The sequence below is a fragment of the Triticum aestivum genome, chromosome 6B (genome assembly GCF_018294505.1).
Source record: "Triticum aestivum cultivar Chinese Spring chromosome 6B, IWGSC CS RefSeq v2.1, whole genome shotgun sequence".
NCBI lineage: Eukaryota > Viridiplantae > Streptophyta > Magnoliopsida > Poales > Poaceae > Triticum > Triticum aestivum.
The window spans coordinates 323,114,989-323,187,077 of NC_057810.1; positions in this window are offsets into that span (position 1 = coordinate 323,114,989).

Below are 72,089 nucleotides of genomic sequence, written 5' to 3' on the forward strand. Positions count from 1 at the left end.
TGACCTTGGGGAGCTTCTCTTGAGCGTAGTCTTGGGGTGCTTGTTGGCGAAGATGTCGTATGTCCGTAGGCGAAGATGCCAAGGGAGATGGTGAAGTGGTTGATCAGTTGTTGGTGTTGAGCTCTTGACCTTCACGTTCTTGTTAGTGATGGTGTCGATGCCGATGTGATCTTGCTAGAGATGGTAGCTCGGAAGCATGTGCTCTTGAGCGTCGTCGCGAAGATGAGGAAGATCGCTTGTAGGACTTGATGAGGGCTTTGATCTCCTCCGTTTGAGCTTGCATCTTGGCTTTGTAGTTGTTTGTGGCATCGAACTCGTCGTTGTAGACCGAAGGAGGTGTGCTTTGCCTATCCACACAAGACTCGAGCAAAGAAGAGTAGGAAATGAGATAAACAATACCAAGTTACCTTTTCCCAAGATTGAGGATGTATCCCGTTTCACTCAATGTGAAATGAAAGAATAGTGGAATTGGTACCGGACTTGTTCACTCACAGCTATCAAGTAAAGCTTATGGTGGAGCTTGGTGAGGATAGTGGCACAAATAATTGATGCAAAATGTTAGCAAGAGTCAATAATGTTGAAAGAGATTCACAAATTAGCAAGTGAAACAAGTAGACCAATAGCAATGAATGGCACACGGAAACACACACACAGATAGATAAATGGGGTCGTGCAACCAAGGAATGAACACGAAATGTGGAATCCACGAAAAACACTCGTGTTGAACAACTCAAGAAAGACGTTAGCATGATTGCTTAATAGGCGGATACGACACTTGTGCACAACCTATAAGATGCAAAATGGATAAACTTTCTATCCCAAGTATGCTATGTATGTATGGTTCCCAGTGTTTCTCTCAAGATGATCCAAGATGATCAGATATGACAATCTTATGTGCAATGTGGTATGATGCCATGGCACTTTCTTACAAGTTTTTTTTGCTCTCTTTTTCTTTGTTTAAAAGTTTATTATTATTTTTTTCGTTGGCCACTTTGCGAAATGCACAAACCAACTTAGCAATTGTATATATGCGGGAACAAACTTGTGGCACAATGGATGATATGAGAACAAGATGATACCAATATGATATGGTATGTATGTGATGGAAGGTGTAGATCAATGATCACTAATGTGCACAAATAAGTTTGCCGGGAATAGTCAATGGCTAGTCTCGATAGGCAAGTGACGCAGAATGGGCTAGGGGTTATCAATGCAATGGCAAGGGGAATATACAAATGATGTCGTCGTGGTTACCATCTATGGCGATGATGAGAGGCGGTGTTGTCGAAGTCGACCCGTTCCTAATTAGCCGAAAGACCTTAGGAAACGGAAAAACCGTAAACTCAAAATCTTCAAAGGCAAATGTCAAATGGTCGTAGTGAAATGCGGTGGTGGTCTTGCACACAACAATGCGGAAGTGAAATGGTGGGTTATGCGAGTCAAAGTGGAAATGACTGTCCCTAAGTAGTCCAAACACCTTAGGAGACAACAGCAACAACTCAAACAAGCTCAAACAAAAATGGGTTAAGTTGGGGTGATGGTAATGTATGGTGGGCAAGGTTACATGGAAGTGGTGGTGGTGGTTGATGAAGAAGCAATCATTCCTAAGTATCCGAAACACCTTAGGAGACTCGAATCGCTACTCAAAGAACCAGTAATGTTATATGGATCAAAATGGGTTAGGTTGCGGAAGGGTATGGTGGTTATGCGGATGATATGGTGGAAGGCCTACGCAAAGATGCCAAAGTTCGAAAATTTGATGGTGTCAAATGATGTTGGAGCCTATCTAGGTGGATGTGGGATGTCAATAACTTCTCAACGAGCTAAAGAACGCGAAAATCGGACTCCGGATGTGGAAGTTATGGGGAAAATGGTGAAGTGCTGGCGGCTGACCTGGGTGGGGCGGTAGTGCCGCTTGTACGGGCGGTAGTACCGCTTCTGGAGCTCAGCGGTAGTACTGCTTGGATTGGGCGGTATTGCCGCTGGTTTCGGGAAATTCACAGAACTGCTCAGGGCGAAATTGGGGCGGAAAAGGATGATTTTGGGGCAAAATTGGATGGATTGTGGATGGAAAGTGGCGAAACTTGGGAAGATGCTAGATCCACTCGAAAACAAGCAAATCCATGGATCAATATCAACAAAACATCATCAAACCAACAAATCACAAAAAATTTGGGGGCTATTTTTGGTGGGGATTTTCGAATTGAGGATGAAATCAAGCAAAAGAAGGCTAGAAACAAGGGGGTAGGGGCTCCAAATTCATGATCAACCTTGCTCTGATCCAAGATGATGTAGGGTAGATACCTAGAATCTGATTGGAGCAAATCCCTACGAGAAACACGAAGAACACGGGGAAGAATGGAGAGAAATAACATGGGGAAACACTCAAGAACAAGTTCAATCACACATCCACTAGACAATCAAACACACAAGATCCACAAGGTACAAGAACAGCAAAGAGAAAGATACAAGGTAAATTTCATCTCCAAGAGGAGGTCTTGATAGGGGTGGTCCTTCCATGAGGGGTTCTTGATGATATCCCTCAGGATCTTCTCCTAGATGGAGGTCTTGGCCTCCAATGGAGTAGTGGTCTCTCTCTCTCTCTCTCTATCTATCTATCTCTCTCTCAAGAGGAGGAGTGGTAGGAGCAAAGCTCACATACAAATGATCTATCACTTTGCTAACCCTAGAATGGAGGTGAAGGTGGTCTATTTATAGTCTAAGCCACGAACGGGTAAGTGGGAGAGGGATACAAGGCCAAAGTCCCGTGGCTGTGCACAAGCACGGCGGTAGTACCGGACCCTCGAGCGGTAGTACCGCTTATGAAGCTGAGTGGTAGTACCACTTGTTGGGGGCGGTAGTACCGGACTTGTACTGCTCGATCATAGGAGCTTGTCGGGTTGAGCGGCAATAGGGCGGATGTTGGGCGGTAGTATGACTTGGATGGTTTGAGCTGTAGTACTGCTTGCTTTGCGCGGTAGTACCACCCGTTCCAGACTTGGCAGATCCTTATTCTTCCGTCTTCGCTTCCACGCTTCCCTCGCGGATGGCGTAGCTATTCTGTTGCGCTCGCACTCCTCATCATCGTCCCTGAAGCTTCGGCAATACCTATGCATGCACACGAGTGGAGTCTCAAGTAGTATACCATCCTCGAAGGGGTCAAGTGAACACGTGTAAAGGAGAAGATTCACCTTTATTTATGAGAAGTAGAGTCGCACGTGTCACTTGCAAAATGGACTCTTGACATGGTGATTCCCGTAGGATGCTCCGCATCACAAGGCATACTGCAAAAAATCAAATATAGCAATTAAAACTGGACATATTCTCACTACACTACAAAAGGGACTCGACAAAACAGATTATGGGTCCCCCCTGTGAAGAGGCATGGCAAAAAAAATTACGAGTTTCCTCAAATGGGCTCATTCCCATGGGAAGAGAACGAACCGTGGATGCGCTCCATGTTGTCGCAGATGGGGTCCTTCCCCTTGGAAGAGCATGGCTGTAGGGTGCCCTCCCTGATGTGGCAGACGGGCTCTTCCACCTTGGAAGAGAAGATGGGCTCTTTCCCCTTGGAAGAGCCGGAGAGGGTGCCCTCCTCGTGGTCGCCGTCGATGAGGTTTGACTTGGAAGCTGTGGATCCCAAGCCAGCGTCGCGGAACGTGTCCTTCATAAATGATAAAAGGGGCTCTATGGCAATGTAGGACAACAAATTCTTGACAGCGAGCCAGAAAAGATCAGCGGCGGGGCCATGGATGAGATCGACGGTGGTTGAACCCGAGGGGTTGGGGGTGGGCCACTTAATCTGTGACATAGCCCGCCTCAGGCAGTCGCTGTCGATGACCTTGATGTCGTAGCTAGCGTCCTCGACATACCGACATACTCTAGCCCGCTGATTGAGTGCCCGCATCCAGTAATGGTCGTCAGCTTCCTCGGCCACATCGAGCGAAGAGACCGTGATACACCTCTTTTGGGTCAGTCGCTCGTCGAGCTCCACAGGAAGTGTAACCCGGCTTAGGCTGCAATGCTCTAGAGTTAGGGATGGGGATGGGGATCTATGGGATAGGGGGAGTTTGGAAGGCATCATCTAGGAAACTCAGGGCGGCCTGGGTATGGAGATCGGTGGGTAAGCTACACGGGCAAACTGGCAGATGTTAACCATGGAGGCCTTACGGTGGCGGCAACCTTGCTAGGGTTTCGAGCGAGGGAGGGTGTGTGTGTGCGCATGTGCGCACCCGAGGAGTGTTTGATGTGTGTGTGTGTGTGTGTAGAGGGGGGTGTGTTTGAGGAAATGACACGGCTACTGAAAATTTTACTACACGAGAGTCAAAGGCGAGAGTGAAATGCTGGGGCTATTGAAAATTTGGATGATGGTGCATCTCACACAGTCCGGAGATAACAACTGTGTGTTATGAAACAGAAAAACCCTTGAGGCGGGCAGATATTTTCGAGGGATGCAGGCGGGAGCAACAACAAGAAACATCACACATGGTTGAAACATAATAACCGTGAGTTATCAAACAGAAAAAAGCTGCAGGCTGAAAGTGCATTGTTGCACTAAACTATTTTTGACATCTATGACAACTTCAATTGTGTCTCTAACCACATGCTCTAGTGTAAACAACACTGATTAAGTTGAAATGGAGCATGGATGGTTATTCCCTCTCTTGTCGGAAAAAGGAAAGATGGAGTGCCCAAGAAAAGTAGAGTACCATAGTGTTTTCTTGTCTGTTGAGTCATTAGGGCAGCCGCACTATTAAGAGGGGGTGAATCACAAAAATATCTGGGAACAACTTGTCTTCTCACATTGATCTGAAAATTTATCACACAGAAAAGCTTCTGTTCAGGCCGGAACTTCCGGGGACCGGAAGGTCCGAGAAGCTTCCGGGTTACCTAGAGAAACTGCTCTTTTTGTGCAATCTCTCTGTGTAGCCCGGAACCATGCCGGACCCTGGCCGGAACTTCCATCATCTGGAACTTCCGGGGAGGCCGGAACTTCTGGGTGCTAGATCTTATGTCCCTGTTTTGACAGCTTCCGGGGTACTACAGAGTCGGTGCAAACTCTTTGTGTAGGCCGGAACCTAGCCGTAACTTGGCTGGAACTTCCGGGGTCTGGAACTTCCATGCATGGCCGAAGCTTCCGGGCTATGCAGAAATCTGCCTCCAACGGCCAGATTCCATCCCCACCTATAAATAGATTTGTTCTTCCTCACGAAGGACTTGACGACTCCATTTCTCTCACCTCCCTTTTTACACCTCGATTTCTTGGAGATCTACCTCCTTAGCCACCCAAAGCTCTTGATCTTTTGGGAAGCGAAGGAGAAGTGCTCGATCTACACATTCACCAAAGCGAGAGTTGATTCCCCCTTATTTTTGTGGTGCATCTTGTTACTCTTGGAGGTTGGAGACTCCTAGGTGGTAGGAGTCCTCCGACGAGGAATTGACCATTGTGATTTCCCCCGGAAAGTTTGTGAAGGTTTGGATACCACCTCAAGGTACCGCTAGTGGTTGAGAAACGCCTTCGTGGTGTTGTCTCAAAGGGAGAATAGGGTGAGACTTTGTGGTGTTGGTGTGCCTTAGTGGTAACATCCACCTCTCTAATGGTGACGTAGCTTCCCTCCAAGGAAGTGAACATCGGCATACATCCTCATCTCTTAGAGTTGCAGTTATCCCTAACCCTAACATACTACTTGTGGTTACTTGTCTCTTAATCTTTACTTATATCATTTTGTGCTTGCTTACTCACATACTTGCGTTACTTGTTTACCTTGCTTAGCTCTTAGCATCATACTTGCAATTGTTCGTCTCACTTTCATATTTCGCATTATTGCCTAAATTGCTAAGTAACAATTAAATTTGTAATTGTACCTATTCACCCCCCTCTAGGTCCATCTCGATCCTTTCAATTGGTATCACAGCTTTGTGCTCTATTCTTGTGGCTTAACCACCTTAGAGCGAGATGAACCCCGATGGGACTCCCCTTGTTGCAGATCCAAAGGATAAGGGCGTGGCTTCCACAGAAGTCAAGTCCTTTACTTCTGAGTATCTGGAACGAGCGCTTGCTAAGCAAAAGGAGGAGCATGATGCTTCTCTTGAGGCCTTGGTCCAAATGAGACTACCATGTTGACCATGATGCTTGCACCACTTTCTGGTGGTGCGTCCTCGAGGCCAACTGTGCCTACTCCTTCACTTGGCCAACAACCTCCGCCTAGACGCACAGTTCGGGACCCCCTACCCGAGATCCGCCGGTTTTGACACTGACACTCTTCAAGACCTCCTCACAGATAAGAACCTGTTAACCTACGTATCGTCCCTTGTTGGATTCGGATCTTGTACCCTTCTGTGTTTCGAGAATCTAGCGCATGTGTGACTATATTCTTGTTGCTTGAGTGTTTTCTCTTGTGATTCCCTCGTGTTCCCCTCGTTTCTCCTCTCATGTTCTCCGTGTTGTTGGTAGGATTCCCTCCAAATGTGAAAGATCGGGCTTCTAGGGTTCTACCCTACATCACTTGGGGTTGAGAAGCCTTGGCCTTCATGAGTTCTTGTTCCGCCTTGAGAGCACCAATGTAGTTGTCGTCAAGGGACTGGTAGTTCTCGAGGAAGATAGTCTTGGAGATGCCGTTGTGCAATCCCATCCTGAAGTGGAACTTCATCAAAATGGGGTCGTCCACGCCGGCTCGTCGCAAGGCATTCTTCATCTCCTTGAAGTACGCGTCGATGGACTTGGATCCTTGGATGGTGTTCGCCAATTGGCGTAGAAGTTGTTCCGTGTAGGCTGGAGGCATGAACTCTCGCTGCATAGCTCTCTTCGTCTTGGGACAACTCATGTCGTTGCTCTCCGAAGGTGTGTGAAGCCTCCATGTGGACACGTAGTTGTGGAAGTTTCTTGTGGCATACTTCACTTGATCTTTGGAAGGGACTTCATGTAGCTTGAGGTAGTCGTCCATCAAGTGCTCCCACTCGAGATACTCCTCGGGTTCATGAGTCCCATAGAAAGGAATCTTGTGGTTGGTGTCGAGGTCGTAGTAGCTTGTGGAAGTCGCGGACTTGACCTTGGGGAGCTTCTCTTGAGCGTAGTCTTGGGGTGCTTGTTGGCGAAGATGTCGTATGTCCGTAGGCGAAGATGCCAAGGGAGATGGTGAAGTGGTTGATCAGTTGTTGGTGTTGAGCTCTTGACCTTCACGTTCTTGTTAGTGATGGTGTCGATGCCGATGTGATCTTGCTAGAGATGGTAGCTCGGAAGCATGTGCTCTTGAGCGTCGTCGCGAAGATGAGGAAGATCGCTTGTAGGACTTGATGAGGGCTTTGATCTCCTCCGTTTGAGCTTGCATCTTGGCTTTGAAGTTGTTTGTGGCATCGAACTCGTCGTTGTAGACCGAAGGAGGTGTGCTTTGCCTATCCACACAAGACTCGAGCAAAGAAGAGTAGGAAATGAGATAAACAATACCAAGTTACCTTTTCCCAAGATTGAGGATGTATCCCGTTTCACTCAATGTGAAATGAAAGAATAGTGGAATTGGTACCGGACTTGTTCACTCACAGCTATCAAGTAAAGCTTATGGTGGAGCTTGGTGAGGATAGTGGCACAAATAATTGATGCAAAATGTTAGCAAGAGTCAATAATGTTGAAAGAGATTCACAAATTAGCAAGTGAAACAAGTAGACCAATAGCAATGAATGGCACACAGAAACACACACACAGATAGATAAATGGGGTCGTGCAACCAAGGAATGAACACGAAATGTGGAATCCACGAAAAACACTCGTGTTGAACAACTCAAGAAAGACGTTAGCATGATTTCTTAATAGGCGGATACGACACTTGTGCACAACCTATAAGATGCAAAATGGATAAACTTTCTATCCCAAGTATGCTATGTATGTATGGTTCCCAGTGTTTCTCTCAAGATGATCCAAGATGATCAGATATGACAATCTTATGTGCAATGTGGTATGATGCCATGGCACTTTCTTACAAGTTTTTTTTGCTCTCTTTTTCTTTGTTTAAAAGTTTATTATTATTATTTTCGTTGGCCACTTTGCGAAATGCACAAACCAACTTAGCAATTGTATATATGCGGGAACAAACTTGTGGCACAATGGATGATATGAGAACAAGATGATACCAATATGATATGGTATGTATGTGATGGAAGGTGTAGATCAATGATCACTAATGTGCACAAATAAGTTTGCCAGGAATAGTCAATGGCTAGTCTCGATAGGCAAGTGACGCAGAATGGGCTAGGGGTTATCAATGCAATGGCAAGGGGAATATACAAATGATGTCGTCGTGGTTACCATCTATGGCGATGATGAGAGGCGGTGTTGTCGAAGTCGACCCGTTCCTAATTAGCCGAAAGACCTTAGGAAACGGAAAAACCGTAAACTCAAAATCTTCAAAGGCAAATGTCAAATGGTCGTAGTGAAATGCGGTGGTGGTCTTGCACACAGCAATGCGGAAGTGAAATGGTGGGTTATGCGAGTCAAAGTGGAAATGACTGTCCCTAAGTAGTCCAAACACCTTAGGAGACACCAGCAACAACTCAAACAAGCTCAAACAAAAATGGGTTAAGTTGGGGTGATGGTAATGTATGGTGGGCAAGGTTACATGGAAGTGGTGGTGGTGGTTGATGAAGAAGCAATCATTCCTAAGTATCCGAAACACCTTAGGAGACTCGAATCGCTACTCAAAGAACCAGTAATGTTATATGGATCAAAATGGGTTAGGTTGCGGAAGGGTATGGTGGTTATGCGGATGATATGGTGGAAGGCCTACGCAAAGATGCCAAAGTTCGAAAATTTGATGGTGTCAAATGATGTTGGAGCCTATCTAGGTGGATGTGGGATGTCAATAACTTCTCAACGAGCTAAAGAACGCGAAAATCGGACTCCGGATGTGGAAGTTATGGGGAAAATGGTGAAGTGCTGGCGGCTGACCTGGGTGGGGCGGTAGTGCCGCTTGTACGGGCGGTAGTACCGCTTCTGGAGCTCAGCGGTAGTACTGCTTGGATTGGGCGGTATTGCCGCTGGTTTCGGGAAATTCACAGAACTGCTCAGGGCGAAATTGGGGCGGAAAAGGATGATTTTGGGGCAAAATTGGATGGATTGTGGATGGAAAGTGGCGAAACTTGGGAAGATGCTAGATCCACTCGAAAACAAGCAAATCCATGGATCAATATCAACAAAACATCATCAAACCAACAAATCACAAAAAAATTTGGGGGCTATTTTTGGTGGGGATTTTCGAATTGAGGATGAAATCAAGCAAAAGAAGGCTAGAAACAAGGGGGTAGGGGCTCCAAATTCGTAATCAACCTTGCTCTGATCCAAGATGATGTAGGGTAGATACCTAGAGGCTGATTGGAGCAAATCCCTACGAGAAACACGAAGAACACGGGGAAGAATGGAGAGAAATAACATGGGGAAACACTCAAGAACAAGTTCAATCACACATCCACTAGACAATCAAACACACAAGATCCACAAGGTACAAGAACAGCAAAGAGAAAGATACAAGGTAAATTTCATCTCCAAGAGGAGGTCTTGATAGGGGTGGTCCTTCCATGAGGGGTTCTTGATGATATCCCTCAGGATCTTCTCCTAGATGGAGGTCTTGGCCTCCAATGGAGTAGTGGTCTCTCTCTCTCTCTCTCTCTATCTATCTATCTATCTATCTATCTATCTATGTATCTATCTATCTATCTCTCTCTCAAGAGGAGGAGTGGTAGGAGCAAAGCTCACATACAAATGATCTATCACTTTGCTAACCCTAGAATGGAGGTGAAGGTGGTCTATTTATAGTCTAAGCCACGAACGGGTAAGTGGGAGAGGGATACAAGGCCAAAGTCCCGTGGCTGTGCACAAGCACGGCGGTAGTACCGGACCCTCGAGCGGTAGTACCGCTTATGAAGCTGAGTGGTAGTACCACTTGTTGGGGGCGGTAGTACCGGACTTGTACTGCTCGATCATAGGAGCTTGTCGGGTTGAGCGGCAATAGGGCGGATGTTGGGCGGTAGTATGACTTGGATGGTTTGAGCTGTAGTACTGCTTGCTTTGCGCGGTAGTACCACCCGTTCCAGACTTGGCAGATCCTTATTCTTCCGTCTTCGCTTCCACGCTTCCCTCGCGGATGGCGTAGCTATTCTGTTGCGCTCGCACTCCTCATCATCGTCCCTGAAGCTTCGGCAATACCTATGCATGCACACGAGTGGAGTCTCAAGTAGTATACCATCCTCGAAGGGGTCAAGTGAACACGTGTAAAGGAGAAGATTCACCTTTATTTATGAGAAGTAGAGTCGCACGTGTCACTTGCAAAATGGACTCTTGACATGGTCATTCCCGTAGGATGCTCCGCATCACAAGGCATACTGCAAAAAATCAAATATAGCAATTAAAACTGGACATATTCTCACTACACTACAAAAGGGACTCGACAAAACAGATTATGGGTCCCCCCTGTGAAGAGGCATGGCAAAAAAAATTACGAGTTTCCTCAAATGGGCTCATTCCCATGGGAAGAGAACGAACCGTGGATGCGCTCCATGTTGTCGCAGATGGGGTCCTTCCCCTTGGAAGAGCATGGCTGTAGGGTGCCCTCCCTGATGTGGCAGACGGGCTCTTCCACCTTGGAAGAGAAGATGGGCTCTTTCCCCTTGGAAGAGCCGGAGAGGGTGCCCTCCTCGTGGTCGCCGTCGATGAGGTTTGACTTGGAAGCTGTGGATCCCAAGCCAGCGTCGCGGAACGTGTCCTTCATAAATGATAAAAGGGGCTCTATGGCAATGTAGGACAACAAATTCTTGACAGCGAGCCAGAAAAGATCAGCGGCGGGGCCATGGATGAGATCGACGGTGGTTGAACCCGAGGGGTTGGGGGTGGGCCACTTAATCTGTGACATAGCCCGCCTCAGGCAGTCGCTGTCGATGACCTTGATGTCGTAGCTAGCGTCCTCGACATACCGACATACTCTAGCCCGCTGATTGAGTGCCCGCATCCAGTAATGGTCGTCAGCTTCCTCGGCCACATCGAGCGAAGAGACCGTGATACACCTCTTTTGGGTCAGTCGCTCGTCGAGCTCCACAGGAAGTGTAACCCGGCTTAGGCTGCAATGCTCTAGAGTTAGGGATGGGGATGGGGATCTATGGGATAGGGGGAGTTTGGAAGGCATCATCTAGGAAACTCAGGGCGGCCTGGGTATGGAGATCGGTGGGTAAGCTACACGGGCAAACTGGCAGATGTTAACCATGGAGGCCTTACGGTGGTGGCAACCTTGCTAGGGTTTCGAGCGAGGGAGGGTGTGTGTGTGCGCATGTGCGCACCCGAGGAGTGTTTGATGTGTGTGTGTGTGTGTGTAGAGGGGGGTGTGTTTGAGGAAATGACACGGCTACTGAAAATTTTACTACACGAGAGTCAAAGGCGAGAGTGAAATGCTGGGGCTATTGAAAATTTGGATGATGGTGCATCTCACACAGTCCGGAGATAACAACTGTGTGTTATGAAACAGAAAAACCCTTGAGGCGGGCAGATATTTTCGAGGGATGCAGGCGGGAGCAACAACAAGAAACATCACACATGGTTGAAACATAATAACCGTGAGTTATCAAACAGAAAAAAGCTGCAGGCTGAAAGTGCATTGTTGCACTAAACTATTTTTGACATCTATGACAACTTCAATTGTGTCTCTAACCACATGCTCTAGTGTAAACAACACTGATTAAGTTGAAATGGAGCATGGATGGTTATTCCCTCTCTTGTCGGAAAAAGGAAAGATGGAGTGCCCAAGAAAAGTAGAGTACCATAGTGTTTTCTTGTCTGTTGAGTCATTAGGGCAGCCGCACTATTAAGAGGGGGTGAATCACAAAAATATCTGGGAACAACTTGTCTTCTCACATTGATCTGAAAATTTATCACACAGAAAAGCTTCTGTTCAGGACGGAACTTCCGGGGACCGGAAGGTCCGAGAAGCTTCCGGGTTACCTAGAGAAACTGCTCTTTTTGTGCAATCTCTCTGTGTAGCCCGGAACCATGCCGGACCCTGGCCGGAACTTCCATCATCTGGAACTTCCGGGGAGGCCGGAACTTCTGGGTGCTAGATCTTATGTCCCCTGTTTTGACAGCTTCCGGGGTACTACAGAGTCGGTGCAAACTCTTTGTGTAGGCCGGAACCTAGCCGTAACTTGGCTGGAACTTCCGGGGTCTGGAACTTCCATGCATGGCCGAAGCTTCCGGGCTATGCAGAAATCTGCCTCCAACGGCCAGATTCCATCCCCACCTATAAATAGATTTGTTCTTCCTCACGAAGGACTTGACGACTCCATTTCTCTCACCTCCCTTTTTACACCTCGATTTCTTGGAGATCTACCTCCTTAGCCACCCAAAGCTCTTGATCTTTTGGGAAGCGAAGGAGAAGTGCTCGATCTACACATTCACCAAAGCGAGAGTTGATTCCCCCTTATTTTTGTGGTGCATCTTGTTACTCTTGGAGGTTGGAGACTCCTAGGTGGTAGGAGTCCTCCGACGAGGAATTGACCATTGTGATTTCCCCCGGAAAGTTTGTGAAGGTTTGGATACCACCTCAAGGTACCGCTAGTGGTTGAGAAACGCCTTCGTGGTGTTGTCTCAAAGGGAGAATAGGGTGAGACTTTGTGGTGTTGGTGTGCCTTAGTGGTAACATCCACCTCTCTAATGGTGACGTAGCTTCCCTCCAAGGAAGTGAACATCGGCATACATCCTCATCTCTTAGAGTTGCAGTTATCCCTAACCCTAACATACTACTTGTGGTTACTTGTCTCTTAATCTTTACTTATATCATTTTGTGCTTGCTTACTCACATACTTGCGTTACTTGTTTACCTTGCTTAGCTCTTAGCATCATACTTGCAATTGTTCGTCTCACTTTCATATTTCGCATTATTGCCTAAATTGCTAAGTAACAATTAAATTTGTAATTGTACCTATTCACCCCCCTCTAGGTCCATCTCGATCCTTTCAATTGGTATCACAGCTTTGTGCTCTATTCTTGTGGCTTAACCACCTTAGAGCGAGATGAACCCCGATGGGACTCCCCTTGTTGCAGATCCAAAGGATAAGGGCGTGGCTTCCACAGAAGTCAAGTCCTTTACTTCTGAGTATCTGGAACGAGCGCTTGCTAAGCAAAAGGAGGAGCATGATGCTTCTCTTGAGGCCTTGGTCCAAATGAGACTACCATGTTGACCATGATGCTTGCACCACTTTCTGGTGGTGCGTCCTCGAGGCCAACTGTGCCTACTCCTTCACTTGGCCAACAACCTCCTAGTATTGAACACTGCAGTGTTCCTTGGCTTTATGCAAGACCTCAAATAGAGAAAGCAAAGTATAACCCTCAAGGCAAACCTCCTTTACTTGATGAGACTACCGATTTTGCCTTGTGGAGAGTTGCTATGCAGGATCATCTTCGATATGGGAATGATGAGATGTTGGAGATCTTGGAGTATGGTTACCAAGCTGGTACCCGAATAATCTTACACCAAGAGAGATATACGACAAGAATCTCAACGGCGCAACAACCATGTGCAAATGGTGAGGTATGACTGATAAGCAAAGATTACCATACATACACATCACAAGTGCCAAGGAATTATGGGATAGCATTGTGAGGACCAAGACCGGTACCTCCACTCTCCGGCTTGCTCAATATGAAATTGACATGGGTCAATTGCAGAACTTTTGTATGGAGAAAGGTGAATCTCCCAAGCAGCTCCATGAGCGTCTGATGACTCTCACCGCTCAAATTGAGTCTTGTGAGTGTGAGAAGACACAAGATGGATTCAACTTGACTAAGCGATTTCTTGTGGACAAGTTGCTTCATGCTCTTGCTCCATATCATCACCAATTGGCGTGGGACATAAGATAACACCATGGATTCAAGGAAATGACTCTAGATGACATCATATCAACCTTCCAACTATTTGAAGAGTCAAAGGCAAATGCTACAAAACATCTTGCCATGCATGGTACCTCAACATCAAAGATCAATCTTGCATTGAAGGTCGGGCATGTATGTGAAGAAGAGATGATCATTATGATGAAGATGGTGATGAGATTGACTCCGATGAGAGCCCTTCATATGAAGACATTGCTCTTTTTGTCAAGAAGTTTAGCGCAGGAAAATTCAAGGGAAGATTCCAGAAGAAGAAAGTGAGAAAATGCTACAACTGTAAAGAAACCAACCACTTCTCCAATGATCACCCTTATGAGAAGAGAGAAGATAAACCAAGGTTTCCCAAGACCTTTCCAAGAAAAAGTTGCCAAATCCTTTGAAATCCAAGCTCAATAAGAGAGATGGGAAAGCAATGCTTGCTCATGAAGAATCTGATCTGCATGATGTTAGTGGTGTTGCCGAAGTAGCTAAAGATTCTCAAAACACTTTGAGGCTAGTCAATAGAAGTGGTGATGTTGTCACCTACAACTATATGAAAGAATACAAGGGCAACACTCACAAATGCCTAATGGCAAAGGCCGTGGTAGAAGATGGAGAGGACCAAAACTATCGTGACAAGGTCAAGGTAACCCCACGGTCGAACCCTCCTCTTTTCACTCCTTCTGGTCCTTGTGATGAGTATCTTGATGCGGAGAATAGTTATAATGATGATATAGATGATCCTATGCTTGCTAAACTAAATAAGTTCATGTGCTCCCTCAAAGGAAAGAAGCTCACTATGTTTCGTATGCTTATGCAGATGGTGAGTAAGAACACCATCACCATAAAGGAACTCGGAACCCTTATCACCGAGGAAAAGGAAAAATATGAAATCCTTGAGCGGAAAGTCCAATATGAGGAGGCACGAAATGATGAACTATGCTTGAAAATTGGTGCATACATTGATATTCATGCTAAAGAACGTGCCTCCTTGATAAAGGCTAAGGACTCTTGCGAGAAGTTAATGAATGATAAAAGTAAGCTAGTGAAGTCTCATGCTTCTCTCTCTAAGGATTGTGAGCTTCTATCCATGTCCCTCAAGACTAAGGAAGATGATAGAGGCGAAGGTGTCCCGATGTTTCGATGAGATAGCTATCATTTTCTATGAGGGTCGACTTGGACGATCCGACTATGATTATGAGAAGACGTCGCGCCTTCGCAATCGCTAAACCAACTTCCGAGGGTTATTGACCACGCGGGAGCACGAGCAACCTAACCACGAGGGTCTATTTCCTGTGAGTAAACAAACAACAAGTAAGAAACTGAGATTGCAATCTGGATATTGCGAATATAAGATGAAAGCTTTATAGATCAAGATGGGGTTCTGTGGAGTCTTGGTCTGGTCGTTGAACACAAATGAAGTATGCGAAGTTGCAGCTATGGCGACCTTTTAATCTAAACAAAACCCAAAGTCTAAACGACGCTCTAAGGGATGTATATATGGAGGAAGAGGGGGGGTTTCCTGGCCCTTGGGGGATGGAACCAACCCTATCTCTTGTTTCCCCACACATACAGACTCTAAAAACAGCCTATACTTATGTAATTCAAAATTACATGGGCCTGGCCCAATAATAAGGTGACGCAGCACCTATAACGGCCTCTAGACAAAATTTATGAAGTGGCATCTTGTATATTTTGTCCAAGACTTTGTGCACTCATTACGGTGGCTTCAAAGTCCTGAAATCATCACTTGAAACTATGTTCTTGTTTCCCTTGCGCATGCCGTCATCTCCATGCTTGTTCTTGCTCCAATGTTCATCCTGCTCCAAGCTAGACCCTTCATTTGTAAGCAAAACAAATGTATCCAATTTAGGCAGCATCATATTCTCATGAACATTAGAATCATTACCAAGACACGAAAGTACCTGGTAATTTAATTGGCGTGCACGAGCTCTAGTAATTGGTCCAGTATGTATAGTAGCAGGGGCTGTGGGTGTAACAATGGTATTGATGTCCTCATCATCCCCCCCTTCTTGAAATGAAGTCGTACACGACGGAAGCTCATCTTCCTCACGCAAATAAGGCTTTAAATCTGCAATGTTAAAAGTGGGACTAACCCCAAAATCTACAGGCAGCTCAAGTTTATATGCATTATCATTTATTTTCTCTAACACCTTAAAAGGACCATCAACACATGGCATTGGCTTTGATTTGCGCAAATCAGGAAATCTATCCTTACGCAAATGTAACCAAACAAGATCTCCAGGTGCAAACACAACATGTTTTCTACCCTTATCTCCAGCAAGTTTATATTTAGCATCCATACGCTCAATTTTTTCCTTAGTTAACTCATGCATTTTTAAAATCCATTCAACACATTGTTTAGCATCAAAATTAACCTTCTCTGAAGATGGAAGAGGCAACAAATCAATAGGTCGACGAGGTAGGAAACCATACACAATTTCAAAAGGGCACATCTTAGTAGTAGAATGCAATGAACGATTATAAGCAAATTCAATATGAGGCAAGCATTCTTCCCACATTTTCTTATTATTCTTCAAAACAACCCTAAGAATAGTAGACAATTTTCTATTGACTACTTCAGCTTGTCCATCTGTTTGGGGGAGACAAGTAGTACTAAAAAGCAGTTTAGTCCCCAACTTAGCCCATAAACATCTCCAAAAGTGCCTAAGAAATATAGTATCATGGTCTCAAACAGTAGTATTTGGCACACCATACAAGCGAATAATTTCACGAAAGAACGAATCAGCAACATTAACAACATCATCGCTTTCATGACTTGGTATAAAGTGTGCCATTTTCGAGAATCTATCCATGACAACAAATATGCTATCCCTCCCCTTCTTTGTTCAAGGTAAACCTAAAACAAATTCCATAGGTATTTCCTCTCAAGGAACACTAGGTACAGGCAAAGGCAGATATCAACCATGAAGATTGAGTCGTGACTTAGCTTTTTGACATGCAGTGCAGCGAGCAATAAAACGCTCAACATCCTGTCTCATCTTTGGCCAAAAGAAATGTGTAGCAAGTACATCCTCCATCTTATTCATGCCAAAGTGTCCCATTAATCCTCCACCATGCGCCACCTCAGCAACAAAAGACGAACGGAGCTAGCTGGAATGCATAGCTTGTTAGCACGGAACACAAATCCATCATTAATGACGAACTTGTTCCACATTCTTTCTTCTTTACAATTCTGCATTACATCTTTAAAATCAGCATCATGCATATACTGATCTTTGATGGTCTCCAAACCAAATATTTTGAAGTCAAGTTGTGAAAGCATAGTATAGCAACGAGACAATGCATCAGTAATAACATTTTATTTACCCTTCTTGTGTTTAATGACATAAGGGAAAGTCTCAATGAATTCAACCCATTTAGCATGTCTACGATTCAGTTTGGCTTGACTTTTAATATGTTTCAAAGATTCATGATCAAAATGTATAACAAATTCTTTGGGCCATAAATAATCTTGCCATGTTTCTAAAGTCCGAACAAGAGCATATAATTCTTTATCATAAGTAGAATAATCAGACTAAGCCCACTCAATTTTTAAGAAAAGTATGCAACATGTTTGCCATCTTGTAATAACACACCTCCTAATCCTATTCCACTAGCATCACATGCAAGCTTGAAATCCTTATTAAAATCAGGAAGTTGGAGTAAAGGAGCATGTGTCAACTTATCTTTCAATACCGTGAAGGCTTCTTCCTATGTGGTTACCCCAAACAAAAGGCACATCCTTCTTTGTAAGCTCATTGAGAGGTGCAACAATGGTGCTGAAATCTCTCACAAAATGCCTATAGAATCCAGCGAGGCCAAGAAAACTCCTCACTTGTGTGACCATTTTGGGTTGTGGCCAACTCTCAATAGCTTCAATCTTGGCTTTATCAACTTCAATTTCCTGTGGAGTAACAACATAGCCAAGAAAAGATACTCGGTCGGTGCAAAAGGTGCACTTCCCAAGGTTACCAAACAAACATGCATCACATAGAGTAATAAAAACATCACGTAAATGTTCCAAATGTTCCTCCAAAGATCTGCTATAAATTAGTATATCATCAAAATAGACTACCACAAATCGTCCAATGAAAGCACATATAACTTCATTCATTAATCTCATGGAAGTACTAGGTCATTAGTTAACCCAAATGACATGACTAACCACTCATATAATCCAAACTTAGTTTTAAATGTTGTTTTCCATTCATCTCCAAATTTCATACGAATTTGATGGTATCCACTACACAAATCAACTTTGGAGAATATTGTAGAGCAACTCAATTCAACAAGCATGTCATCTAGCCTAGGAATAGGATCACGATAATGAATAGTAATATTATTAATGCCTCTACAATCAACACACATACGCGACGTACCATCCTTTTTTGGCACTAGTATAATAGGAACAACACAAGGACTAAGAGATTCGCGTTCATAACCTTTGTCAAGCAGCTCCTGTACTTGACGCATAATCTCCTTCGTCTCCTCTAGATTGGTGTGGTATGGTGCACGATTTGGCAGCGAAGTACCGAGAATTAAGTCAATCTGATGCTCAATCCCTCGAATGGGTGGTAATCTTGGTGGCACGTCTTGTGGAAAGACGTCAGCAAACTCCTAGAAAATGTTAGTGACAGCAGGAGGCAAAGAGGAAGGTACATCCTCGAAAGAAAATAATGCCTCTTTGCACACAAAATCATAGCAAACAGATTTGCTGAAATCTAGATCATCTATATCAGATTTGGTGGCAAGTAAACATGCACTTTTCAATTTAATTTCAGAAGCAACACTAGATGGTTTATTATTAGGCTTCATTTGTTGCTCAAATTCTTTTGCCACAATCTGATTTTCACTCTTATTTTTCTCCTGTTTTACTTTATTAGCTCTATTAATATCATCTTTCAAAATGGAATCAGGAGTCATAGGAAGCAAAGTAATATTTTTATCCTTATGAACAAGAGTATACTGATTGTTTTTACCATGGTGTACAATTTTTTTATCAAATTGCTATGGTCTACCAAGTAATAAGGAACATGCTTGCATAGGTACCTCATCACAATCAACATAATCAGCATATGTAGAGATACTAAAATGCACATGAACAGTACGTGTTACCTTAACCTTGCCGCTGTTGTTGAACCATTGGATGTAGTAAGGATGTGGATGTGGTCTTCTGGTGAGAGATAGCTTCTCCACCATATCCATGCTAGCCAAGTTGTTGCAGCTCCCTCCATCTATGGTGACGCGAACAGAATGTTCCTTCACAACTCCCTTTGTATGGAACAAATTATGCCTTTGATTTTGCTTAGCTTGTGTGACCTGCACACTCAAAACACGTTGAGAAACTAAACACTCATACCTGGCAGCATCTTCAGGGGCCATGTATTGCGTCTTATGATCAGAATCATCTTCACCGTGTTCTTCACTTGTAATAAGAGCCAAAGTCTCCTCATCATAGTCACTAGCGGACTCATACCCACCATCCTCAGTAGCAATCATCACACGTCGCATAATGACCTCCACCCTTGCAACAAATAATATCATGTGTTGGCCCTATTGATGTCATGGATGAAGAAGAGCTCTGTGCGGAACCAGAAGGTGTACTCCTGGCAGATGGTGGTGATGGTGCCTGTTTTGTTGTATATCAGTTGGAATTGGCTGCTGAAGTCAGTGGTGCTGCAGTAGGACGTGTGGGAGTAGAGGATGCACATGGTGTCCATGATGAAGGTCGGCCTGCAGAAAAGTTGGTTCGCGCCAATGCTTGTCGATCTTGCACTTCACCTTCAGCTTTGCAAGCAAGATGGAATAAACGAGTTATATTATTATACTCCTTGTACTCTAGAATGGTCTGAATCTCTTTATTTAATCCACCCATAAAACGTGCAAGCATAGCTTCATTATCCTCAACAATACCACATCTAATCATTCTAGTTTGTAATTCCTGATAATATTCTTCTACAAAAAAAATTCCTTGGCTTAAATGCTACAATTTTTCAAGTAATTCATGTTGATAATATGGTGGAACCCAACGTGTATGCATACCAGTTTTCAAAGCAGCCCAAGTAGTTGGAATATTGTTCGGATATAGTCTACGATGTTCAGACCACCACACACAAGCAAAACTAGTGAAAGCATAAAGAGCAGCAGCAACACATCGCTCCTCTTGGTATTGTAAACATGTAAAACGTTGTTCAATTTCTAACTCCCAAGTAAGATATATATCAGGAACATATCTACCCTCAAATGGTGGAATATTCAATTTCAGTTTAGGAAGATGGTCATGATCTCGTAGCTGAGCTAGTAGTGCAGCCCTACCATTGTGATTACATGCCTGTGGATGACCTGGTGTTGGTGGTTGCACATAGTTCTGATTTTGATCAACCTCGTCCTCGTAATCGCCCGCATAATCGTCATCCTCCTCGGCACTAGCAGTAGTAGAAGGAGGCAAAGAAGCATTAGCAGCAGTAGCAGCAGCACCAGCATTTTGTCCTAGCTGAAGGGAAATGCACTGTGCTCGTTCCACTTGATTTGGAAGGCGATGTTGTTGTTGTTGTTGTTGTTGTTGTTGTTGTTGTTGTTGTTGTTGTTGTTGTTGTTGTTGTTGTTGTTGTTGTGTTGTTGTTGTTGTTGTTGTTGTTGTTGTAGAGGTGCGACAGGTGCACCCGGCGATGGTTGTGGAAGACGTGTGAGCAATTCATTAAACTTGTTATCGAGCTTTGTTTCGAACGTCTTCTCAATTCCATCTATCTTTTCCATGGCCTCTTCGAATCTGTTTAGCACATCTTGCACCTGCCCACTCATCATTTGCTGAAACTTATCATGTAGCTGTTTGTTCATCATGTTCTCCCAATCGGTCTCATCGGCTTGTGATCCTACCATGGTTAGAAACAACAGAAACACAGAAGAATATGATCCTATAGACTACTAGGAAGTGTTGGTGGTGGTGTGTCACAAATCCGTCAAGCGAAAATCTCAAATTCTTACCAGTTCTTACCCAGCAGCAGGTGGTGAACGGCAACCGTTGTAGTCAAAACTCTCAAAGCTTGGATAGAGTGATTACCAGTGAGAGTTAAACGCACAACATAAATGTATGTGGAGCTGGGAAGGCTTATAATATTGTAGCAAAAAGGGTCAGCAATAATCAATTTAGAGATGCAAAGCTGAATAAACGCTCAACGACGATACTGTGCTGGTCCTAGGCTAGACCATGCTAGAGCTGTGAGCCTAGAACACTAACAAAATCACGGTGCGGCACGTAAACAAGGGAGGAGAACACTCTGATTTTTTCCCCTTTTTTTCACTATTTTTTTGCTCTTTTTTTGCTCCACAACAATTGTTTTTGAAAAAGTCTACAAAAGGTCTAAAAACTGCCTAGCCAGAATTTTCCAGACTTACTTTTTTTTGAAACTGGAACTATTTTTCTTATACGGGTGGCACTGATGTTGGGAAGTCCAACTTGGCACGACTCGAAGTATGGCGTGATCTGTAAATCAAAAACAAAGCAACAAATACTAGACTCGGACTAGGACTGGTGACAGGAGATGAATCTGTTGGAAACTTGGACTGGTGGCGGGTATTTGTAGGGCGGTGGAACAGGGACTGGTGGCGAATCTGTCATGGAGGTGGACTCAGATTATCGTGATGGCAGTGAATATGTGGCATATGGCAGCGGTGATGACGATGGTGGTATATGGCAGCGGTGATGAGAATGGTGGTATATGGCAGCGGTGGCGACGATGTTGGTATATGGCAGCGGATATGACGATGGTGGTATATGGCAATGGTGATGATGATGGAGAGGCGGCAGCGTGCCAACTTGTGAACAGAACTCAAAACTCTAAAGGACTAGACATTAAGACCAGCAACTCGACACGACGATGCAACTGCAAATTCAACAAAGCAAAAACTCTAAAAAGATTATGCAAAGGCTTAGATTTGTTCGGATAGGATGAACTAACCCTAATTTTTTTGACTTTTTTGTGGACAATAGGTATGAAGAACAGACTCGATCTAAACTACGAAAAACTGTAAAATCTCACCGAGCAACCTGGAAATATGATACCACTTGATAGAGGCGAAGGTGTCCCAATGTTTCGATGAGATAGCTATTGTTTTCTGTGGGGGTTGACTTGGACGATCCGACTACGATCATGCCAAGACGTCGCGCCTTAGCAATCGCTAAACCAACTTCCGAGGGTTATTGACCATGCTGGAACATGATCAACCTGACCATGAGGGTCTATTTCCTGCGAGCAAACAAAGAACAAGCAAGAAACTGAGATTGCAATCTGGATATTGCGAATATAAGATGAAATCTTTGTTGATCAAGATGGGGTTTTGTGACATCTTGGTTTGGTCATTGAACACAAACGAAGTACGCGAAGTTGCAGCTATAGCAAAATTTTAACCTAAACGAAACCCAAAGTCTAAACGATGCCCTGAGGGTTGTATATATGGAGGAAGGGGGGAATTTCGTGGCCCTTGGGTGAGGGGTCCGAAACCAACCCTATCTCTTGTTTCCCCACACATACAGACTCTAAAAATAGCCTATCCTTATGTACTTCGAAATTACATGGGCCTTGCCCAATAATAAGGTGACGTAGCACCTATAATAGCCTCTGGATGAAATTTGTGAAGTGGCATCTTGTATATTTCGTCCAAGACTTCATGCACTCGTTACGGTGGCTTCAATGCCCTGAAATCATCACTTGAAACTCCGTTCTTGTTTCCCTTGTGCATGTCGTCATCTCCATGCTTGTTCATGCTCCAATGTCCATCCTTCTCCAAGCTACACCCTTCATTTGTAAGCCAAACAAATGTATCCAGTTTAGGCAGCATCATATTCTCATGAACATTAGAATCATTACCAAGAAACGAAAGTACCTGGTAATTTAATTGGAGTGCATGAGCTCTAGTAATTGGTCTAGTATGTATAGTAGCAGGGGTTGTGGGTGTAACAATGGTATTGATGTCCTCATCAAAAGAAGAGCTCACTCTTCTTACAAAGAGTTTTGAGACGCTTAAGCTTACTTATCTTGAAACTCTAGTGAAGGTTTACTCTTCTCCTATTATCAATGTTAATGCTTGTACTACTAACTCTAGTGGTGACCAAGCATCTATTCTTGAGGGGAATCATTTTCTCAAGGCTCAACTCGATAAAGGACTCACGACATGTGCTCAAGGACAAAAGAATCTTAACACTACTAGGAAAAGGGCTATAGATGAAATTAACACTAATGGCGCACCAGAGAAGTGGTGCGCCACTACTATATACAAATGGCGCACCATTTGCTGATGCGCCGTTAGTGTGGAAGACACTAATGGCGCACCGGACACTAGGTGCGCCACTAGTAACCAATTTTTTTTCCATTTTTCCAAACATACTAATGGAGCATCCGGGCGAAGTGCGCCATTACTAGTTCTAACTAGTAATGGCGCACCAGCCACAGAGTGCGCCAGTACTGTATTTTTTTATTCTTTTTTTGCAAAACTACTAATGGCGCACCGTGGCACAGTGCGCCATTACTAGTTTAAACTAGTAATGGCACACTATGCAACGGTGCGCCATTAGTATATATATATATATATATATATATTACTTTTTTGCAAAACTACTAATGGCGCACGGATGTGTGGTGCGCCATTAGTATATTGTGTTACTAATGGCGCATGTCTGTGTGGTGCGCCATTAGTAACCTGGGACCAGCTAGATATTTTGGACAGCCACACCTACACACTCACTTTCCCCACTTTATTCCCTCCACCTCCTTCTCCAAGCTTGTCAGCTGCCTCCTCCTCCTCACCTCATTTGCACCATAGATTCATCAAAATTAAGTGGTGAAATTACCTTTTTTGATAGGTAAGTAAGGGGAAAGCTATCTTCATGTTGTAGATCTACTTTTTTTCTCCCTAGCTCGCTCCAACAACGTGCACATGCACTTTTTGTGGCCTAGCTAGATCTATGTATGGTTGTGGTCTTGCATATGTTTGTGGTGTTGCATATATGTTTGTGTTTGCAGGTACCGGTATTTGAAATGCGATAGTTGCCAATATTTTGCCGGAATGTTGATTCATTTCCGTTTCGGCGAGAATTTTGGCACTATGCATTCTTTTTGGTCCTATTTTTAGGGAAGGTTATGCCAAAAATTTTCTTGGTTCTAAAATATCATTTTTCTCTACCCCGCAGGCGACCATGGTCCGCACGATGACAGAAGGCATCGTGAATAGGTTTTTGAGCTCCACGAAGGCCGAGATACTTCAAAAGAACGAGACGAAGATAAGATGTCCGTGTCGAAGATGCAAGCTGAAGAGCCTTATTGCGGACCCGGATTCCGGGCAGGTGCGGGACCACCTACTCTTGCGTGGTTTCATGGATGGATATCGGTGGCAAGGTGATGAAAATGACTATGAAGTCGTCCATTGGGGCCGGGCAAGAAATGAGGAAGGGAAACAAGACAACCACCGCGGCGAGGGCGGGCGAGAAGACGAAGAATCTCCAGGACATGATCATGACGGTGATGCTGTACACAGTCATCATGTAGAAGATGCTGGACATGATGATGAGGAAGATCAAGACGAAGGGCATGATCATGAAGATGAAGATGCCGGAGCAGACGGCGATGGAGGCTGGGTGCAGGACCCTCATATTCAAGAGCTGCTTCTCAAGCAGACGGATAACGCAAGAGCTGCCGCCCGAGAGAAAGCCAAGCTGGATCAACTGGAGATAGACGCGGTTACTCCATTGTATGAAGGATGCAGGACCGAGGATACCCGCCTGAAAGTAACGCTCATGGCTCTGGAGATGAAGGTAAAACACAAAATGACCAATGCATGCTTCGAGGAGAACATGTCATTCTGGCACGAACGTCTTCCCAAGGGGAACAAGTGCCCGACCAGTTTCGAGGAGGTGAAGAAAATCGTGTGTCCTCTGGATTTACCGCATGTGAAATACCATGTGTGCATAAACAATTGCATCATTTATCGGGACGAGCACGCGGAGTCTACCATCTGTCCGGTGTGCGGCGTCACTCGATACAAGAAGAGGAAGAAAGCTCCTCAAAAATCGGTGTGGTACTTTTCGATCACTCCTCGTCTGCAGCGGTATTTCGTGGACCCTAAGGTAGCAAAGCTCTTGCGTTGGCACGCTGATAGGGAGGAGAAGAAGTGGGAAGATGACGGAAATGATCCGGAGATAAATAAAAAGACAAGATGCTGAGTCACCCTAAGGATGCGAGCCAGTGGCAAGCGTTGAACTTCGAAGACCAAGAATTTGGGAAGGATCCAAGGAACATCTTGCTGGGCGCGAGCACCGATGGAGTCAATCCGTATAGCAGCCAGAGAAGCACACATAGCACCTGGCCTGTGTTTGTGTGGATGTACAACCTTCCCCACTGGTTGAGCATGAAGAGGAAGTACATTCACATGAGTATGCTAATTGAAGGGCCGAAACAACCAGGGAACGACATCAATCTGTATCTAGGGCTGCTGAAAGAGGAGCTAGACACGTTGTGGAAAACGCCAGCCAATATGTGGGACGCCGCAGAGAAAGAATATTTCCCTATGAGAGCCGCACTGCTCACGACGGTGCACGACTATCTCGGTTACGGATATCTCGCGGGGCAGGTAGTCCACGGATTCTCTGGATGCGTAAGGTGCATGGATGACACAACGTATCGCCAGCTAGATAGAGATCCCGGGTCTTCGAAAACCGTGTTCATGGGACATCGAAGGTGGCTTCGCGATTATGACCCGTGGAGGAAACGCAAGGATCTGTTTGATGGTGAAACCGAACCCCGAAGACGCCCGCGTACGAGGAGCGGCGAGGAAATAGACGAGCTGTTGAAAAACTGGAAAGATTGCCCACTGCCGGGAAAGAAGCAAAAGGCGCCAGAGCCGGGAAAGAAGCAAAAGGCGCCAGAACCGCTGCTGAAGGTATGGAAAACGGGGTCTGTTTTCTGGGACTTGTCGTACTGGAAGATCCACCGTGTGCCTCACAGCCTTGATGCCATGGATATCACGAAGAACATGTGCGAGAGTCTGCTTGGTACCCTGCTCAACATGCCAGAGAGGACCAAAGATGGGCCGAAAGCAAGGGCAAACTTGAAATCAATGGGCATCAGGAAGGAGCTTCTCGCTAATGATGATGATGATGATGAGGCGAAGCAGGACACAGAAAGTCGTCACAAAGGCAAAAAGGGCAAGAAGGCCGGAAATTACTACCCTCCCGCGTGCTTCACTCTAAGTCAGGATGATGATGATCAAGCAGAAGCTTCTGTCATACCCTTTACATGAGGATTCTTCCGTGGAAGAACAACTCATATTCGCCTTGTCACAGGGCGCCGAGCACAACCTGATGACCTATGAGGCGTATGATATCAACGGCTACACATTCTACACCAAGGACAAGGACATGAAGAGCGATGGTTATCAGAACTATTGGGTAACGATGGAGTCCTACACCGGTAACGACAAGGACATATACTACGGAAGGATCGCGGTGATCTGGGAGCTGAGCTACGCTGGAGAGAAGGTCCCGATGTTCCGTGTCAGATGGGCCAAGAGCGTCCTAAAAGAAGACCGGTATTTCACCATCATGGTTATACCCGAAGCCAAATCCAAGACCGTGGGCGCAAACGTCACCGCGAAAAATGAGCCATGGGTACTGGCTTCCCAAGTGGACCAATGCTTCTTCATTATCGACCCGTCAAAGCCCAGTCGTGTTGTCGTGAGGAGAGGCAAAAGGAAGATCGTCGGAATGGATGGAGTAGCCAATGAGCAAGACTTCGACAAGTACGGTGACTCGAAGATCGAACCTGACGACGACGATGAAGTAGCAGCACACACCACAAGAAGAAGCAGGACCACCCTACCGAAAGGACGTCCGTTCCCCAGAAGAACTCCATTTGCGAAAAAGAAGGGCAAGAAGATTGTGAACAGATAGCTAGCTAAGATCGATTGTATTTAAATCGTAGTCTTCATTTCTCGATTGTATTTCATGGGCACTTTTTGATATCATGAATATTTTTAAATTTCATGGGCACTTTTTGAATTCATGAGGACACTCGCTCTCTATCCCCCTCCATCTCGATCTCGATTCCCCCTCCATCTCGATCTCGATCCCCCTCCATCTCGATCGCTATCCCCCTCCATCTCCATCTCGATCCCACCTGCACCCTCCCCCGCTAGCTCCACCGCCGCTGACGACCCACCGCACCCTCCCCCCGCTCCACCACCACCGACGAGCACCCGGACCCCCGCACCCTCCCCCGCTCCACCGCCGCCAACGAGCACCCCCGCACCCTCCCCCGCTCCACCGCCGCCGCCGGTGATATTTTCAAGTAACAAATTTGATGATATTTTTTAAAAAATTATTACTGTTTTTATAAAAAATTATTATTGTTTCATATTCATGTTCATTTTCTAAAAAATAATAATAAAAAAGTGTAGACTACAATTGTTGTTAAACAACAATTATTACTGTTTTTATAAAAAAATATTACTGTTTCATATTCATATTCATTTTTTAAAAAATAATAAAAAAACATACTAATGGCGCACCGGCCCGGTGGTGCGCCATTGCTATCAAAAAAAGATTTCTAATGGCGCACCAACGGGGGTGCGCCATTTCTATTAAAGATTTCTAATGGCGCACCGACGGTTGGTGCGCCATTAGTAAGCTTCCCCCCTAGCTAATTCCTCCCTCTCCCTCGCCAGATCCCCTTCGTCCCTCTCTCCCTCGCCAGATCCACCCGTGTGCTGCCCCGACCCACGACGCCGCCGCCGCGACCCTCGCCGGACTCCACCACTGCAGCCCCCGCGTCCCCACCCCCGCTGCCCCGATCCCCGCCGGACTCCACCCCCGCCTTCCTCCTCGCCATCGGCACCGAGCAGCGACGCAGCACCGTACGCCCCCCGACCCTCCTCCTCCCCTTGCCCCTCCTCCTCCCCTTGCCCCTCCTCCTCCTCCCCTTGCCCCCGCCTGTGCAGCTGACGGCCCCATCTCTGTCTCACAGGGCAAGGTCTCCGGCGCCTCTACGACACCGACGCCTCCACCATCTACGGCGTCTGTGCCTTCTTCCACCTCCGGCCACCCCGGCCCCGCACGAGCTCGCAATCGTCTTCCTCTCGGTGAGCTGCACCGGTTCCCCTTCCCCCCCCCCTTCGATTTCATCGTCGTAAACTGTCGCACCATCGCGCCCCGTGCTCCCCTCGGCCCCTGGCTGCGCCCTGGCCCCGCCCAGGCGCGCTCACCGCACCGCGACCGCGCCTCCACTATGCTCGGGCCGCGCCAACACTATGTATTTTGTCCACCCATTGTTTTTAGTGCAAATTTCTCATGTATGTGTGTGTGATCGATTCTATTCTGCTTAACCTTGTGTCTCGTGTGATCGATTCTATTCTGCATAAGTGGATGGAGCATCTGTAGATGCAGGTGCTTGGTTAGCGTAAATTGCACGGTGCAAGGGGAGGGAGTTAGTACTGATTATGGTAGGATGAGTGTTGTAAAACTTAAACATGCTGCCACTCTTGTGGCTACAACGGAATAGTTCATTCAGAAAAAAAATACATGCTTTAAAGATGTTTGTGAGTTTCTAGTTCCAAGATATCAAGAGGAAGACAAGTCTTCTAGAATTGTTAAATCTAGTGATGTGATTAAAGATGACATTGCTGCTGAACCTAGTGACACCGAAATAGCTGATGTGTCTAACGGTAATTAGTCTCTGAATTTTGACAGTGCAGACTACTTCTTTTCATACCTATCCAGCTTTATCTCACCTCATAATTTGAGTTTATTTGTTTTACTGACAAGATATCCAGTTTTTGTGGTTAGATATCTGAATTGAGAAAAAACATAGCTTTTGCGGTCTCTGAGGCAAAACTTGCTTGCATGCTCTACTTCAGATAGCACACAGAAAAGATACTACTCCATATACTACTAATACTACTATTGTATTTCATTTAAAAGTTCAAAATGCTGGTACTGAGTTTTTCATTTCCAATGAGTGATGTTTTTCCTAGCAGTAGAAAAAACATAGCAACTTCTCTGATTTTATAAAGTTGTTCTTATATGGGTGAAACTTCACTTGTTTTTAGGCTAGTGCAGGGTGTTGCTTCTTCTGTATGGGCCAACTATGTCACAAATAAATTGTTCCTTCTTCTGTATTTGATAAGTAATGACTTGCAAAGATGATGATCATCTTGCTAGTTTGCTGGGTTTTGTCTCCGACCATTGTGTTGTGATGATATTATAGGTACCCCGAGAGGCCCTTGAGTTTGCCGAAATGTCGATTAACTTCCGTTCTGGCAAATTCGGGTACTCCATATGTCCTATTTTCAGCAAAGGTCATGCTGAAATTTTCCGTGAATTTTAGCATGACTTTGCTAAAAAATAGGACATATGGGGTACTTGCGACTAATGCATGGGCCGGTGTATCTTAGTACTTAGTTAAGTATTATCAACTGCCCTGCCATTCTTGCTGCATTAAACCATAGGTTGCAATAGAGCCAAGTGATTAGGCCCAACTTAGAATTCTCCTTAGCATCGATAAATCCTAGATGAAAAACCCAACATAGTAGGTGGCAATAGAGCCAAGTGATTAGTGCCAAGTGATTAGGCCCAACCTAGGGTGCCTCGGCATCGATAAACCCTAAATGATGAAAACTTAACTTGGCTGCCTCGGATGCCTCGGTGTCGATGAGAACCTAAATGATGTACGCTTAGGATTTTAGGGTGCCTCGGCATCGACAAACCCTAAATGATAAAAGCTTTGCTTTTAGGATGCCTCGGTGTCGACAAACCCTAAATGGTGAGACCATGATCTTGTTCCTTGACAATAACCAACTTTTTGACCAAACCTTTTTCCTATTTAGAGCGAAACATGGCCCACAACGATGAGGCCGGCGGTTCGGGTGGCAAGCAATTCTGGGAGTTGTCCCAGGAGTTGGAGAACGAACATCACCACTATGAGGACGCTGCAGAAGACATCGATCCTGACTACACAACACCTAGTGGCGTCGGGGATGACACCACTGATGGCGCCGACGAGGATGCCACCACTGATGATGGCGATGCACGCACAGATGGCAGCCAACCGAAGAGGCAACGGAAGGACCGCCGCCCGAGCGTGCTCGGCACCGTCAGGGAGGAATTTACTGAAGTGGACTCCGACGGGAATCCGACAGCGCCCAAACAAGTAGTCAATGGGTACTCGGTTCAGCTAGGGTGCATTCTCCGGAGCACCGTCTCGATCAACACCGAGAACCTAAGGCATAAGTACCGAGGGAATTTGCACAGCCTCCTCTTCACGAAGCTGCACGAACGATACAAGTTCCTCGCTGAGTTTGCAAACACATGCCTCTCAGCGAATAAAGTGAACAGTGCCGCCCTCACGAGGATGAGCACAGCCCTGTCTACTTGGAGAAGCACGGTGAAGGCAATGATTGAAAAAGGTGATAGTTATGACAAGATCAAGGCGAAATATCCTTTGATGAGCGAAGATGAGTACAAGGAGTTCAAGATCAAGTGCGAGAGCAGCGCAACCTCCGAATCAAGTCAGTGGAGGAAAGAAACGCGGCAGTTGAACTTAGGGGTCCACCAACTTGGTCCCGGCGGTTACAGAGTGGCGGAGCTATATGGGACAAGGAGGACGCGGAGCATGCCGAGCAAGGCCTACCGCCCCGCTTCGAGAAATACCGTGACAAGCGGACCAGGAACCTTCTTAGGGCCCGGTACAAGGAGGACCCGGTAACAAAGGAGCTTACCACGGATCCGAAGATCAGGGCGCTCGAGCTTGTTCTGGTAAGGAATACACCGCCGCGTAATTAGCTCCATATGGTTGCATTCTAATTAATCCCCAATATTTCTAAATGGTTCACGTTCCTTCCGCAGGACACTGAAAGCAGTAGCGTAGGGTTGTCTCAGAGCTCCCCTTTCGACACCCCTTTAAATAGGGCGTTGAACGTAATGAAAAACAAGGATAAGCTCAGGAAGCCGACGTCAACTGGTCGTGTGGCCGGCAAAGGCTTGTCCACAAAATGGTCGTCATACTATACCGCTAGTGGGCGAAAAGAGAAAAAGACCAGCTCGGAAAGCCAGTCGCGCGAGGTTGAAGCACTCAAGGCACAAGTGGCGCGGATTCCGGAGCTTCTCCAAGAGCAAGTGGAACAACAACTAGGAACGAAGCTCAACGCCATGGTGCCTACGTTGATTCATGGCTGACGACGTGGATTGCGGGTGGCCAACAGGGGCCTCCCCCGGTTTCCAGCTTCACGGCCAGCAACTCGCACAGCGCGTAGGCGGCGCAATTGGTGTCTCCGGCGGCGCCATTGGTGTCTTCGGCGGCGCCATTGGTGTCTCTGGCGGAGGCGGTATTCGTGTCTCCGGCGCCGGCACGGGCATTGGAGCTTAATGAACCCGGGTGTACGCCGGCCGGCACCTCGCCAGCAAGCGGCCCCTCCGTCAATTGCACGCCCGCCGTTGGCGGTACCTCGACATTAGCCGAGCTCGATGGCATCATGATAACTAAGCCTCTCGGCCGATGACTTCATCTCCTTGCCTTTGACTGGGCATCCCTGACGCCCTACATGTTTTCGCAGGGCGCCGCTGACGTTCCTTGCACTCTTCTACACTTCGTGGGCGGCGAGTTGGTCGATGTCGCCAAGGGCAGAATCGTTCAACCGGGCAACCCTGTGTTCCACGGTAATCCGATGCCACCCACAGTGTATAGGGTTGAAGTGGTTCGGGTGCTGCCAGGCTGCGACAAGCTGTTACCTCCGATTCGACCCGCTGGGGCCGACGAAGAAGATGAGATGACCCTCAGCGCCTGCGTAAGATGGCCCCTGCTTTGGCCGAAGAGCCAGATTCATTTGGGGGCGGGGGACACTACCCCACAGACAAGACCGCCAGTCGTGCCGGCGCCAAGCCATGGCAAGAACGCCGCAACGCTACCGGTCCTGCCGGACATCCCTATGCCGGACATCCCTATGGCACAGGATCCGGACATGCATATGGCACACGATCCGGATGACGACGACAACGACGACGGTACATTTACCAACGTCGATAAGTACGTTGCCGAATAGGGGTACGCTGATGAGTTCTGTGGGCCTCTTTCTCAAGAACCGAACCAAGACGACCGCGATCTAGCTGGTACGGCAGAGAAATCCAATTGCAACAGGCATCATCTGGCATTCAATTCTCAGGAGACGCCTCCAGCTCCCACCTTCACCGAGCCTCAGATAGCTGAGGTGCGAAATATTATCAGCCCCAACACGCTCAAGAATGTGGTCTGTGAGCAGAACTCGGTCCCATTACAGCAGATCAAGAAGAAGGGACGAAAACGAAAGACTAACAAGGGTGCCGGTGCGAGCCAGCCGGCACCGAGTTCGATCCGTGCTCAGGACGGGCCACCTTCACCTAAGGATATCTCGAGGATGGTGCATGTGGCGGGTAGGGCGATGCTACCGACAAATATGCTCAATGCTGCAACCGGTGCTATGTAGAGTTTGCACGACAGTGTTCTTTCTTTGGAGAAGCGGCGTCTCAGAGAGAATGATGTGGCATACCCGGTTTTCGTGGCCAAGGTGCCAGAGGGCAAGGGCTTTGTGGATGGCGACATCGAGGGTACAATCGTCCTGCGGTTTGATGACATCTTTGCTATGTTTAACCTTCATCCACTGCACTACACCTTCGTTTGGCTGTTTTCACTGAGTATGGAGATGCGGATCATTAGAGACAAGACCCCGGACATCGTGATAGTCGACTCCTTCTACATGTGTGCCAAGCTCTTGAGCAGCGCTGGGGACCGCCAAGTCGCGAGTTCACACCTCGAAGGCGTCATTCTGGCAAACCAAGATAAGGATAACTTCGTTGTGGCTTACTTTGCCCAGTAAGTCATCCCTTAACCGCCCCGTAACATATGATTTCTTAGATTTCGATCGTTCTTTTTTTTCTAACATTCCGTGTTCTGTGCAGTGATACACATTGCACACTCATCCTCTTAAGCCTGAAATATTCCATGGCCATGTATTTTGACCCGAACCGTGACTCCAAGACAGACTACACAAATATCAAGAAAGTTCTTGATGATGTTCTCCCCGGCTACGCCAAATCTGGAGGAACCTTCACCAGGGCAGTTCATAAGTATGGCAAGCACATGTTCTCCCACAATACGAAGTTCTGCTGCGTCAAGCAGCCGCCTGGCGGTCAGAAGGATGCCTACTACGCACTCCATCACATGCAGGTGATCGTAAAGGACCATCATCACCTTCTGCTACCAGATAATCTCAAAGATTGGGCCGCGAGCTTGTCAACAATCCAGGACGCGGACATCAGACAAGAATTCTTTCACATCCAATCGGAGTTTGCGGACATCATCCATCAAGATGTCCTTCATACCTCGGGGCAGTTCTTCCTTAGATATCAATCGTCCAATAGTGAGATAGACAGAACGCTACAAATGCAGGCTGACAACGACCATGATTTCATGACCATCATGACAGATGGCGGCTTCATCCACGCTCCTGTCCCATGAGTCGAGTCGAAAGTAGTGATGTGTAGTTCTGAAACATTGATTGGCTCATGTTGTAATTAAACTTTAATGAATTTGTATGTCTCTTTGGTTTGGACAGTCGTTCAACTTAGATTTAATCGATGCTATTTACTAGTAGGACCATGAATCGTGCTATTAATGTCTTCCTTTTCTCTTCTGATCCTTTTGTTGCATACTTACATATTGCTTATGTATTGTCTGTTGTTTGGCTTGTGCATAGAGATGCCGTCGTATGTCGTGTACAAGGGTAAGGTTCCCGGAGTCTACGACGACTAGGAGGAGTGTCGGAGACAGGTTCACCGTTTCAGTGGTAATAGTTACAAAGGGTACACCACTAGGGCGGAGGCGGAATCTAGATACGCCCGCTATCTAGCGGGAGAGAGGAGGGAGCGTTGGCGGAACCAGATGAAGACCAGTTTGATCATGATGATGCTCATCGTGATGACCGCAGCTCTCTTCTATGTGATGGTAGTTTAGATGATTGATATCGACTTGTAATGTGAAGACAAACTCGATACTCGCGGTCTTGAGACGTGTAATGTTTTATCTTTGTTCGATCTTTTGAATTCAGAGAGTAATATGATGAACTGTATTCGGAGACTAATCTTCTATTGTATTCGATGAATCTACTGTTGTTGTGTGCTGCTATCTATATTCTGTCCAATAATATATTTTGTAACCTGTGCAAAAATCAGAAAAGTAAAAAAAACTAATATTCATACTAATGGCGCATCACCTCAAGGTGCGCCATTAGTATGCCAAAGGATACTAATGGCGCATCACTACAGAGTGCGCCATTAGTATGACAAAGCACATGGTTACGTATGCCCCCCTGGGAGGCATACTAATGGCGCATGGTGTTCCATACTAATGGCGCACTCCATGGTGCGCTATTAGTATACCAGATACTAATGGTGCACCAGTGCTGCGCCATTAGTAAAAAATACTAGTGGCGTGATACTAATGGCGCACCAGTAGTGCGCCACTAGTAGGAAAAACCGGTGCGCCATTAGTAGGCCTTTTCCTAGTAGTGTAATGAGGTATTGAGCCAAGAGAATGAGGTTTTTGCCAAGGAAGGGCACGGGTTTGACCCAAGCACAAGCAAGAAGAAGACGCCTTCTCAAAAGTGCACCACCCCTCTTAAACAAACATTTGTACAAGAAAGGCACAAGGAGAAAGGTAAGGTTGTGAGTGGGAAGGCCACAAGGGGCATGCCCACTCTCAACAAGCCAAAATAGTTCATGCCTCTATCCTATGTACTTCATAAAACTAAGGATGGATAAGTTTATGCAAAATTTGTTGGCCCTCGAAATGCATTCCGTTTTTATGTTATTTGGGTCCCTACGACCATTTGTGACTAACTTGAGAGGTCCCATTGAAAAATGGGTGATCGATTGTGGATGTACCAATCATATGACCGGAGATAGCAAATTTCTCTACGACTTCATGGAAGCTATTCAACCATTTATGAGCATTATGTTTGGTGGAGGATCAAAAGGACAGGCACTCGGGTTGGGCAAGGTGGCTATCACAAATGAAATGTCTCTTGCAAATGCCATGCTTGTCCAATCCTTTAAATACCATTTGATTTCTGTTCGTCAATTGGCTTTTGTTGGCTATGATACACTATTTGGACTAACTGATGTGAAAGTCTTTAAGAGAGATACTCTCGAAGTGTCCTTTGTTGGAGAGTTGGATGGCAACCTTTACACGGTCGATTTCTCGAAAGAGATCACATTCCATGCAACTTGTCTAATGGCCAAGGCCAACAAGGGGTGGCTATGCAATCGCTGACTAGCCCATGTCGGCATGAGAAATCTTTAAGATCTCTTAAAGGGTAATCACATCCTTGGACTAACCAATGTCTCATTTGAGAAAGATCATGTGTGTAGTGCATGCATAGCTGGGAAGCAACATCCATCAAAGCACCCACCCCAAGAATATTGTATCCACTTCAAGTCCTTTGGAGCTCCTTCATGTGGATATTTTTGGGCCTCCTTCATGGGATAGTCTTGGTGGGAAAAAGTATGGACTTGTCATTGTTGATGATTACTCAAGATATACATGGGTGTTTTCCCTCAAGTCCAAGGATGAGACGAAGACCACCTTCATTGATTTCTCCAAGCAAGCACAACAAAAGTTTGGCAAAGAAATCTTGGCAATAAGAAGTGATAATGGCTCTGAGTTCAAGAACTACACCTTGGAAGAATTTCTTAGTGATGAAGGGATTGCGCATCAATATTTCGCACCATACACTCCTCAACAAAATGGTGTAGCCGAAAGGAAGAACCGTACACTTGTGGAAATGGCAAGGTCCATGTTGGATGAGTACAAGTCGCCACATAGTTTTTGGGCTGAGGCTGTCAACACCGCATGTCATGCATCAAACCGTCTCTTCCTCCGCACTATATTGGAGAAGACTCCATATGAGCTCCTAACCGGGAACAAGCCAAATGTCAAGTACTTTCGTGTATTTGGATGCAAATGTTTCATCCTCAACAAAAGAGAATGGTTAGGAAAATTTCAATCAAAAACAATTGAGGGCATATTTGTTGGCTATGGATCAAACTCTCATGCCTATGGAGTCTACAACAAATCCAATGGATGTGTTCTAGAAACTTGTGACATGGTGTTTGATGAATTTAATGGCTCCCATGGGGAGCAAGTTGGTCTATGTGATGTAGGTGAAGAAGATTCTTCTCAAGATATTTTAACCATGGGTGCTAGTGTTCTTCTTCACATGGAACAAGAACCTCATGATGATGAAGAAGAAGATGGAAGTTTCACACATCATCAAACCACTTCAGCACCCATACCACCACAAGCTCCTGTTGCTCAACAAAATGCCCGTAGTTCAAGTACAAGAAGATGATCAAGTCCCTAACCATGATCACCTTCAAGAGCAAGATCATCACCAAGAGCAAGAACAAGAAAGTGAAATCATTGATGATGAACCTCAACAAATGCAATATGAAGAAGAAGGTCTTCCGCCACACATTAATGATCCATATGTTGAGGATGTGGATGATGGGCATGAAGTTGAACCTCACAAAACCCTAACCTCTATCATGCCCCGAGTGGCCGGTCGTGTTGATGTTGATCAAACTCTTACAGGCATATCGGAAGGTAGAGTCACTCGTAAACATTTGACAAACTTTTGTGCTCACTTCTCATTTGTCTCTAGTGTTGAGACACTTAAGGTACAAGATGCATAGATGGACAATGATTGGCTCATTTCTATGCAAGAAGAGTTGAACAGTTTTGAACACAACCAAGTGTGGTCATTAGTCAAGAGGCCAACTACAGAACACAATGTCATTGGAACAAAATGGATTTTCAAGAACAAGCAAGATGAGAATGGTGTATTATCCGCAACAAGGCAAGGTTAGTGGCAAAAGTGTACTCACAAGTTGAAGGTTTGGACTTTGGTGAGACCTTTGCTCCTGTTTCCTGTCTTGAATCTATTCGCATCTTGCTTGCTTATGCTGCTTTCAATGGTTTTACATTACATCAAATGGATGTGAAGAGTGCTTTCCTTAATGGTCCTCTACAAGAAGAAGTATATTAACAAAACCACCTAGGTTCGTTGATCCAGTCACAAAGACTATGTGTATAAACTTCATAAGGCTTTGTATGGCCTCAAACAAGCACCTCGTTCTAGGTATGATCATCTTAAGAAGTTTTTACTCGATGATGGTTTTGTGAGAGGGGTGATCGATCCCACTCTTTTTACTAAGAGGGACAAGGGTGATTTGATCTTATGCCAAATCTCTATAGATGATATCATTTTTGGTTATCCTAACATTCATTTCTGCAAGAAGTTTGCAGCTTCCATGACCAAGAACTTTGAAATGTCACTCAATGCGGATTTGAAGTTCTTTCTCAGATTTCAAATACAACAATTTCAAGAAGGAATTTTCCTATCTCAAACAAAATACCTCAAGGATATTCTATAGAAGTTTGACATGATAGATGCTAACCCATGCAAGACACCCATGCCAACAAAAATTGTATGGACTGAAGACACAAATGGTATCCCTTTCGACCCATCTATTTACCACTCTATGATTGGTTCATTGCTTTTATCCTTGTGCATCTAGACCAGACATCATGTTTAGTGTATGCATGTGTGCTATATTCAAGCTTCCTCTAGGGAAAGTCATCATAAGGCGGTTAAGCATATTCTTAGATACCTTGTTCACATGCCAAAGTTGGGCCTATGCTACCCCAAGGATGCTAAGTTTGATATCATTGGGTACACGGATGCGGATTGGGCCAGAGACAAAGTGGGACGGAAGACCACCTCCGGTGCATGTCAATTTCTTGGATGCTCCTTGGTAAGTTCATCCTCAAAGAAGAAAAATTGTGTTGCCCTCTCCACCACCGAAGCTGAATATATTGCAACCGCCAGTTGTGCAACTCAATTACTACGGATGAGGCAAACTTTGAAGGATTACGGTATCACCTATAGACATGTGCCTCTTTTATGTGATAATGAAAGTCACATCAATATCGCTGAGAATCCCAAAGATTATACTCGCACCAAGCACATTGATATTAGGTATCATTTCTTGAGAGATCATGTGGAAAAGGGTGACACTGATATTGATCATGTTGGTACAGATATGCAAATTGCAGATATTTTCACCAAGCCATTGGATGAAGCAACATTTTGTCAACTTAGGCGTGAACTTGGTATCTTGGAGGTTGACAACATTATGTGAAATCTAGTAACCATCCATGCATTTACGTTATGTCGTGTGTAGATGTAGGCATGTATTTAGGGGGAGACATTCAACTAATGGGTTATTGATACGTCCATTTTGCATCATGCTTTTATATCAATATTTATTGCATTATGGGTTGTTATTTCATGTTTTGTCACAATACTTATGGCTATTCTCTCTTATTTTACAAGGTTTACATGAAGAGGGAGAATGCAGGCAGCTGGAATGCTGGGCTGGAAAAGGAGCAAATATTGGAGGCCTATTCTGCGCAACTCCAAAAGTACTGAAACTCCACGGAATATCTTAAAATAAATAAAGAAAAATCGTCGCCAAAGATGAAGGGCAGAGGGCCCACACCCTGCTCACGAGGGTGGGGGGCGCCCCCCCCCCCCCCCCCCCCGGGGCGCGCCCCCTACCTCGTGGGCCCCTGGTGGCTCTCCGACGCCCATCTTCTCCTATATGAAGTCTTTCGATGAGAAAAAATAGAAGGCAACCTTTCGGGACGAGACTCCGCCGCCACGAGGCGGAACCTTGGTGGAACCAATCTAGGGCTCCGGCAGAGCCGTTCTACCGGGGACACTTCCCTCCGGGAGGGGGAAATCATCACCATCGTCATCACCAATGCTCCTCTCATCGGGAGAGGGCAATCTCCATCAACATCTTCACCAGCACCATCTCGTCTCCAAACCCTAGTTCATCTCCTGTATCCAGTACTTGTCTCCAAGTCCGGGATTGGTGCTAGTAGGTTGCTAGTAGTGTTGATTACTCCTTGTAGTTGATGCTAGTTGGTTTATTTGGTGGAAGATCACATGTTCAGATCCTTTATGCATATTGTTACCCCTCTGAATATGAACATGAATATGCTTTGTGAGTAATTACGTTTGTTCCCGAGGACAAGGGAGAAGTCTTGCTATTAGTAGTCATGTGAATTTGGTATTCGTTCGATATTTTGATAAGATGTATGTTGTCTAGGCTCTAGTGGTGTTATGTGAACATCGACTACATAACACTTCACCATTATTTGGGCCTAGAGGAAGGCACTGGGAAGTAATAAGTAGATGATGGGTTGCTAGAGTGACAGAAGCTTAAACCCTAGTTTATGCGTTGCTTCGTAAGGGGCTGATTTGGATCCATATGTTTCATGCTATGGTTAGGTTTACCTTAATACTTTTGTTGTAGTTGCGGATGCTTGCAATACAGGTTAATCATAAGTGGGATGCTTGTTCAAGTAAGAACAGCACCCAAGCACCGGTCCACCCACATATCAAATTATCAAAGTACCAAACGCGAATCATATGAGCGTGATGAAAACTAGCTTGACAATATTCCCATGTGTCCTCGGGAGCGCTTTTCCTATTATAAGAGTTTGTCCAGGCTTGTCCTTTGCTACAAAAAGGATTGGGCCACCTTGCTGCACTTTATTTACTTTTGTTACTTGTTGCTCGTTACAATTTATCTTATCACAAAACTATCTGTTACCACTTATTTCAGTACTTGCAGAGAATACCTTGCTGAAAACCGCTTATCATTTCCTTCTGCTCCTCGTTGGGTTCGACACTCTTACTTATCGAAAGGACTATGATAGACCCCCTATACTTGTGGGTCATCAAGACTCTTTTTTGGCGCCGTTGCCGGGGAGTGTAGCGCCTTTGGTAGGTGGAATTTGGTAAGGAAAAATTTATATAGTGTGCTGAAATTTTCTGTCACTTGTTACTATGGAAACTAATTCTCTGAGGAGCTTGTTCGGGGTATCTTCACCCCGTCCAGTAGAGCAAAGAGTTGCTCCTCAACCTACTGAACCTATTGAAAATGAAACTCCTTTTGAGATTCCTTCGGGTATGATGGAAAAATTGCTAGCTAACACTTCTAAAGGAGATGGAACAAAGCATCCTGATGAACATCTACTCTATGTCGATGAAGTTTGTGGACTATTTAAGCTTGCAGGTATACCCGGTGATGTTGTTAAGAAGAAGGCCTTCCCTCTATCTTTGAAGGGAGACGCATTGACATGGTATAGGCTATGTGATGATATGAGATCATGGAACTATAAAATATTGAAATTGGAATTTCAACAAAAGTATTACCCTATGCATCTTGTTCATCGTGATCGCAATTATATATATATATAATTTTTGGCCTCGCGAAGGAGAAAGAATCGCTCAAGCTTGGGGGAGGCTTAAATCAATGTTATATTCATGCCCCAATCATGAGCTCCCAAGAGAAGTAATTATGCAAAGTTTTTATGCTCGGCTTTCTGATAACAATCGCACATGCTCAATACTTCTTGTGATGGCTCTTTTATGATGAAGACTATTGAATTTAAATGGAATTTATTGGATAGAGTTAAATGCAACTCTGAAGATTGGGACCTCGAGGAAGGTAAGGAGTCAGGTATGACACCTAAGTATGATTGTGTTAAATCTTTTATGGATACCGATATTTTCCATAAGTTTAGCACTAAATATGGACTTGACTTTGAGATAGTAGCCTCTTTCTGTGAATCTTTTGCTACCTATGTTGATCTCCCCAAGGAGAAGTGGTTTAAATATCATCCTCCCATAGAAGTAAAAGTAGTTGCACCTATTAAAGTTGAAGAAAAGACTTTCACTTATAATGATCCTGTTGTTCCCACTTCTTATATTGAGAAACCACCTTTCCCTGTTAGAATGAAGGATCATGCTAACGCTTCAACTGTTGTTCATAAAAGAAATATTAGAACTTATACACCTCATGAGCAAGTCAAAGTACAACCTAATATTTCTATTGTTAAAGATCTCTTGTCTGATAATATTGATGGGCATGTTATTCAATTCTGTGGTGCTAGAATTGCTAAACCTTGTGCTAGAAATAAACATAGACCTGTGGTAGGCGTGCCTGTTATTTCTGTTAAAATAGGAGATCATTGTTATCATGGCTTATGTGATATGAGTTCTAGTGATAGTGTAATACCCATTGACTTATACAAAGAAATTATGCATGATATTGCACCTGCTGAGTTAGAAGATATTGATGTTACAATTAAACTTGCCAATAGAGATACTATATCTACAATGGGAATTGTTAGAGATGTTGAAGTCTTGTGTGGAAAAACCAAATATCCCCCTGATTTTCTTGTTCTTGGTTCTCCACAAGATAGCTTTCGTCCCATTATATTTGGTAGATCCTTCTTGAATACTATTAATGCTAAGATAGACTGCGAAAAGAATGTTGTTACTATTGGCTTGGATGATATGGTTCATGAGTTTAATTGCTCTAAATTTAGTAAACAACGTCGTGAGGAAGAATTGCCTAGTAAAGATGAAATAATTGGTCTTGCTTCTATTGCCATACCTCCTAGTGATCCTTTAGAACACTATTTGCTAGACCATGAAAATGATATGTTCATGAATGAAAGAAGGGAAATAGATGAAGTATTCTTTAAACAGGAACCTATTTTGCAACACAATTTGCTTGTTGAAATCCTAGGGGATCCTCCTCCACCCAAGGGTGATCCCGTGTTTGAGCTAAAACCGTTGCCTGATAATCTTAAATATGCTTATCTTGATGAAAAGAAAATATATCCTGTCATTATTAGTGCTAACCTTTCAGAGCATGAAGAAGAAAGATTATTGAAAACCCTAAAGAAGAACCGTGCCGCTATTGGATATACTCTCGATGATCTTAAGGGCATCAGTCCCACTCTATGTCAACATAAAATAAATTTGGAAGCGGATGCCAAACCAGTTCGTGATCCCCAACGATGTTTGAATCCTAAAATGAAAGAAGTGGTAAGAAAAGAAATACTCAAGCTTCTGGAGGCAGGTCTAATTTATCCCGTGGCTGATAGTCAGTGGGTAAGTCCTGTCCATTGTGTCCCTAAGAAGGGAGGTATTACTATTGTCCCTAATGATAAAGATGAATTGATTCCACAAAGAATTATCACAGGTTATAGGATGGTAATTGATTTCCGCAAATTAAATAAGGCTACTAAGAAAGATCATTACCCCTTACCCCTTACCTTTTATTGATCAAATGCTAGAAAGATTATGCAACCATACACATTATTGCTTTCTAGATGGTTATTCTGGTTTCTCTCAAATACCTGTGTCGGCTAGGAATCAATCAAAGACTACTTTTACAAGCCCTTTTGGTACTTTTGCTTATAGACGTATGCCTTTCGGTTTATCTAATGCACCTGCTACCTTTCAAAGATGCATGATGGCTATATTCTCTGATTTTTGTGAAAAAATTTGTGAGGTTTTCATGGACGATTTTTCCGTCTATGGTTCCTCTTTTGATGATTGCTTGAGCAATCTTGATCGAGTTTTGCGGAGATGTGAAGAAACTAATCTTGTCTTGAATTGGGAAAAGTGCCACTTTATGGTCAATGAAGGTATTGTCTTGGGGCATAAAGTTTTTGAAAGAGGTATTGAAGTTGATAAAGCCAAGGTTGATGCTATTGAAAAGATGCCATGTCCCAAGGACATCAAAGGTATAAGAAGTTTCCTTGGTCATGCCGGATTTTATAGGAGGTTCATTAAGGACTTCTCAAAAAAATTCCGGCCTCTGACTAATTTACTACAAAAAGATGTACCATTTGTCTTTGGTGATGATTGTGTAGAAGCATTTGAAATACTTAAGAAAGCATTAGTCTCTGCACCCATTGTTTAGCCACCTGATTGGAATTTACCCTTTGAAATTATGTGTGATGCTAGTGATTATGCTGTAGGTGTTGTTCTAGGGAAAAGAGTTGATAAGAAATTAAATGTTATCCATTATGCTAGTAAGACTCTAGACAATGCTCAAAGAAATTATGCTACTACCGAAAAGGAACTTTTAGCAGTTGTATTTGCGTATGATAAATTCAGACCCTATATTGTTGATTCTAAAGTAACTATTCACACTGATCATGCTGCTATTAAATATCTTATGGAAAAGAAAGATGCAAAACCTAGACTTATTAGATGGGTTCTCTTGCTGCAAGAATTTGATTTACATATTGTTGATAGAAAAGGAGCTGAGAACCCCGTTGCAGATAACTTATCTAGGTTAGAGAATGTTCTTGATGACCCACTACCTATTGATGATAGCTTCCCTGATGAACAATTAAATGTCATAAGCACTTCTCGTAGCACTCCTTGGTATGCTGATTATGCTAATTATATTGTTGCTAAATTTATACCACCTAGCTTCACATACCAACAAAAGAAAAAGTTTTTCTATGATTTGCGACATTACTTTTGGGATGACCCACATCTTTATAAAGAAGGAGCAGATGGTGTTATTAGACGTTGTGTACCTGAGCATGAACAGGAACAGATCCTATGCAAGTGTCACCCCGAAGCTTATGGAGGACACCACACTGGAGATAGAACTGCACATAAGGTATTGCAATCCGGTTTTTATTGGCCCACTCTCTTCAAGGATGCCCGTAAGTTTGTTTTGTCTTGCGATGAATGTCAAAGAATTGGTAATATTAGTAGACGTCAAGAAATGCCTATGAACTATTCACTTGTTATTGAACCATTTGATGTTTGGGGCTTTTATTTTATGGGACCTTTTCCTGCCTCTAATGGATATACACATATTTTAGTTGCTGTTGATTACATTACTAAGTGGGTAGAAGCTATTCCAACTAGTAGTGCTGATCATAACACTTCTATTAAAATGCTTAAGGAAGTTATTTTTCTGAGGTTTGGAGTCCCTAGATATTTAATGACTGATGGTGGTTCACACTATATTCATGGTGCTTTCTGTAAAATGCTTGCTAAATATGAAGTTAATCATAGAATTGCATCTCCATATCACCCGCAGTCTAGTGGTCAAGTAGAATTGAGCAATAGAGAGCTCAAATTAATTTTGCAAAAGACTGTTAATAGGTCTTGTCATGGAATTGTCACGTTAGATGTCCTCGTGAAAGGACTTAGTTGTGGAGCCATCACAGCTAGGAAGCTTGAAGGGGTTAATCGAGACAAAGGACACGAGAGGTTTATACTAGTTCGGCCCCTTACGGTGAAGGTAAGGCCTACGTCTAGTTGGGTTGGTATTGATGTTTCGATGACCAGGGAGCGAGATACGCTATGTCCGGCTCTCGATGAGTTGTTTCTTGCCCTAAGCCGCCAACAGGTTGTCCCCTTATATACACGGGTTGACGCCCTGTGGCCTACAGAGTCCCGGCCGGCTTATAAACAGTGTCCGTCTCGGTGACTAGTTAAATCTACCTTATGATACAAGTCATGCCATTATGGCGGTTTACCACAACGGGCCTTAAGTCGCCTGTGGGATTTAAGCCCTTTACTGAACCGCCATCTTCATGCTTGGTCTTGGGCTTCTTTCTGGTGAGTCCTCTTTGCGTAACCCGGCCCCTCCTGGGCGGCTTACACAAATAGTTATATCCCCAACATTAGGGCCCAGATTGATTTGAACCTGTTCATGTCAATCTTAAAATACCTTAAGACATAAATCTTCAGTCTTCTGACTGTGCAAAAGGTTTTCTTTAACCCGCCATGACGTCATCTTTTGGATCCGTGTTAACCCGCCGTGACGTCATCTTTTCTTAAATTCTTTTTTATTCCACCATATCCTCCAACGGATCTCTGCCTTTATTGACTGTTCCGAAAACTGAGGCGTCGAGGCCGCTGGATAATAACTCTTATCTCCTCATTTCTCGCGCCGTCTCAGTTATCCTTTCCTTATAAATAGGCGCGACCTAGGTCTTCCCATTCTCCTCCTTCTGTCGTCTTCTTCCTCTTGCTGCTTCTCTGTCGCTCAAGCTCCGTCGCCGCCGCCGTCATAGATCTTCTCGTCTTCACCAACTCAGGCCGCTGCATCAACCTGGTTTGACCAGAGAAAACGCAACAACCCTCCGCTGCAACCCTCCATCTGTAAGTCTCCTCTTTCCTGCTTCTTAGATCCACATTAAGACCTTTGAGTTCTTCACGTTCTTCGCTGTTCAGTAGTTTCCTTTCATAGATTTCATCACCCCCGCTCTTTTTGATCTTGAAGATGATAAAAACTGATGCAGTAGATTTTTCGCACCTATTTTGAAATGCAAACAGATCCCTTTCTGTCACACAGAGGCCCCATTCAAGCCATTGAGCTTCATCTACGCCAGTCTTAGGTCTAGAAATTTTTCTTGCTAGAACAACTTTTTGATCTCAAATAATAGTAGCAGATTATGAAACCTGTTTGTATCACCCGGAAAACTACTTCTGTCGAATACGCTTAAACATAACTTTCCATGTAGCCGGCTTAAATAAATGACACTGATTTGTGAGCCTGGCTTGCTTCTCATGACCTTAAGAAATTGGAACTGCTTTTGATACATGTGGCGGCTTAAATACTGTTTCATAGTTATCCTTATATCATTAGGCCCCTTCTTAAGCTGCCACCTTGAATAATTAAGATATTTTCTCCCGGGTTAAAATTGAACCGGAACCTCTTATTTTGTCGTAGGCCAACTGTTGTCATGGCACCTAAGGCAACCAAGGCCCCTGTGACCTGCAATTGGGTCCCATCCATAGTCACAAAGAGCAAACTGTCTGAATTTGTGAAGTCACAAAGAGCAAACTATCTGAATTTGTGAAGATAGTTTTTACGGATCACATGAACGGGGGATTTGCCCCTCCCGGCTCAAAATTCTTCAGGGAAGTTTTGAATTTCTTTGATCTTAGACCTCAAGACATTGGACCCAATTCCGTGTCAAATATTTGCAATTTCCAAGTCTTCTGCGAGGTGTACCTAGCAGAGGAGCCAAGTCTGCTTTTGCTCAGAGAGCTTTTCTACTTGAACCGGCAGAATGAACGTGCCAACGGGCCTAGCCTTGAGCTTGGTGGCATCTCAATTCAGCGGCGGAGAGATTGCCTCTTTCCTTACGCTGAACTGCCGAGTCATCCAAAAGATTGGAATCAGACGTGGTTCTATTGTCAGGACACTTCACCGGCTGATGAGAGCCCTTTGTCCGGCTTCCGTGCCCTGCGCCTTGAGTCCAACCATCCGCTGGCGGATAAACTGACTGCTGTCGAGTGTCTACCTCTCAATCCCACCATCAATAAAATCAAAGCTCTTTTGGGAAACGGCTTGAACGGCATCGATCATGTCCGAGTCTGGGTCACTTGGCGAGTACTTCCATTAAGCAGCCGTTTCGGCTTAATGTGTACTTACACAGGCGAGAAGGATGATCCACTGTGTCATAGTCCTGACGACTTACCAGATGATGTGGTGGATGCTACTACCCAGTCACTACTAAAGGAGGGCACTGTAACTAGTAATGCCTTCGGCTTACTTCCCTTCTGCAAGAAGAACCCGGCCCCTGCAGTGAGTTATCAATCTTAACAAATACTCTTTGCTATGTTATACCTTATTTGTACTCATAATTCCTTATCGTTTTCCACAGGCCGATGACAACTTCTGGAAGGTCAAGTATGACCATGGGGCTGCCAAACAAGCCAGGACAGCCAAGAAAACGGAAAGGAAAGCCGCCAAGACGGGAACCTCAAAGAAGAAGAAACCCAACGCCTCCGACTTATTCAAATTGGATGATACTTCTTTGGATGATGAAGAGGTAATCCTTTAATTTTCTTAACTCCTTTGTCATTATTTTACTGACATTCTATCCTTTCAGGAGGATACGGGGAACAGTCAAGCAGTTGACGAAGAGGTAAGTATAATCTCCTCCGACTCAGAGCCTTTGCCAAAGCAAAAAATCCAAAGGGTGACCCGTAAAGTAAGATTTTCACATCCTCTAGCTTATCAAGATCCTCAATTTCTTTTGAAGCAACAACAGCTTGAAAACCGGAGGCAGACCCGGACCAACAAGGATGCAGAACTCTCCTCCGGCTTACCTGATGTAACTAGGAAGCGTCGGACCGAGGTTATCTCCGATTTATGTTCTGTTTTACCTTTGGCGGGTTTAATTCGCCAACCTCTCAATTCATCTGACTCTAATTATCAGGATACCTCTCCTTCCTCTGGCGAGTCTATGCAATCAAGCATGCCGGCTTTCAAAACTGCTCCCGGGTAATGTAACCTTATTTACTTTAGGCTTTACCTTACTTATGCTTTAGTATTCATCCTTCTACCTTTTTTAACAGCATGCAAGTGAAGCCCAGCAAGAGGGCAAGGAAGAATAAACCATCCCAAGACCCGATTGTTACTGAACCGGCGCCAGACATGTCTGCTCCTGACAGCTCCACCGATCAGCCGCCGCCTGAACCGGCTTTTGACATTCCAGTGCCAACCTCTGATCCGCCTGCCGAAGATGCTAACAATAGCTCTGATAATCCGGAAGCTCCTAGCCCGGTCAAGATGACTGACCCGGAAGTTGAATATCTGAAAAGTCAATTTGTTGAACGGGGGTGGCCTACTATCATTACCAAATGTACTGCCAAGGAAGAACTTCCCGAACGCCGAAAGGCCAAGCAGGACATTACTGATTATACTCACTTAAGCATTCGTGATATAGTCTCGGGCTATCTGAATCAAGTGCATAATATTCGTGACCTGGAAATTGACATGGTGAAACAAATACAGCACAAATCTGAGGTATAACTTATGCTATTTTCCTGAATATTACTTACTGTACCAGCCCCCAAGTCTATTGCTTATGAATGAATATGTTGTAGACTTAGAAATCTACCTATTGTTGGTTTGTCCGGTTTAAAGAGAATATATTTAACCCGGTTATAGCATGATACTTTGAACTTGCGATACACATTAGCCCCCAAGTGCCGAGTATCTTTACTTGTAAAATGCTTGGGACTTAATATGCATGACCCAGATTCGTCGGTTAAAGAATTCTTTAACATACATTAGCCCCCAAGTGCCAAGTATCTTTACTTGTAAAATGATTGGGACTTGAATGTTATCTTACCGTGATCCTTACCATAATCTGATATCAATGCAGGCCACCATAAGTCAATTTGAGTCGGAGCTTGCTGACCTGAAGAGCCGGCTGAAAACTCAAGAACTTGAAACTCAGAAGGCCAACTCCAAATTTGAATTCAGTGTCTCTGAAAATGAGAAGTTGAAGAAAAATTTTGAGTCAGAGAAGAAAGCCTGGGCTGATGAGAAGACTTCACTAGTGACTCGGGCCGAGACGGCAGAAGCATCTCTTGCAGAGGCAACAACCGAGTTGTCCGACTTAAAACGGCATATATCCCAAATGGTCTCAGCCATCTTCGGTAAGTTACTATACAAAACCTCAAACATTGTAATCTTTCAATGACTATTGTAATCGTTATCTCCGGCTCACTGTTATACTTGCGAACACATAGGCCCCAGGAGCACCAACCTCAAGCAGAGCATGCTGATCAAACTTAAGGCAGTTTACACTTTAGTGGAACAACTGTACTCCAGGTCACAACGTGCCTTAGCCGTTGTAGCCTTATCAAATACCACTCCCCACCTTCTGCAAGACGTGTCGAAGCATCTCGCTGTGCTACTTCAGCGAAATCAGGATTTAAGGCGGGCATCTTCAAGAGCCGGGGTTGTGGCAGCACTGAGCCGGGCAAAGGCATGGATGCCAGAGCTTGACCCGGCTGACCTCGCTCTTGGATACCCGAGCCTGAAGGAGGACGGTACTGTATTTTATGATCATGATTTCACCGCCTGTGTCAAAGTCATACGTCCTGTGGATACCCTTATCGGGAATGATACTGATCTTACCAAATATTCGCCGGGCTATGATAGCGAGAACCGGGGAATTCCAAACATTCCATATGACCAAGTCAGCCTGATCCCTCCAACGCGTAAGCATACTTTTGCCCCTGAAGTGGACCAAGCCGGTTTAATAGATGATGAGGCTGAGTTTCAAGCCTTGAGTGGCATTGACTGGGCCTCGTCAACCTTCCAGGACAAAGCAACCGACGGAGAGGCGGAGAAGGATAACCTAGAGTCTTCGAGCCTGCCGAAGGAATGAACCGCCAGGCGTTTTATAACTTTGCAAAAAAACAATGCTTCATTTATTCAAACTTGGGAAGTCTTGTAATAGGGTAGTAAAAATTTCTCAATGTTTGTCATGCCTTTGCGCATGTTCCTGGTGCTTAATACTTTCGCAAGCCGCCATCACTATATGTTTCTGGCTTATGTTGACCGTTTATTTCCTTGATGTTTAACTTGCTTTGCCTTATCCTGCGATCCCTTTGATAATCTTCCCTGCTCATATGATGCTTTACCTGGCACTCAAGAACCTGGGGTAATCAATATTAAACCGGAAGAAAAAAACATCTCATAATGTTTTCAAGTAGGTCTCAAGATAGTCAAAATAATTTATCCTTTTGTTGGATGGTAAACAACATTTACAGGCTTCTGATTCGAATACGATTAGTAAACCGTTCCAAAGGGGTTAAGCTAAGATTCGGATACGATCATATAGCCCCCAGTGGCTTTGGCGATGCCGATCAAGTGGGTATCGACAGCTATGTTCTCTTTGGTTCAAATACGACCTATGTTTGAATAGGAAGCCCCCAAGTGACCATAAGATTTGTTTAATGACGCTGATTCGAATACGACCGACATCAGATCCAAAGGGGTTAAGCTGTGATTCAAATATGATCAAGAAGCCCCCAAGTGGGTTTGGCAATATGCCGATCAAGTGGGTATCGACAACTATGCTCTCTTTGATTCGAATACGACCTATGTTTGAACAGGAAGCCCCCAAGTGACCATGGCTAGATTCAGATATGATCATAAGCCAGACCAAAGGGAAGGCCGGATTCAAATATGATCCGCTCCCTGTTGGTTGTCTCCACCACCTGATAAAGAAGACACATAAACCTTTGAGTGTAAAAAGGACAGAGGTCCTGCTTTATTTCTTTATATAATATATACATTGTCAAAAATATATACATCATAAGAGCCGGTGGCTTAAGTATAGTAAGGCCGGAGATGAGCAATATTCCACGGCCGGCGGGTCTCCTCCTCCGACTTACGTGAGTCTTTGTGCTCTCGAATATCAATGAAGTAGTATGATTCATTGTGCAAATTCTTGCTGACCACAAAGGGTCCTTCCCAAGGTAGGGATAGCTTGTGCATGTCCGACTGATCTTGGATGAGCCGGAGCACCAAATCGCCTTCCTAAAAGGTTCAGCTCCTAACCCGGCGGCTGTGATAGCGGCGCAGGTCTTGTTGATAAATCGCTGAGCGTGCTATTGCCAAGTCTCGCTCCTCATCCAACAAATCAAGCACATCCTGACGAGCTTTTTTGTTGACAGCCTCAACATAAGCCGCCACGCAGGGTGAATCGTGCCGGATGTCACTTGGCAGGACCGCCTCTGCACCATACACCATAAAGAAAGGCGTGTAGCCTGTAGATCTGTTAGGCGTAGTGTTGATGCTCCATAACACAGAAGGTAACTCCTCCACCCAACAACCCGGAGTCCGCTGTAAGGGGACCAAGAGCCGGGGCTTGATACCCTTCAGGATCTCTTGATTAGCTCTTTCTGCTTGACCATTGGATTGAGGATGAGCAACAGCCGAAACATCAAGCTGGATATGCTCTCATTGACAGAACTCTTCCATGGCACCCTTGGAGAGATTAGTGCCATTATCAGTTATAATGTTGTGTGGGAAACCAAAACGAAAGATCACCTTTTTCATGAATTGAACCGCCGTGGCTGCATCACACTTAGTGACTGGCTCTGCCTCCACCCACTTTCTAAACTTATCCACTTCCACCAGGAGATGTGTCTTTTTATCCTTAGACCTCTTGAAAGGTCCAACCATTTCAAGCCCCCAGACTGCAAACGGCCAAGTGATTGGGATCATCCTCAACTCTTGAGCCGGCACATGAGCTCGTCGTGAAAACTTTTGACAGCCATCACATTTACTGACCAGATCCTCTGTCAGCCAGTAGAAACCATGACGGAAAGCTTTGGCTACAAGAGATTTTGACCCGGCATGATGGCCACAATCCCCTTCAAGGATCTCACAGAGTATTTCTTGGCCTTCTGCAGGTGACACATAGTGTTGAAACGCCCTAGTGATGCTTAGGTGATGTAACTCGCCGTTAACAATCGTCATAGATTTGGAGCGCCTGACGATTTGTCTTGCCAAGATCTCATCCTCAGGTAATTCTCCCCGGGTCATATAAGCCAAATATGGCACTGTCCAATCCGGGATAATGTGAAGAGCTGCGACCAGTTGTGCCTCCGGGTCTGGCACTACTAGTTCTTCCTCGGTAGGCACTTTGACATAAGGGTTATGTAAAATATCGACAAAGGTGTTAGGCGGCACTGGCTTACGTTGAGATCCCAACCGGCTTAAAGCATCAGCCGCCTCATTCTTCCTTCGGTCAATGTGCTCCATCTGATAACCCTTGAAGTGACCAACCACATCATCTACTTCACGATGATAAGCTGCCATAAGGGGATCCTTGGAATCCCACTTGCCTGACACTTGTTGAGCCACGAGATCTGAGTCGCCTAAACACCTTACCTGGCTTAAGTTCATCTCCTTGGCCATCCGGAGACCATGGAGTAAGGCCTCGTACTCACCTACATTGTTAGTACACGGAAACATAAGCCGGAGTACATAACAAAATTTGTCACCTCGAGGGGAAGTTAAAACAACTCCAGCCCCCAAGCCTTCTAGCTGTCTGGACCCGTCACAATGAATAGTCCAATATGTGTTATCTGGCTTCTCCTCAGGTGCCTGCAACTCTGTCCAATCATTGATAAAGTCCACCAAGTCCTGAGACTTAATAGCAGTACATGGCATGTACTTCAAACCATGAGGCCCAAGCTCGATAGACCACTTGGCGACTCGTCCTGTGGCCTCCCTATTCTGGATGATGTCTCCCAAAGGGGCAGAACTTACCACAGTTATAGGATGACTTTGAAAGTACTTCTTCAACTTCCGGTTGGCCATCAAAACTCCGTAAACGAGTTTCTTCCAATGTGGATATCTTTGCTTAGACTCAATGAGCACCTCACTGATGTAGTAAACCGGCCGTTGAACCAGATGCTCCTTGCCAGTTTCCTTACGCTCCACCATGATGGCAACACTGACGGCTCGTGAATTGGCAGCCACGTATAACAGCAACGACTCTTTATCAATGGGAGCTGCAAGAACCAGTGGTTCAGACAACTGTCTCTTCAAGTCTTCAAAGGCAGCATCAGCAGCATCACTCCAGACAAAAGTGTCTGTTTTCTTCATCATCTGATATAGCGGTAGGGCCTTCTCACCTAACCGGCTTATGAACCGGCTTAACGCGGCAACACGACCCGCCAGTCGCTAAACATCATTGATGCACGCCGGTTTAGCCAGAGAGGTAATTGCCTTAATCTTCTCCGAATTAGCTTCAACGCCTCTGTTTGATACCAAAAAACCTAAAAGCTTGCCTGCAGGTACACCAAATACACACTTGGCCGGGTTAAGCATCATCTTATAAACCCGGAGATTATCGAAGGTTTCCTTCAAGTCAGATATCAAGGTTTCCTTCTCTCTGGACTTTACCACGATGTCATCTACATAAGCATGAACATTACGCCCGATTTGATCGTGTAAACAGTTTTGCACACATCGCTGATAAGTCGCGTGAGTACTCTTGAGTCCAAACAGCATAGATACATAACAGAAGGCTCCAAACGGAGTGATGAAAGCCATTTTCTCCTGGTCCTTAACTGCCATTTTGATCTGATGATAACCAGAGTAAGCATCCAAGAAGCTCAAACGTTCACAACCCGCCGTAGCATCAATGATTTGATCAATACGGGGAAGAGCAAAGGGATCAGCCGGACAAGCCTTGTTCAAGTCCGTGTAATCCACACACATCCACCAAGTGCCATTCTTTTTAAGCACAAGCACCGGGTTAGCCAACCACTCCGGGTGAAAAACTTCAACAATGAACCCAGCCGCTAAGAGCCGGGCAACTTCCTCTCCAATAGCTTTCCTTCTCTCTTCGTTAAAACACCGAAGGAATTGCCTGGCCGGCTTATACTTCGGATCAATATTGAGAGTGTGCTCAGCGAGTTCCCTCTGTACACCCGGCATGTCAGAAGGTTTCCATGCAAAGATGTCCCGGTTCTCATGGATGAACTCGATGAGCGCGCTTTCCTATTGGGGATCCAAACTGTTGCTGATGTTGAATTGCTTAGCAGAGTCACCTGGGGTAAAGTCAACAAGCTTCGTCTCGGCAGCTGATTTAAGCTTCAACGCCGGGTCATGCTCTGTGGTTGGTTTCTTCAGGTAGGTCATATCCGCTGGGTCAACATTGTCTTGATAAAATTTGAGCTCTTCCGATGCACAGGCAGACTCAGCATAAGCCGCGTCGCCTTCTTCACATTCCAATGCTACCTTCCGACTTCCATGCACAGTGATGGTGCCCTTGTGACCCGGCATCTTGAGCTGCAAATAAACATAACACGGCGGTGCCATGAACTTAGCATAAGCCGGCCGCCCAAACAGAGCATGATATGGGCTCCTGATTTTGACCACCTCAAACATCAATTTCTCAGCCCTGGAGTCATATTCATCTCCAAAGGCCACCTCCAGCTCAATCTTGCCAACTGGGTAAGCCGACTTGCCAGGAACCACTCCATGGAAAACAGTGTTGGATGTCCTCAGATTCTTATCAATTAACCCCATGCGTCGAAAGGTCTCATAATAGAGGATATTGATGCTACTACCTCCGTCCATGAGTACCTTAGTGAATTTATATCCACCAACCTGAGGTGCTACCACCAAGGCCAACTGACCCGGATTATCGACCCGTGGAGGGTGATCTTCTCTGCTCCATACAATGGGCTGTTCTGACCACCTCAAGTAACGAGGAACTGCCGGCTCAACAGAATTCACGACCCTCTTATGAACCTTCTGGTCGCGTTTGCATATGCTAGTGGTAAACACATGGTACTGCCCACCATTCAAGTGCTTCGGATTGCTTTGATAACCCGACTGCTGTTGCTGCTGCTCTCCTTGACCAGACTGCTATTGATTATAGCCGCCTTGACGTCCCTGAAAGCTGCAACCTGAGCCGCCACCAGACCCATTATTGCCATCAAAGGTGTTGGAATTCTTAAACGCTTTCATGATCGCGCAATCTTTCCACAGGTGTGTGGCGGGCTGCTCCCTGGTGTCGTGTCTCGGGCAAGGCTCATTGAGTAGCTGCTCAAGAGATGGGCCTGGCCCGCCGGATCGAGGCGGCTTACCCTTACGTCTCTGATTGTTACCTTGCGCATTGGCATTGGCCACAAATTCCAGGCTACCATCCGCCTTACACTTATTGCCTCCTTGATTCATCGTGTTATGCTGCTGACCCTTTCCATTGTCATTCTTCTTTCCCTTCCCGTTCTTTCCCTCATCAGATGCGGGATCCTTGGTACTATCAGAATCGGCAGATTTGACTAAAGCCGCCACCAGCATACCCATATCATTGCAATCACGCTTAAGGCGCCCCAGTTTCTGCCTTAGCGGCTCAAAACGACAATTCTTCTCCAACATGAGGACTGCAGAGCCGGCATCCATCTTGTCAGATGAATGTATTATCTCCTTGACCCGGCATACCCAATGAGTCATGGATTCACCTTCCTCCTGTTTACAATTTGTCAAATCCACAATCGACATAGACTACTTGCAAGTGTCCTTGAAGTTCTGGATAAAACGGGCTTTTAGTTCTGCCCATGAACCAATGGAATTGGGTGGCAAACCCTTTAATCAGGATCGGGCTATTCCATCTAACATCATGGTGAAGTATTTGGCCATCGCCGCGTTGCTGACTTCCAATAACTCCATAGCCATCTCATAACTTTCGATCCAAGCTCCGGGTTGCAAGTCGGCCGTGTAATTCGGCACCTTTCGAGGTCCCTTGAAGTCCTTGGGTAAGCGCAGGTTACGCAAAGCCGGCACTAGGCAAGGAACACCGCCGGTTCTAGTGGCTACTCCCATCTCAATGAAAGTCGTTGGATACTCTGGGAAATCTTGATGTGCCGTCTGCTGAGCCGCTAACTGAGCCGCTAGCTGAGCCGCCCGCTCGTTTTCCTGACGTACTCGGTCTTGCACCGGATTATAGCCACCGGGCTGGTTACGGCGTTGGGCATTGCTTGACAAAGCTTCAGACTCCATGTGCCTGCTGTAACTCGGGCTCCGGTTCTGACGAGGCGGTGCTAACCAAGGTGGAGGAGTTGAATGAATCATGTCCCGGCTGTAAGAATAGGTCTCTTGCTGTGCTAAGGCCGTCTGGAGAAGTTCTCTAACCCTTCGGGTCTCCGCCGCTGTCGGGTCATCACCGTCCATGGGAAGAGCTGCCAAACACGCCGAAGCCGCGATTAAGTTCTCCATGGGGTTAGAAAAGTGACCCGGTGGTATCGGCACATAACGCGGCGGTGCCATGCTCACATGAGGAGGTGCCATCTCCCGAGGCTGAACCGGCCCTCCTATTCCGACTGTCATAAACTGATTGGTCTCTGGCGGGTTACTTGGGCCGGCTCCGGGTGTAGTAAAAAGAACCCGAGGGTCGTAATTCGGAGGTAAACGGGACTGGGTTTTCTGATGTCTCCTCCTCATCACCTCATTGGACGCGTTTAAGCTCATCGTGAGCTGGTAAGCTTTTGACTGTAGCCTCTGCGCCCGGGCATCTAGAGCCGCCCACTCTGTGGCTAACCTAGTGTCCTCAACTGCCAAGGCCTCCTTGGCCTGAGCTATTTCCTCACGCACCCGTGCCACCTCTGCATCATGCTCATCTTTATTCCGGGAATAACCGTTGCAGTTAACAGGGTCGTAAGCTTGTCCATGAGATCTATCAACACCTGAGTCGGCGGGCGCACGGGGCCACCTGCCCCGGCTGCTCCTATCCCGGATGTTATTGCGGTAGTAGCCATAGAGTTTGAGCCGGGCTGAGTCCCATCCATGAAGACTCCTGCCCATCTTGGCGGCTCACAGGGGTCCGAAATACTAGTGCCATCGGAACAGCCCCCGAGTACGCCGTCTTGCACTTGGTACAATGAATCTGTTGAGCCGGCGGACGAATCACCGTCTGAGAAGACGGTCGTCTCACCATCATCTCCAGATCCTTCAGAGAGTTCCTCTCCGTGGATGCAACCCACGAAGGCACGCTTCATGGCAGGTTGAATTCGGGTCTTCCTCGCACGCTGAGCTGTCTCGACGAGGTCGGTGCAGTTGTCCGGCTCAGGGCCCGGCTCACCGATCGGGCCGATGAAGACGTGGATTCCGCCGAAGGGGACCCAGTACCCATACTCAATTGAGCCGGCGTTGGGACCCCAGCCTTCGTCGTCGATGTAGATCTTGCCGCGATGACTCTTGGTCATCCGGCCCACTACGTATCCCTTGAGCCCTTCGAAGTTGCCCTTCAAGAACTCAAATCCACTGTGCGCTAACCCCATGGTGGGAGCCAACTGTCGTGGAATTGTCACGTCAGATGTCCTCGTGAAAGGACTTAGTTGTGGAGCCATCGCAACTAGGAAGCTTGAAGGGGTTAATCGAGACAAAGGATACGAGAGGTTTATACTAGTTCGGCCCCTTACGGTGAAGGTAAGGCCTACGTCTAGTTGGGTTGGTATTGATGTTTCGATGACCACGGAGCGAGATACGCTATGCCTGGCTCTCGATGAGTTGTTTCTTGCCCTAAGCCACCAACAGGTCGTCCCCTTATATACACGGGTTGACGCCCTGTGGCCTACAGAGTCCCGGCCGGCTTATAAACAGTGTCCGGCTCGGTGACTAGTTAAATCTACCTTATGATACAAGTCATGCCATTATGGCGGTTTACTACAATGGGCCTTAAGTCGCCCGTGGGCTTTAAGCCCTTTATTGAACCGCCATCTTCATGCTTGCTCTTGGGCTTCTTTCTGGTGAGTCCTCTTTGCGTAACCCGGCCCCTCCTAGGCGGCTTACACAAATAGTTATATCCCCAACAGGTCTCGAAAGAATTGGTCCAAGAAACTGGATGTCGCATTATGGGCCTATAGAACTGCATATATGAATCCTATGGGCATGTCTCCGTATAAAATGGTTTATGGAAAAGAATGTCAGTTACCTCTCGAACTAGAACATAAGGCATATTGGTCTATTAAAGAGCTCAACTATGATTTCAAACTTGCCGGCGAGAAGAGGTTATTTGATATTAGCTCACTTGATGAATGGAGAACCCAAGCTTATGAAAATGCCAAGTTGTTTAAAGAAAAAGTTAAAAGATGGCATGACAAAAGGATACAAAAGCGTGAGTTTAATGTAGGTGATTATGTATTGCTATACAACTCTCGTCTAAGATTTTTTGCAAGAAAACTTCTCTCCAAATGGGAAGGTCCCTACGTCATCGAGGAGGTCTATCGTTTCGGTGCCATAAAAATCAACAACTTCGAGGGCACAAATCCTAAGGTGGTAAACGGCCAAAGGATCAAACACTATATCTTAGGTAATCCTAAAAATGTTGAAACCAATATTATTGAAACCGTAACCCCGGAGGAATACATAAGGGACACCTTCCAGACCGTTCCAGACTCCGAAAAGGAATAGGTATGTGGTACGGTAAGTAAACCGACTCGAAAACAATTTTTAAGGCAATATTTCTCCATTTTGGAATATTTAGAAAAATAGAAAAATAAGTGGCAGTCCGGGAAGGACACGAGGGCCCCACGAGGGTGGTGGGCGCCCCCCTACCTTGTGAGCACCTCGTGTGCCCTCCGGACTCCGTTTTCTTGCACGATACGTATTTTGGTCGATAAAAATTCATTATATATTCTCCCGAGGGTTTGGACTCTCGTATCACGCAAACCTCCTCTGTTCTTGTTTTAAGCTGTTTTTTTGACAGATCTTGATCATCATGACGACCCCAAGTGCTTCCAAGGACAAGTTCTTCGAGAAAGTGATCAACCCCTACCTCGCGGAAGTGTTGCGACACCCTCAAACCATTGAGATGCGTGATGGGTTGCTGCACATCCGCGATGTTGAGGGACCAAAGGGAACCGAAAGCATGGAGTCGAGGCTCGAAGCAATGGAGCAACAAGTTTTCAAGTGCTAGGGGATGGTGGAGCATGGAATCAACGCTAGCCACAAGATGCTCGCGGAGTTCACCAACAACTACGAGCCGGATGCCAAGAACACCGAGGAGGCCATCTTCAAGCTACATGAGAAGATCGAGCACCTCCAAGCCCAAATCTATGATCTGCAAAACCAAAACTGTGAGTATGAATATAGATTCAAAAGGATGAGTTTGGCTGCAGATTTGAGGATTCTGGAGACTCGATCATCCTTCTATGATGGTGAGCCTATGCCATGGAAGGTGGACGACAAGCCTGCATCATCAACAACACCTCCACCGCCAACAACAAATAAGTAGACATAATCACATGGGTATGGGCACTCCCCTTGGCAACTACCAAGCTTGGGGGAGGTGCCCTGGTATCGTATCACCATCACAACTCCTATATTTACTGTTTTTCTTAGTTTGATCCTATTAATAGTATCTTGATTTAGTAGAATAAAGTCATGGCATGATCTAGTTTTGAGTTTTGCTTTATGATCCTTCTTTGTAGTCGAGTCCGTGAGCTATATAATAAAGATTAGTGTTGAGTCGAGGGCTTGATTATTTTGCCATGATCTTGGGTAAATAGAAAGAAGAAAAAGAACAAAAAGAATCAAAGAGTTCATATTGATCTTATTGAAAGTAATGACTTCACATAGAAAGAGTACGATGATTAAAAGTTGTTGGGAGTTGGAAAATATAGCTTTGGTCATCGTTGCAATTAATAGGAAGTAATAAGGAAAGAGAGGTTTCACATATACATATATTATCATTTACATCTTTTATGATTGGGAGCACTCATTAAAATATGACATGCTAAAGAGTTGAGGTTGGACAAGGAAGACAACATAATGAATTATGTTTTCTTACATGTGAGATAAAGTATGTTGTCATGGATCCTCTAACGTGTTGAGCTTGCCTTTCCCCGTCATGGTAGCCAAATTCTCAGCACCAAGTAGAAATACTACTTGTGCTTCCAAATACCCTTAAACCAGTTTTGCCATGAGAGTCCACCATATCTACCTACGGATTGAGTAAGATCCTTCAAGTAAGTTGTCATCGGTGCAAGCAATAAAAATTGCTCTCTAAATATGCATGACTTATTAGTGCATAGAAAATAAGCTTTGTACAAACTTGTTGTGGAAGGAATGAAAGCGACGGACTGCATAATAAAGGTCCACATACAAGGGGCAATATAAAGTGACGTTCTTTTGCATTAAGATTTTGTGCATCAACCCTAAACGCGCATGACAACCTCTGCTTCCCTCTGCGAAGGGCCTATCTTTTATTATTATCCTCTACCTTATGCAAGAGTCACGGTGATCTTCGCCTTTCCTTTTTCATTTTATCCTTTGGCAAGCTCAACATGTTGGAAAGAACATGATATATATATATATATATATATATATATATATATATATATATATATATATATATATCTAATTGGATGTAGGGGAGCATGAATTATTATTGTTGACATTACCCTTGAGGTAAAAGGTTGTGGGGCAAAACTATAAGCCCCTATCTTTCTTTGTGTCCGATTAAAACTCCGTAACCACAAGTATTGCGTGAGTGTTAGCAATTATGAAGGACTAAGTGATAGTTGAGTATGTGGACTTGCTTTTAAGCTCTGACATAGACTCTTTCCGATGTTATGATAAATTGCAATTGCTTCAATGACTGAGGTTATAATTTGTTGGTGCTCAATATGTTTTCTGATTCATACTCTTGCATTGTGAAAAGATCATCACTTGAACATAAGTAATCATATGACAAAATCTATATATGTTGCTGTTATGGAAATAATCATGATGCCTTCATGTCCGTATCTTATTTTTATCGACGCCTCTACCTCTAAACATGAGGACATATTTATTGTTATTGGCTTTTTGCTTGAGGACAATCGAGGTCTAAGCTTGGGGGAGTTGATACATCCATTTTGCATCATGCTTTTATATCAATATTTATTACATTATGGGCTGTTATTTCACGTTATGTCACAATACTTATGGCTATTCTCTCTTATTTTACAAGGTTTACATGAAGAGGGAGAATGCCGGCAGTTGGAATTCTGGGCTGGAAAAGGAGCAAATATTGGAGGCCTATTCTGCGCAACTCCAAAAGTCCTGAAACTCCACGGATTATCTTAAAATAAATAAATAAAAATCGTCGCCAAAGATGAAGGCCAGGGGGCCCACACCCTGCTCACGAGGGTGGGGGCACCCCCCCTGGGGCGCGCCCCCCCTACCTCATGGCCCCCTTGGTGGCTCTCTGACGCCCATCTTCTCCTATATGAAGTCTTTCGATGAGAAAAAAATAGAAGGCAAACTTTCAGGACGAGACTTCGCCGCCACGAGGCGGAACCTTGGCGGAACCAATCTAGGGCTCCGGTAGAGCTGTTCTGCCGGGGACACTTCCCTCCGAGAGGGGGAAATCATCACCATCGTCATCACCAACGCTCCTCTCATCAGGAGAGGGCAATCTGCATCAACATCTTCACCAGCACCATCTCATCTCCAAACCCTAGTTCATCTCTTGTATCCAATTCGTGTCTCCAAGTCCGGGATTGGTGCTAGTAGGTTGCTAGTAGTGTTGATTACTCCTTGTGGTTCATGCTAGTTGGTTTATTTGGTGGAAGATCATATGTTCAGATCCTTTATGCATATTGTTATCCCTCTGATTATGAACATGAATATGCTTTGTGAGTAATTACGTTTGTTCCTGAGGACAAGGGAGAAGTCTTGCTATTAGTAGTCATGTGAATTTGGTATTCGTTCGATATTTTGATAAGATGTATGTTGTCTAGCCTCTAGTGGTGTTATGTGAATGTCGACTACATAACACTTCACCATTATTTGGGCCTAGAGGAAGGGATTGGGAAGTAATAAGTAGATGATGGGTTGCTAGAGAGACAGAAGCTTAAACCCTAGTTTATGCGTTGCTTCGTAAGGGCCTGATTTGGATCCATATGTTCATGTTATGGTTAGGTTTACCTTAATACTTTTGTTGTAGTTGCGGATGCTTGCAATAGAGGTTAATAATAAGTGGGATGCTTGTTCAAGTAAGAACAGCACCCAAGCACCGGTCCACCCACATATCGAATTATCAAAGTACTAAACGCAAATCATATGAGGGTGATCAAAACTAGCTTGACGATATTCCCATGTGTCCTCGGGAGCGCTTTTCCTATTATAAGAGTTTGTCCAGGCTTGTCCTTTGCTACAAAAAGGATTGGGCCACCTTGCTGCACTTTATTTACTTTTGTTACTTGTTGCTCGTTACAATTTATCTTATCACAAAACTATCTGTTACCACTTATTTCAGTACTTGCAGAGAATACCTTGCTGAAAATCGCTTATCATTTCCTTCTGCTCCTCGTTGGGTTCGACACTCTTACTTATCGAAAGGACTACGATAGATCCCCTATACTTGTGGGTCACCAGTTATCTCACCCTATATGATGCATAAACAAACCAAACACTCTCAAAGTTACTATGTTTTCACTTTTGTGACTTAGTACTTTAAATGATGGAGTTGTGATGTTGGGCTCAAGGATAAAATCTTCGCAGTGCCAAGTCACATATACTGAAACATGGTGGACTCGTCCACTGCCCTCTCCTCGAGAGGTTGGACTTATTTTTCATCTCTGATTGAGTTTTCTCGTTTTTACTCTTGAGTGTTGTCGATTGTGTTGCCCATTGCTCCGGTTCAACCCAAGCATCTCTCATCTTGTATCCATCTGATATTTGTGTGGTTCGCAAGCTTCAATCCAATCACATAAATGTTGATTGGGTGTGTGGTGGTCTTGGGAGCTTTCGGACTCCCTCCCTCTAATTCTCAGGAGTTCAGAGAGATCGTATTCTCTCTGGATATCACGGAACTTCCTGGGTGGTGCCTGGAACTTCTGGCCGCCAACACTTCCGGCCTTACCCGGAACTTCCGGGCGTCACGGGTTTGGGGCACGTAACATGGGCAAGGGATGAGAAAAGGGGTATTTTCCCCTTTCCTCAGTACCTCCCTCTGCTCCCTTCCCCCGGCGCCCCTCATCCATCAACGACTTTCGAGTGAGCTGCAGGCCCTCGGAACCTCCGGCCCCTTCTTCCCTTCATCGTATTTGGAGGGCATCTCTGCTCTCCACTATCTCCATGGAGGAAGGTAACCTAAGAATTCTTCTGCTATCTCTGTGGATTTTCCTAGGGATTGTAGATCATGCTTATGGTAGTAGGATACACACAAGCATCAAATCCTATGTCCTGCATCCACTTTAGATCTGTAGTGCTCCCTCTTTATAATCCATTATAGGATATGTGACTGTCCCCTCCTCAAATTCGGAAGAAACCTTGCGACCATGCCAATGCCCGGAACTTCCAGGCAGGCCGGAACTTCCGGCCTCGCTAGGATTTCCACGTCCGGGCCAGGGATGGTACTTCCGTCTGTCGGAGCTTCCGGGCTCCCCGGATCTTCCGGCCGCCGGAACTTCCGGCCTCCCCCCTTCCGGCCTAAGAAGAGTTCTGCCATATTTTTTGTATAATGAGATTATTTGATTTTTTGTTTTGAAGCTTGTGTACTTATTCTATCCCCATGCTATTCTTCTCATCTCTGTCAGCGGGAGGGTCTGGCTCGCGTGCTCGCCAATCCAAGGTGTATGAACGGTAATCCAAGGAACGGGTCAAGAAGACAAAGGCCGTTGTTTTGGGGCATGAGAACATGTTTGACTGCCATCCTGAGGCAGATGCTGAGGCTGAAGGCAGTGCATCTCCTACTGCTGCTCCTGTTCACTCCAAGAAGCAGAAGATTACTTCCAAGAAGGCCAAGGGAATGAATGTTCAACCTCCTCCTCCTGAGCCAGTCACAATGAGGGCAATGCCCCCTCCTGAGTGGATTGCTCTTTGCCGAGTCAATCCTTATCGCCATGACCATGACCATGTGGCTGATTCCAAGTTTTGTACACTATTCCAGCAACACAACTATGAGGAGTTCTTTTCTTAGTTTTTCAACAAGTGTGTCATTCAGAAGTGCATCAACATTTCTCACTTTGACAAAACTCCCACAAATTCTGCCTACTTTGATGGGATCCAGAGCATGTGTGTTCAACCTCCTTCCGCTTATGTGCTTTCAACATGATGTCTTTCCGCCTCTTGTGGCTCAGTTCTATGCCACTATGCTTTTTGGGACTGATATGCAGCGCACTCTTACTTGGATGAGTGGTGAGGAGGAGTGTTCTGCTCCATTCTCAGTGCTGGCCGGGCTCTTGGGATATGAATAGACTGACACTACTGTGGACCGCGGCTACAAGATCCACGACAAAGGGGTCTATCAGGCTCCTCACTTGGCTGATTTATATCCTCCATCCGGCAAGGTTTGATCTGTTGGTGATCTTCTGCCTTTCTATGACATCATGCACCGGATCTTTCGGGAAATTCTTGTTGTCAAAGTGGTTGACAAGAACAAGATTCGTGGCCACCTCATCAACCTTCATCACTACACTTGTCACAACTCTGAGTAGGGCCCCATTGATGTGATGGACTTTATGTGGCATGAAATGTATAGTGTGGTGATGAACCGCAAGGTTCCTATCTATGCTCCCTATATTACAGCCTTGATTGTTGAGATTGCTCCTAATGCACTTGCAGGCTAGCGTCTAACTGTTCACTCTAGTGTTATCTCGTTGGTCAAGAAGGTCAAGGCGACTGCCCATGAGGGAGATGATGATGAGGAAGAGGAGCTACATGCTGGAGATCCACACAACTTTGAGCTTCGCCCCCGCTCTCATGCTTTTCACCGTGGGGAGCCCAGTTACTCTGAGTCAAGGAGGAGCAACAAACTTTGGCGTCTTCTCAAGAACATGTTCTGTTTGCAGCAAGACATGCACAAGAAGCAGTGGGAGGAGCACATGTCTAGGAAGCAGGGCATCAAGGCTCTTAAGGATGGCATGCGTGCATCTGATATGGACATTGCTCACGGTTCAGAGTCTAATGTGACTCCTTTTGAGAAATACTAGTCTCTGTTTGCTCGGTTTGATGTTGAAGCCGGAGATGAAGCCTCTTCTCACCGCCCTCATGGCCCAAAGTCTTCTGGAGAGTCGTCTGACGACCCCTCTGCGTCCCTTTCCTAGGGGCTGTTTGTGGCCACCTCCACCTTTCCTTTTTTCCATGGTGGTGACAACAGGGGGAGATGTGGTGCTTGATAGGGCTTATCAGGGCTTATTGTTTATTTTTTATCTCTTGCTTATTTTATGTTGCTTGGTGAACTGTTGAACCTTTGCTCTTATTTGCTCCTATGTGGATCTTATCTTGTTATTACAAACCCATTATGTCCGTTAACTATCTATCTTTATGCCAGCATCTTGTGGCAAGTAGGTTACATGGCATATTCTATACTCTCATATTGTGTGAGACATCTATCAGGCTATGATCTATTGATGAGGACATCAATACCATTGTTACACACACAGCCCCTGCTATTATACATACTGGACCAATTACTAGAGCTCACGCACGCCAATTAAATTACCAGGTACTTTCGTTTCTTGGTAATGATTCTAATGTTCATGAGAATGTGATGCTGCCTAAATTGGATACATTTATTTTGCTTACAAATGAAGGGCCTAGCTTGAATAAGGATGAACATTGGGGAAAGAACAAGCATGGAGATCATGGCATGCGCAAGGGAAACAATAACGGAGTTTCAAGTGATCATTTCAGGACTCTGAAGCCACCGTAATGAGCGCACGAAGGCTTGGACGAAATATACAAGATGCAACTTCACAAATTTCGTCCAGAGGCTATTATAGGTGTTGCGTCACCTTATTATTGGGCCAGGCCCATTGTCGTGTCACCAATGAAACATCAAGTCCCAGCCGGGTCATATCTCCGGCCGGGTCATACCGCGGGGTATATCCCCGACATTAGCCCCTAGTTTAATTTGGACTCATCCATGTTAAACTAATCCTATAAACAAAACACAAGAACAATTTTAACAGGTTATGCTCCGGGTTAAATATTCTTGTAAGTCGGCACCTGGTCATCCTTAACTCCTTGTTATTTCCTCCTTCGAAAATCTGGGTCAATGAGCCAACTTCATAATCAATTTGCTGACGTTGGTTTCTCACAGAGAAAGACTGTTAAAAATAATTCATTTGACTCAGCTCCCAAATGCTTAAAAATATTGGTCTTGAAATACTCATGTCACCTTCAACTGGCTTAAAGATGAAAAAACTTGCCGGGTTTATAAATAGATGATGCCAAGTCATAATTGTTGCCGATGCCGGGTCAAAACTGAGAATTTTGAAAATTTCTCTCCCTCATATCCATATTACCTGTATCCCCCAAGTCTTGAGCAGAACAAAGTATTGACTTAAGACATGCTTCAACAAAAATATTATCACTTTGAAGAAATCCATGTTGTTTATCTCAATCACTAGTCCAAAATGAGTATTCCACATATGTAGCCCCCAAGTGCCGGGTTGTCATGCTTGCAGTAACTTGGGACTTGAAATTGCTTTATGCTCATAAAAACTTCAACCAGTGTAGCCCCCAAGGGCCAGGTCATTATGCAATAATGAGCAGGGACTTTGTAGATATAATCATGTATACTTGAACAACAACGTGTAGCTCCCAAGGGCCGGCTCAATAAGGCCAGTAAAAATGACTTTGCATTAGCACCCAAGTATCATGGTGATGGCATAGAAACGAGAGGGGAGAGTATTGTCCACGTACCCTCGTAGATCGTAAGCGGAAGCGTTATGACAATGCGGTTGACGTAGTCGTACGTCTTCACGATCCGACCGATCCAAGTACCGAGCGTACGGCACCTCCGAGTTCAGCACACGTTCAGCTCGATGACGATCCCTGGGCTCCGATCCAGCAAAGCATCGGGGATGAGTTCCGTCAGCACGACGGCATGGTGACGATGATGATGTTCTACCAGCGCAGGGCTTCGCCTAAACTCCGTGACGATATGACCGAGGTGGAATATGGTGGAAGGGGGCACCGCACACGGCTAAGGAACGATCCGTAGATCAACTTGTGTGTCATGGGGTGCCACCTTGCCCCCGTATATAAGGGAGCAAGGGGGAGGGGGCGGCCAGCCAAGGGAGGGCGCGCCAGGGAGGAGTCCTACTCCCACCGGGAGTAGGACTCCCTCCTTTCCTAGTCCAACTAGGAGAGGGGAAGGAAGGGGAGGAGAAGGAGAAGGAAGGAGAGGGAGGAAAAAGAGGAAAGGGGGGCCAGCCCCCTCGTCCAATTCGGTTTGGGCTAGGGGGGCCGCGCGCCCTACCTCCTCTCTTCCACCACTTGGCCCATGAGGCCCATTACTTCTTCCTCGTATTCCCGTAACTCTCGGTACCCCCGAAAATACCCGAATCACTCGGAACCCTTCCGATGTCCGAATATAGTCGTCCAATATATCGATCTTTACTTCTCGACCATTTCGAGACTCCTCGTCATGTCCCCGATCTCATCCGGGACTCCGAACTCCTTCGGTACATCAAAACTCATAAACTCATAATAAAACTGTCATCGAAACCTTAAGCGTGCGGACCCTACGGGTTCGAGAACTGTGTAGACATGACCGAAACACGTTTCCGGTCAATAACCAATAGCGGGACCTGGATGCCCATATTGGCTCCCACATATTCTACGAGGATCTTTATGGGTCAAACCGCATAACAACATACGTTGTTCCCTTTGTCATCGGTATGTTACTTGCCCGAGATTCGATCGTCGGTATCCAATACCTAGTTCAATCTCGTTACCGGCAAGTATCTTTACTCGTTACATAATGCATCATTCCGTAACTAACTCATTAGCTAATTGCTCCCACTTTCAATATGTCTCTAGATTAAGACTTAGAGTCATCTGGATCAGTGCCAAAACTTGTATCGACGTAACCTTTTACGACGAACCTTTTTTCACCTTCATAATTGAGAAACATATCCTTATTCCATTAAGGATAATTTTGACCAATGTCCAGTGATCTACTCCTAGATCACTATTGTACTCCCTTGCGAAATTCAGAGTAAGGTATACAATAGGTCTGGTACATAGCATGGCATACTTTATAGAACCTATGACTGAGGCATAGGGAATGATTTTCATTCTCTTTTCTATTTTCTGCCGTGGTCGGGATTTGAGTCTTACTCAATTTCACACCTTTGCAACACAGGCAAGAACTCTTTCTTTGACTGTTCCATTTTGAACTATTTCAAAATCTTAACAAGGTATGTACTTATTGAAAACTTATCAAGCGTATTGATCTATCTCAATAGATCTTGATGCTCAATATGTAAGTAGCTTTGCTGAGGTCTTTCTTTGAAAAAACTCTTTTCAAACACTCCTTTATGCTTTGCAGAATAATTCTACATTGTTTCTGATCAACAATATGTCATTCACATATACTTATCAGAAATGTTGTAGTGCTCCCACTCACTTTCTTGTAAATACAGGCTTTACCGCAAGTCTGTATAAAACTATATGCTTTGATCAACTTATCAAAGCGTATATTCCAACTCCGAGATGCTTGCACCAGTCCATAGATGGATTGCTGGAGCTTGCATATTTTGTTAGCACCTTTAGGGTTGACAAAACCTTCTGGTTGCATCATATACAACTCTTCTTTAAGAAAACCATTAAGGAATGCAGTTTTGACATCCATTTGCCAGATTTCATAAATTGTGGCAATTGCTAACATGATTCGGACAGACTTAAGCATCGCTACAGTTGAGAAAATCTCATTGTAGTCAACACCTTGAACTTGTCAAAAAAAACTTTTTTGCGACAAGTCGAGCTTTGTAGATAGTAACACTACTATCAACGTTCGTCTTCCTCTTGAAGATCCATTTATACAATATGGCTTGCCGATCATCGGGAAACTCCACCAAAGTCCACACTTTGTTCTCATACATGGATCCTATCTCAGATTTCATGGCCTCCAGCCATTTTGCGGAATCTGGGCTCATCATCGCTTCCTCATAGTTCGTAGGTTTATCATGGTCTAGTAACATGACTTTCAGAACAGGATTACCGTACCACTCTGGTGCAGACCGTACTCTAGAAGACCTACGAGGTTCTGTAGTAACTTGATCTGAAGTTTCATGATCATCATCATTAGCTTCCTCACTAATTGGTGTAGGAATCACTTGAACTGATTTGAGTGATGAACTATTTTCCAATTCGGGAGAAGGTACAGTTACCTCATCAAGTTCTACTTTCCTCCCACACACTTCTTTCGAGAGAAACTCCTTCTCTAGAAAGGATCCATTTTCAGCAACGAATATCTTTCCTTCGGATCTGTGATAGAAGGTGTACCCACCAATTTCCTTTGGGTATTCTATGAAGACGCACTTCTCCGATTTGGGTTCGAGCTTATTAGGATGAAACTTTTTCACATAAGCATCGCAGCCCCAAACTTTAAGAAACGACAACTTGGGTTTCTTGCTAAACCACAGTTCATATGGTGTCGTATCAATGGATTTAGATGGTGCCCTTTTAACGTGAATGCAGCTGTGTCTAATGCATAACCCCAAAACAATAGTGGTAAATCAGTAAGAGACATCATAGATCGCACCATATCAATAAAGTGCGGTTACGACGTTCGGACACACCATAACATTGTGGTGTTCCAGGTGGCATGAGCTGTGAAACTATTCCACATTGTTTTAATTGAAGACCAAACTCATAACTAAAATATTCTTCTCCGCGATCAGATCATAGAAACTTTATTTTCTCGTTACGATGATTTTTCCACTTTACTCTGAAATTCTTTGAACCTTTCAACTATTTCAGATTTATGTTTCATCAAGTAGATATACCCATATCTACTCAAATCATCTTGTGAAGGTTAGAAAATAACGATACTTTCCACGAGCATCAACACTCATTGGATCGCATACATCAGTATGTATTATTTCCAATAAGTCAGTAGCTTGTTCCATTGTTCGGGAGAATGGAGTTTAGTCATCTTGCCCAAAAGGCACGGTTCGCAAGCATCAAATGATTCATAACCAAGTGATTCCAAAAATCCATCTTTATGGAGTTTCTTCATGCGCTTTACACCGATATGACCCAAATGGCAGTGCCACAAATAAGTTGCACTATCATTATTAAATTTGCATCTTTTGGCATCAATATTATGAATATGTGTATCACTACGATCGAGATCCAAGAAACAATGTTCATTGGGTGTATGACCATCGAAGGTCTTATTCATGTAAACAAAATAACAATTATGCTCTAACTTTAAATGAATAACCGTATCGCAATAAACACGATCAAATCATGTTCATGCTCAACGCAAATGCCAAATAACATTTATTTAGGTACTAATCCCGAAAGTATAGGGAGTATGCGATGATGATCATATCAATCTTGGAACTACTTCCAACACTCATCGTCACTTCCCCTTCAACTACTCTCTGTTTATTCTGTAACTCCTGTTTTGAGTTACTAATCTTAGCAACCGAACAAGTATTAAATACTCAGGGGCTACTATAAACACTAGTAAGGCACACATCAAACACCTGTATATCAAATATACCCTTGTTCACTTTGCCATCCTTCTTATCCACCAAATATTTAGGGCATTTCCGCTTCCAGTGACTATTTCCTTTGTAGTGTAAGCACTCAGTTTCAGGCTTTGGTCCAGCTTTGGTCTTCTTCACGGGAGTGACAACTTGTTTGCCATTCTACTTGAAGTTTCCCTTTCTTTCCCTTTGCCCTTTTCTTGAAACTAGTGGTCTTGTCAATCATCAACACTTGAAGCTCTTTCTTGATTTCTACCTTTGTCAATTTCAACGTCATGAAGAGCTAGGGAATCGTTTTTGTCATCCCTTGCGTACTATAGTTTATCACAAAGTTCTAGTAACTTAGTGATGGTGACTAGAGAATTCTGTCAATCACTATCTTATCTGGAAGATTAACTCCCACTTGATTCAAGCAATTTGAAGTACCCAGACAATCTGAGCACATGCTCACTAGTTGAACGATTCTCCTCCATCTTTTAGATATAGAACTTGTTGCAGACTTCATATCTCTCAACTCGGGTATTTGCTTGAAATATTAACTTCAATTCCTGGAACATCTCATATGGTCCATGACGTTCAAAACATCTTTGAAGTCCCGATTCTAAGCCGTTAAGCATGATGCACTAAACTATCAAGTAGTCATCATATTGAGCTAGCCAAACGTTCATAACATCTGCATCTGCTCCTGCAATAGGTTTGTCACCTAGCGGTGCATCAAGGACATAATTCTTTTGTGCAGCAATGAGGATAAATCTCAGATCACGGATCCAATCCGCATCATTGCTACTAACATCTTTCAACACAGTTTTCTCTAGGAACATATCAAAATAAACATATGAAAGCAACAACGCGAGCTATTGATCTATAACATAATTTGCAAAATACTACCAGGACTAAGTTCATGATAAATTAAAGTTCAGTTAATCATATTACTTAAGAACTCCCACTTAGACAGACATCTCTCTAGTCATCTAAGTGATTACGTGATCCAAATCAACTAAACCATGTCCGGTCATCACGTGAGATGGAGTAGTTTCAATGGTGAACATCACTATGTTGATCATATCTACTATATGATTCACGTTCGACCTTTCGCTCTCTGTGTTCCGAGGCCATATCTGTATATGCTAGGCTCGTCAAGTTTAACCTGAGTATTCCGCGTGTGCAACTGTTTTGCACCCGTTGTATTTGAACGTAGAGCCTATCACACCCGATCACCACGTGGCGTCTCAGCACGAAGAACTTTCGCAATGGTGCATACTCAGGGAGAACACTTCTTGATAATTAGTGAGAGATCATCTTGAAATGTTACCGTCAGTCAAAGCAAGATAAGATGCATAAAGGATAAACATCACATGCAATCAATATAAGTGATATGATATGGCCATCATCATCTTGTGCTTGTGATCTCCATCTTCGAAGCACCATCGTGATCACCATCATCACCGGCGCGACACCTTGATCTCCATCATAGCATCATTGTCGTTACGCCATCTATTGCTTCTACGACTATCGCTACCGCTTAGTGATAAAGTAAAGCAATTACAGGGCGTTTGCATTTCATACAATAAAGCGACAACCATATGGCTCCTGCCAGTTGCCGATAACTTCGGTTACAAAACATGCATCTCATACAATAAAATATAGCATCACGTCTTGACCATATCACATCACAACATGCCCTGCAAAAAAAAGTTAGACGTCCTCTACTTTGTTGTTGCAAATTTTACGTGGCTGCTACGGGCTGAGCAAGAACAGTTCTTACCTACGCATCAAAACCACAACGATAGTTCATCAAGTTAGTGCTGTTTTCACCTTCACAAGGACCAGGCGTAGCCACACTCGGTTCAACTAAAGTTGGAGAAATAGACACCCGCTAGTCACCTGTGTGCAAAGCACGGCGGTAAAACCAGTCTCGCGTAAGCGTACGCGTAATGTCGGTCCGGGCCGCTTCATCCAACAATACCACTGAACCAAAGTATGACATGCTGGTAAGCAGTATGACTTGTATCGCCCACAACTCACTTGTGTTCTACTCGTGCATATAACATCAATGCATAAAACCTCGGCTCGGATGCCACTATTGGGGAACGTAGTAATTTCAAAAAATTCCCTATGCACACGCAAGATCATGGTGATGGCATAGCAACGAGAGGGGAGAGTATTGTCCATGTACCCTCGTAGACCGTAAGCGGAAGCATTATGACAACGCGGTTGATGTAGTCGTACGTCTTCACGATCCGACCGATCCAAGTACCGAACGTACAACACCTCCAAGTTCAGCACACGTTCAGCTCGATGACGATCCCCGGGCTCCGATCCAGCAAAGCGTCGGGGATGAGTTCCGTCAGCACGACGGCGTGGTGACGATGATGATGTTCTATCGGCGCAGGGCTTCACCTAAACTCCGCGACGA